This window comes from Chelon labrosus (genome assembly GCF_963514085.1).
Source record: "Chelon labrosus genome assembly, chromosome: 24".
Taxonomy (NCBI): domain Eukaryota; kingdom Metazoa; phylum Chordata; class Actinopteri; order Mugiliformes; family Mugilidae; genus Chelon; species Chelon labrosus.
The window spans coordinates 4,528,362-4,599,548 of NC_140357.1; the positions used below are offsets into that span (position 1 = coordinate 4,528,362).

The following is a 71,187-nucleotide window of genomic DNA, read 5'->3' on the forward strand; positions in this document are numbered from 1 at the left end:
CTGAGTGGTGAACACAGACTGAGAGGAAGCAGCAGGTCAGTCTGCAGAGTCTGTTTTTACTTCGTCAATGCAAACAGACTCACCTGCGCAGGGAGAGAAGAATCTATGATGTGGAGACTGAAGCCCAAATAAATCAGTCACACCTGATACGGATCGATTTACTGAACACAGAGGACCGGAAGTGCTCTATAAATGAAGCTATAACGATCACTGCCCTCTAGTGGTCACTGCCGGTAACTACAGCATTTCAGCACGTCCACAGCATTTTGTGTGTATTTTTCCCCATATCAGTGACTTTATTTTCTAAATTGGCATTTAAAAGGTTAAAATTTTGATTTATTTTTTAATAGTTAGTAGTTTTGACCAGGGCTGGAGTTGAAAAAAATATTTATCTGATATATATTTTTACAGCAGTCAAAGTCAGTGGCTGTTTTCAGCCACTAACCGTATGAAAGGGTAGTAAATTTGCCCACAGTGTATTATTGGCCTATTGAAAATTTTGAGATCATATTTTCAAAACTGATGTAAAATTAAGGTTCCTCGCCAAAAATCTGTTCATTTGCTGCAACAGAGTGAAAGTTATGGTCAAATTAAGAGCAAAGTGACTCCAAGTGGCTGTTTTCATCCCCAACCGTACACAAGGGTTAAGGATGCGTTCACACCTGTACACTAAGCCGCTCAGTGAATCAGCACATCCAGTTTTAAAGAGGAGAGAAGAGTCAAAGATTCAAGATTCAAAGACTTTTATTGTCAGTTCACTATATATTCAGGACATACCGAGGAATTCTCCCTCACCTTAAAGACGTATATAAAGAAGTATAAACAGTAGAGTAGCTGTGTAGTGCTGACAGTTTCAGCTCTCATGTAAACATGTTGGAGTAAACACGCTGAAGGTTTCATTCAAGTCCACAGTAGAAACAAACATCGTTCCATTTAAAGAAATAGTATGTATGTGTGTGTTGATTAACATCTCATCTGTTTCTGACATATCACCTTGCAAAGAAACATTGAATACATCTGAATGAAACTAATAACAGACGGACCTCAGCAGAGGTTCTGGTCTGTATAAAGACCACATGATTAAAATGAGAGCCTGTGATTTGCAGGCTTCAATCAGACACACCTCAGACATGTGACAAAAATGAAACGGATCACTTGTTTAGTATCGTAGGTATTCATAAGGACAACTGTCTCTATACACAGTTAGCTCCATGCATGACACATTTTGTTCCTTTGACAGTTCATAGATAATATGAGTTTACTATGGAGACTCTCTGCATTCATTTGCAGGTACTGACATCCAAATGACAGAGAAGGTCTGCTGAAAGCACCATAGACTGGCTTCAACCTTCCACTGAATTCAGAGTCTCCAGTCTACAGTGTGGACTTGAGGACCACAAAGCTGCTGAGCGGCTGCAATGCTGAATCCTGCAGCTTGTTCTCATTCAGGTCCAGCTCTCTGAGATGGGACGGGCTGGACTTCAGAACTGAGAGCAGAGCATCACAGCTTTTCTCTGACAAACTGCAGGAACTCAACCTGAATAAACAATAAAAGATGTACGTTTAGAAGAAAAATATCACTTGTCTGTACTTTGTCATTTTACAGACACATCTTTCACATCATACTAATATCAGCACACAAATAAAACATGATGTCTGACCCCAAAGTCTCCAGTCTACAGTCTGTACTCTCCAGAAAACCACACAGACGCTTCACTCCTGAATCCTGCAGCTTGTTTCCACTCAGGTCCAGATGTCTCAGATGAGAGGGGTTGGACTTCAGAGCAGAGACCAGATAATCACAGCTGATCTTTGACAAACCGCATCGAGACAATCTAAACAGAAAAACAGAACCGGAGATAAAGAGCCCTCATAAACATTAATGATGGTGAGCTGCTGCTATGCCTGGCGCAAACCCAACACATCTTATGCATGCTCATGAAACGTGGTGACAGCATCACACTGTGGGGATGCTTTTCAGCAGCAGGGACTGGGAAATGGATGGTGCTAAATACAAGTTATTCTTGAGCAAAACCTGTTTCAGACTTCCGACGGTTCACCTGTTGGTTCCAGCAGGACAATGACCCTCAGCATACTGCGAAAGCAACACTCGAGTGGTTTAAGGGGAAACATTTAAATGTGTTGGAATGGCCTAGTCAAAGCCCAGACCCTCAATCCAACTGAGAATCTGTGGTCTGACTTGAAGATTGCTGTTCACCAGTAGAACCCATCAAATTTGAAGGAGCTGGAGGAGTTTTGCAAAATGGGGAAATGGGCGAAATTGCCAGTGGCCAGATGTGGCAACCTCATAGAGACTTATCCAAAGCAACTTTGACTCTACAAACTACTGACTTTAGGTGAATAGTTATGCATGCACATTGAAAAAAATATACATCTTCAAATTTGTAGACATACTTTTGCAAGGTACTGTACAACACAAGGGGGAAACACTCTTAAGTAACACAATGCTCCTTAATTTAACAAAATAGTTTGCGTGTTACCAATCCTCACAAGTGTGCCGTGTAGTCTGAAAGAAGATTGTGATGGTTTGGAAAGGCCCCTGCATTTGCAACTATGATCGGTGAGTGACTAAGCCTCGCCATGCCAATCCTTTATCACCTGGAATTGGTCCTGGCTCGTGTCTGTTGCCTCAGACTTCTTCATAAGAATGCTAATAAAAAATATATAACAACAATAAAAACTACAACATGAAAAGTCAGTGAACTGACCCCAGAGTCTCGAGTCTACAGAGTGGACTCTCCAGAAAACCACACAGCGGCTTCACTCCTGAATCCTGCAGCTCATTGTGGCTCAGGTCCAGATGTCTCAGATGGGAGGGGTTGGACTTTAGCGCTGGTTCCAGAAAATAACAGCTGATCTGTGTCAAATTGCAGCAACTGAATCTAAATAAAGAATAAAAGAAGTAAGTTTAGAGGACAAAGTTCCAGTTTGAAATCATTCAGTGTTTCGTTATCTGTGCTGAATGTAATGATGGTTCTGTGAAATAAGAGTGGGATATTTGCAGGTATCAGAGTCATCTCAGAGATTTGACTAAGGTGAAATGATTAGTTGTTTAGTGTTGAAGTGAGAGAACACGATTGTCTTAAACCATTTACTGACCCCAAAGTCTCCAGTCTACAGTGTGGAGTCCGCAGAAAACCACACAGAAGCTTCACTCCTGGATCCTGCAGCTGGTTGAAGCTTAGCTCCAGATGTCTCAGATAGGAGGGTTTGGACTTCAGATCTGAGACTATGACTTCACAGAGTTTCTTTGAAATTCCACAGCTACAAAGTCTGTTGTAATATATACATAAATAAAAGAACAGAAAAAACAGAACAAACAGTTGAAAACATTCTGTTTGACATTTTTCTCTTAAAATCAGTGATTCAGATAATCTTATCTGATTGGATTTGACTTGAAACAATGGTTCTCATCAGTCTCTGAATAACAAATAATGAGAATGTTATAGTGTCATTATCTGAGGAACTAAACTACTAATCTACACTGGTTTATAATGTTGATCACATCTGGACTTACACAGCCTTTCTGCAGTTCCACACAGCTGGGATCAGTCTCCGTCGTCCCTCCAATGATGTGTTGTAAGTCTTCATGTCCAGCTCGTCCAGAACCTGCTCTGACATCTGCAGCATGTAGGCCAGAGCTGAGCAGTGGATTTCAGAAAGTTTCTTCTCTGATCTGTTGTCTGACTTCAGGAACTCTTGGATATCCTGATATACTGAGAGGTCGTTCATCTCAATCAGACAGTGGAAGACGTTGATGCTTCTGACAGGAGAAATTTTGTACAAGTCCATTGTCTTCAGGTGGTTGATGGCTCTCTGGATCATTTCCGGTCTGCTCTCTGTCTCACCCAGTAGACCTCTCAAGAGTTTCTGGTTGGACTGCAGAGAGAGGCCATAAAGGAAGCGAACCATCAGATCCAGGTGACCATTTCTACTCTCCAGAGATTTCTCCATGACTCTGTTCAGAAAGACATCCAGAGATGAGTTATTGTAGTTTAGTCCCAGGACATTCTTCAGCACCTCTGTCTTCCTGTTGGTGTAACTGTGGATCAAGTAGACTGCAGCCAGAAACTCCTGAACACTCAGATGGACAAAGCAGAACACCTTGTACTGGTCCAGTCCTCTCTCCTCTTTAAAGATCTGTGTCAACACTCCTGAGTACAGTGAGGCTGCTCTGATATTGATGCCACACTCTCTCAGGTCTGATTCATAGAAGATCAGGTTTCCTTTCTGCAGCTGATCAAAAGCCAGTTTTCCCAGAGACTCAATCATCTTCCTGGTATCTGGATTCCAGTGGTGATCTGTCTCAGATCCTCGATCATACTTGACCTTCTTCAATTTGGTCTGAACCACCAGGAAGTGGATGTACATCTCAGTCAGGGTCTTGGGCAGATCCCTTCCCTCTCTGGATTTCAACACCTCCTCCAGAACTGTAGCAGTGATCCAGCAGAAGACTGGGATGTGACACATGATGTGGAGGCTTCGTGATGTCTTGATGTGGGAGATGATCCTGCTGGCCTGCTCCTCATCTCTGAATCTCTTCCTGAAGTACTCCTCCTTCTGTGGGTCAGTGAACCCTCTGACCTCTGTCACCATGCTGACACACTTAGCAGGGATCTGATTGGCTGCTGCAGGTCGTGTGGTTATCCAAAGGCGAGCAGAGGGAAGCAGTTTCCCCCAGATGAGATTTGTCAGCAGCACATCCACTGAGGTGGACTCTGTAACATCAGTCAGGATCTCATTGTAGTAGAAGTTCAGAGGAAGTCGACACTCATCCAGACCGTCAAAGATGAACACAACCTGGAACCCTTCAAACCTGCAGATTCCTGCTTCTTTGGTTTCAGTAAAGAAGTGATGAATAAGTTCCACCAAGCTGAACTTTCTCTCTTTCACCATATTCAGCTCTCTGAAAGTGAATGGAAATGTGAAGTGGATGTCCTGGTTGGCTTTGTCTTCAGCCCAGTCCAGAGTGAACTTCTGTGTTAAGACTGTTTTCCCAATGCCAGCCACTCCCTCAGTCATCACTGTTCTGATTGGTTCATCTCTTCCAGGTGAGCCTTTAAAGATGTCTTCTGGTCTGATGGTTGTTTCTGGACTGTCTGGTTTCCTGGATGCTGTTTCAATCCGTCTTACCTCATGTTCTTCATTGACGTCTGCAGTTTCTCCCTCTGTGACGTACAGCTCTGTGTAGACCTGATTCAGTAGAGTTGGGTTTCCTGCTCCACCAATCCCCTCTAACAAATACTGGAACTTCTTCTTCAGAGTAGATTTGAGTTTACGCTGACAAGCTGGAGCAATAAGGCATAAATAAAAACACAACAAATGAAAAAAGTGAATATTGCAACAATTCATAAAAAAATTGTCTTTGAATGTGTTTTGATATCTTGAGACATATCTAATTTATCCAACAGGTTAAATGTTAAGATAAATCATCTTACCGGTCTGCAGACTGTCAGCCAGCTCCTCCTGCTTCATTCTCCTCTGGAAGTTCTTCGGAAATGCTTTGCTGCTGAAAGTTCACATGCATACAGAGAGAGGGACACACATGCTCCCAGTTAACATGCTGTACAGTAGTAACACAGAATGGTACCACTATTTGCATGGGTAGTAATAGAGAAGAAATTAGTTAAGAAATTGGAAGACAGGAGCTTGGTGCCAGAGAAAAGAAAGTAGAGGATAGGAGCTTGGTGCAAATGTCAGCAACTGGACCAGTTCTTAAATGTCAAAGCAGAAGAGCAGTTGTGCTGGGAGCTGTCAGATACAGTTTAAATTCAATTATATCGTACTTCTTTGCAGCCGAGGCTTGATGTGTTTTAAAGTTAATGATGTCTTCCTTTGAATGATTGCTCTTCAAAGACACACAGCTGGGTTCAGGCTCATGTGAGTCTGGTTTCTGATGGATTCTGGAAGACAGAGGAAAACAAGCAGGGGAGAAATTTACACTTGGTGAGTCTAATGATCCTGCTCGTGCTGCCAGACAATGGTGACAACAAGATGTTTTAACAGCCTGTGCAAGGGACATAGCTCTATAGTTCTACACAACATCACAGCTAACCATGACGCTGAATGTATTTCTTGCTAAAAATCAGTTAAATCTTACTTTTTTCCAGCAGAGGGTTTAAAAGTAAAGTAGGCTTCCTTTGACCCATCACTCTTCAGAGACACACAGCTGGGCTCAGGTTCATGTGAGTGCGGTTTCTGATGGATTCTGATAGACATAGAAATGTACTGTTTAACAGCTTTCAAGAAGAAAAAAAAGAGTCAATTGACCAAATCTATAAGAGCTTGAGGCTCTTCATAATGAACATATATCATATAATCAGTTTCCAACATTAGATAGTAACTACACTCAGTCTAATGATGCTGCTTGTGCTGCCAGACAATGGTGACAACAAGATGTTTTAACAGCCCGTGCAAGAGAGATGCATGTAGCTCTACACAACATCACAGCTAACCATGATGTTGAATGTGGTTTCTTGTTAAAATCAGTTACATCTTACTTTTTTTCAGCAGGCTGTTGTTGTCTAAAAGTCAAGGGTTCTGCCTTTGAATGATCACTCTTCAGAGATACACAGCTGGATTCAGGTTCATGTGAGTCTCGTTTCTGATGGATTCTGGAAGACAGAGGAAAACAAGCAGGGAGAGAAATGTACGTGTTGTACCGATGTGTGTTTCTATTATTTTGACAGGCTACTTAATTTAATTAAATCCGGTTTAACTGCACCACAAACTACATCCTCCAAAATAATTATACAGTTGAGTTACCAGCTTTCTAATGCTGTTTCAATATCAACTGAACATTATTACAGTCATGAATCCGGATTTAGCGCAAATCTCTTACATAAGAATACATTTGTCTACACTACTGCATGATACAAATAAACTTTTAACAGTTTAACAGCGTTCAAGAAAGAAAATAATCAGTTTGTCCAAATCCATAAGAGTTTGAGGCTCTTCATATTTCATAATGAACATATATCACATTAAGTTACTACATTCAGTCCAATGATCCTGCTTGTGCTACCAGACAATGGTGACAACAAGATGTTTTAACAGCCTGTGCAAGAGACATGTACGTAGCTCTATAGTTCTACACAACATCACAGCTAACCATGATGCTGAATGTATTTCTTGCTAAAAATCAGTTACATCTTACTTTTTTCCAGCAGAGGGTTTGAAAGTAAAGTAGGCTTCCTTTGATCCATCACTCTTCAGAGACACATAGCTGGGCTCAGGTTCATGTGAGTGCGGTTTCTGATGGATTCTGATAGACATAGAAATTTACTGTTTAACAGGTTTCAAGAAAAAAAAAAAAGAGTCAATTGACCAAATCTATAAGAGCTTGAGGCTCTTCATAATGAACATATATCATATAATCAGTTTCCAACATTAGATAGTAACTACACTCAGTCAAATGATCCTGCTCGTGCTGCCAGACAATGGTGACAACAAGATGTTTTAACAGCCCGTGCAAGAGAGATGCATGTAGCTCTACACAACATCACAGCTAACCATGATGTTGAATGTGGTTTCTTGTTAAAATCAGTTACATCTTACTTTTTTTCAGCAGGCTGTTGTTGTCTAAAAGTCAAGGGTTCTGCCTTTGAATGATCACTCTTCAGAGATACACAGCTGGATTCAGGTTCATGTGAGTCTCGTTTCTGATGGATTCTGGAAGACAGAGGAAAACAAGCAGGGAGAGAAATGTACGTGTTGTACCGATGTGTGTTTCTATTATTTTGACAGGCTACTTAATTTAATTAAATCCGGTTTAACTGCACCACAAACTACATCCTCCAAAATAATTATACAGTTGAGTTACCAGCTTTCTAATGCTGTTTCAATATCAACTGAACATTATTACAGTCATGAATCCGGATTTAGCGCAAATCTCTTACATAAGAATACATTTGTCTACACTACTGCATGATACAAATAAACTTTTAACAGTTTAACAGCGTTCAAGAAAGAAAATAATCAGTTTGTCCAAATCCATAAGAGTTTGAGGCTCTTCATATTTCATAATGAACATATATCACATTAAGTTACTACATTCAGTCCAATGATCCTGCTTGTGCTACCAGACAATGGTGACAACAAGATGTTTTAACAGCCTGTGCAAGAGACATGTACGTAGCTCTATAGTTCTACACAACATCACAGCTAACCATGATGCTGAATGTATTTCTTGCTAAAAATCAGTTACATCTTACTTTTTTCCAGCAGAGGGTTTGAAAGTAAAGTAGGCTTCCTTTGATCCATCACTCTTCAGAGACACATAGCTGGGCTCAGGTTCATGTGAGTGCGGTTTCTGATGGATTCTGATAGACATAGAAATTTACTGTTTAACAGGTTTCAAGAAAAAAAAAGAGTCAATTGACCAAATCTATAAGAGCTTGAGGCTCTTCATAATGAACATATATCATATAATCAGTTTCCAACATTAGATAGTAACTACACTCAGTCAAATGATCCTGCTCGTGCTGCCAGACAATGGTGACAACAAGATGTTTTAACAGCCCGTGCAAGAGAGATGCATGTAGCTCTACACAACATCACAGCTAACCATGATGTTGAATGTGGTTTCTTGTTAAAATCAGTTACATCTTACTTTTTTTCAGCAGGCTGTTGTTGTCTAAAAGTCAAGGGTTCTGCCTTTGAATGATTGCTCTTCAGAGATACACAGTTGGATTCAGGTTCATGTGAGTCTCGTTTCTGATGGATTCTGGAAGACAGAGGAAAACAAGCAGGGGAGAAATGTATGTGTTGTACCGATGTGTGTTTCTATTATTTTGACAGGCTACTTAATTTAATTCAATCCGGTTTAACTGCACCACAAACTTAAGCCTCCAAAATAATTATACAGTTGAGTTACCAGCTTTCTAATGCTGTTTCAATATCAACTGAGCATTATCACAGTCATGAATCCGGATTTAGCGCAAATCTCTTACATAAGAATGCATTTGTCTACACTCGTGCATGATACAAATAAACTTTAAACAGTTTAACAGCGGTCAAGAAAGAAAATAATCAGTTTGTCCAAATCCATAAGAGTTTGAGGCTCTTCATAATGAACATATATCACATTAAGTAACTACATTCAGTCTAATGATCCTGCTTGTGCTGCCAGACAACGATGACAACATGATGTTTTAACAGCCTGTGCAAGAGACATGTACGTAGCTTTATAGTTCTACACAACATCACAGCTAACCATGATGCTGAATGTATTTCTTGCTAAAAATCAGTTAAATCTCACTTTTTTACAGCAGAGGGTTGTTGTCTAAAAGTCAAGGGTTCTGCCTTTGAATGATCACTCTTCATAGACACACAGCTGGGTTCAGATTCAGGATCAGAGTCCGCTCCGAGCTCTTGCTCTGGGCTTAAACACAACACACAGAGATTTCAGTATACAGTGTTTGCACCCCTCATAATTTTTCTACAGCTCTGCACAAAAATGAATGAAAACAACAGTGGATTTCCAAACAAGTACAGACAGTAGAAAAAGAGCTTATGTGTTGTTCAAGAAAATTATATCTATTCAGTATCTGGTGTGACCCTCTTATGCAGCAATAATAGAGCAACTAAACATTTCCAGTAACTGCTGACCAGTCATCTTCAGCAGCTACCGAACGGCTTCAGTTCAGAGATGTTGGTAGTTTAGTCTACTTTCATGACTTGTGTGAAACTCCACTGATGTTTTGAGTAATTGTTATGCAGAAATGTAGACAATTATTTTAGGAGGCACTGTAATTAATGACGGTTCAATGATTTTAGTGCTGAGCTCTAACATGGAGAACAGTCATGGACAGTTAGAGATGGTCATCTCACCTCTGAGCTCTGGTCTGGTTCTCATGGTCCCCACTCACATATATGGATTTAGATGGAGGGACTCCCCCCTCTCTGTACTCACTCTGATCCATGCTGATGGATTCACATCAACTCACACACTTTCTACCTCCACCTGCAGAGGAAACACAAATCATGCATCTGCACATCAACAGAAATCATCTTTACATAATTTCTGCTGTAATATATCAGCTGCTCCTTCACTGATTGGCTCTTATTTCTGGTTTCTTATCCGTGTCAGGTAAATGCAGTTAGACAGCAGTATGAGGTTGAGAATCTGCCATCAGCTGATATACTTCTACCATATAGTCCACTCTGGAGTCACAAAGCTGTGGTGAAGTGAAGAGCAGATTAGAACAAACATGATGAATGGATCAGAGATGAACTGGATCCAGAGAAGAGCAGAGAACTACTAGTCTGAGATACAAACAAGAATGAACTACAGGACATATGTATACTAGAAAATCACAAAACAACAATGGAGATGGACATTTTGACTGTGACTGTGACATGAAGGCTCAGAGTTAAAGCTGTTCCCCAGAGGAACAAACTCCACTTCCTTCAACTCCCATTCATCCAAGGCTTTACATCTTATTTTGAAAGGCTTAACAGGAAACAGTACTACACTGCTGTATCTCAGACGACGGTTTTATACCCGGAAATAAAAACAAAACGCAGTTTTTTCTAAAGAAAGCAAATGACAACAGCTGATAATCATATTGATTCCAGTAAAATATTAATTGGTATGTAGACTGACCCTCAAACATGAGTGAGCCAAACTGTGTCATTCAATTCGAAGTGAAGCGTCTTTGACAAACATTAGAGAACAGACTGTAAAATGACTGAAGACAGAGTTAAAGTACGAAACAAAGCAAACTTACATTAGACTCGAACAGTGGAAACAGTTTAAGAAGAAGTCTCTTTCCTCCACACCTGGACTCTAAAGACGCTGCTGGTTCAGACATCATCTGTTCATGGTTCATCTGTCTGTTCTTGTTTTCGCGTCAAACGTCATCGGTTGCTGCCCCAGTAGTCTTCCAATCTTTGCTCCGCACAAGAATTTAATTTAATCTAAATGTATTTCATTTCATTTAATTGTATTACGGGGTAACCTTTACATTTAAATTTAATGTTGTTGTAAATTAAGTCATGTCCAAATTATACAAAATCCAACTGCAAGAAGAGATTTTCCCAGAATAGACTAGATAGATTACAAGAAAATAAAAGATCCTCCGTTGTTTCTACTCCTGATCCCAACGCTACTTCCTGGAATGAGTCAGGGATTCACCTGAGACAGAACAGCTGGGAAGATTTTCACAATAAAAATGACTTCATGGAAGGACTTCGATTAAGAGACTTCGTATGACACGATCTCTCCGTTCCTGCAGAAATCTGGAACTAATTGGCAGCTGATGTTAATGTGTTAAGTATTAAAACCTGCTTCCTTTACCTTCAGATGGAGGTCTACACGAGAAAATGATCTGACACAGGGTGAATGAAATTTCATTTACGTTTTATAATACGTACATTTTAGATTTCCTGCTAAATAAAAGCATCATTTATTATTTTAGTCCGCTGATTCCAATCCACAACTCTATGAAGTGACTCAGGTGGTGAAAGCCATCCTTCCTCTGGGTGCAGGAGTCTCTTCAGGTTACTGACTGACCTGGAGCTGAACTTAGGAAATTTCACCACACCTGAGTGACATGGTGAACAACAGGCAAACATCGTTTTAAAGCCTCAGACGGACATTAGTCACAATATTAGGAACAGGAGCTTTTAAAACATTCATTCTTTAGTTAAAACTCATGAATCAGTTTCTTCAATAAATGCCTTTTATTTATTTTTTTAACACAAACATTAAATCAGATCCGAAGAATGACATTCTTAAATAATTTAGTTTTAAAAGAGAAGTCACTGTTGAGATTCAGTTTAACATTTAATAAAAAGAAGTTAGTTTCTTGAGGTCCCAAAGTTTCTCTGTGAAGCTCTTGATGAGACCAGCTCTGAGGAAAGGTACAGTACGAGAGTGGTAGTTGAACAGTTTGATGGGACGGGGGACAAAGGTGTTCCTCAGTCTATTTGTCCTGCACCTTGGGAGGAGCAGCCTCTCACTGAAGGTGCTTCTCTGGCTGCTGAAGGTTGTGTGCAGAGGGTGGCTGGCATTGTCCAGGATACTCGTTAGTTTATTTGTGTCCTTCTCTCTGCTACAGAAACCAGAGGGTCCAGCCTCGTGCCAACCACCGAGCCAGCCCGCCTGATCAGCTTCTCCAACCTGGAGAGGTCTGCATTTGAGGTGCTCCCACCCCAGCACACAACAGCGTAGGACAGAACGCTTGCGACCACAGACTGGTAGAAGATCCCCAGGAGCTTCTTACAGATGTTGAAGGATCTTAACCTCCTCAGGAAGTACATCCTGCTCTGAGCCTTCTTGTACAGCTGCCCCATGTTGCTCGTCCAGTCCAGCTTGTTGTCCAGCCACAGTCCAAGATATTTATAGGTCTGCACGACCTCCACCTCCTCCGCTCCCAACAGAACTGGTCTGGGGTTGGGTCTGTCCCTCCCAAAGTCAATGACCAGTTCATTGGTCTTTGAGGTGTTGAGCTGCAGGTTGTTCGTGTGGCACCAGACAAAAAAATCCCTCACCAGGCTCCTGTACACCTCCTCTTCGTCGTCTCTGATACACCCCATGATGGCCGTGTCGTCTGCGGACTTCTGAATGTGACACGTTTCAGAGTTGTAGCAGAAGTCTGCAGTGTACAGAGTGAAGAGAATAGGGGAAAGTACAGTCCCCTGCAGAGCTCCAGTGCTGCTGACCACAGTGTCAGACGTGATGTCCTTCAGCCTGACGTACTGTGGTCTATCGGTGAGGTAGCTGGAAATCCAAGCAACCAGGCAGGGGTCCACTCGCATTCTGAAGAGTTTTTCCTGGAGTACAAAGGGCTGGATTGTGTTGAAGGCACTCGAAAACTCCAGGAAGGTAATCCTAACAGTGCCTTTTCCCTTGTCCAGATGCGAGTGGGCTCTGTGCAAGAGGTAGAGGATGGCATCCTCGACACCAACCTCTGCCCGGTAGGCAAACTGTAGAGGGTCCTCAGCGTGCTGCACCTGAGGTCTGAGGAGCTTGAGGAAGAGCCACTCCAGCGTCTTCATCAGATGTGATGTGAGTGCCACCGGTCAGAAGTCATTCAGCTCGCTGGGCCGCTTCTTCTTGGGGACAGGAACGATGCATGATGTACATGATGTGATACAGGAGGTCACTAGCATTTTTAAAGATCAGCTTCTGTCACTAGCTTTAAAACAAACACCCCTCATACTCTCCCCTCATGTTCTGCTCCACGTCGTTGCTCCAAGTCGTTGATATTTCAATCTGCAGTTTCTGTGTTGAGCTTCAAAAGTCACTGTCTGTCAAATTACACATTTAAGGGTGCGTTCACACCTGAACACTAAGCTGGTCCCTTGCAATTGGATTGTTAGACGAAGGCCTGAACGGGGGGCCTAAAGTTTTAAAGAGGAGAGAAGATTTAAAGATTCAAGATTCAAAGACTTTTATTATATTCAGGACATACAGAGGAATTGAAAAGCTGTTTCTCCCTCACTTAAAGAAGTATGAACAGTAGAGAAGCTGTGAAGTTGTTTAAGCTCTCATGTAAACATGTTGGAGTAAACACACTGAAGGTTTCATTCAAGTCCACAGTAGAAACAAACATTGTTCCATTTAAAGAAAGAGTCTGTATGTGTTGTTTAACATCTCATCTATTTCTGACATATAAAGAAATATGAATACATCTGAATGAAACTAATAAGAGAAGGACACATATAAATATGTGACTACTGGACCTCAGCAGAGATTCTGGTCTGTATAAAGACAACATGATTAAAATGAGAGCCCGTGATTTGCAGGCTTCTATCAGACTCACGTGAGACATGTGACAAAAATGAAATGGATCACTTGTTTAGTATTGAAATGAGACCAAAGAGCTCAGATTCATAAGGACAACTGTCTCTATCCACAGTTAGCTCCATGCATGACACATTTTGTTCTTTTGGCAGTTCATGAAACATATTCATGTCTGCATTAATTTGCAGTTATTGACATCCAAATGACAGAAAAGGTCTGCTGAAAGCACCATGGACTGGCTCCAACCTTCTACTGACCTCAGACTCTCCAGTCTACAGTGTGGACTTGAGGACCACGTAGCTGCTTAGCTTCTTCAATGCTGAATCCTGCAGCTTGTTTTCATTCAGGTCCAGCTCTCTGAGATGGGACCTGTTGGACTTCAACTTCTGAACTGAGACCAGAACTGAGACCAGAGAATCACAGCTTTTCTCTGACAAACTGCAGCCCCTCAGTCTGAACAAAGAATAAAAGATGTAAGCTTAGAAGATAAAGATCACTTGTCTCTCTCAGTTTACAGACACAACATTTTAACATACTAATATCAACACACAAATAAAACATGGTGTCTGACCCCAGAGTCTCCAGTATACAGAGTGGACTCTCCAGGAAACCACACAGATGCTTCACTCCCGAATCCTGAAGCTTGTTTCCACTCAGGTCCAGCTCTCTCAGATGAGAGGGGTTGGACTTCAGAGCAGAGACCAGATAATCACAACTGATCTCTGTCAAACCGCATCGAGACAATCTAAACAGACAAACAGAACCAGTGACAAAGAGTTTTCATTAATATTAATGATAACAAGCTCACCAAGGTAAAAGCTATGTCTGGTGCAAACCCAACACATCTTACACAGAGAAACATGGTGATGGCAGCATCACACTGTGGGATGCTTTTCAGCAGCAGGGACTAAGAAACTGGTCAGAATCAAGAGAAGGATCGATGGTGCTACAGGGATATTCTTAAGCAAAACCAGTTTCAGTCTGCTATTGATTTCCGAATGGCAGTGGCCAGATGTGGCAAGCTCATAGAGACTTATCCAAAGCGACTTTGGCTCTACGAACTACTGACTTTAGGTGAACAGTTATGCATGTTGAAAAAAGAATAGATATGTTCAAATTTGTAGACATACTTTTGCAAGGCACTGTACAACACCAGGGGGAAACACTGTTAAGGAACACAATGCTCCTTAATTTAACAAAATAGTTTGTCTCTGTGTTATTTACCAATCCTTACAAGTTTGCCTTTGCAATCTCTCTTTCTTCTGTCTGTACCCGGCTGGCCTTAGGCAGATGGGTCCCTCCATATGAGCTGGGTTCTGCTCAAGGTTTCTTCCTGTTAAAGAGGAGTTTTTCCTTGCCACCATCGCCTTCAGGCTTGCTCTGGGGGTTTCAGGCCAGGTTTTGTAAAGTGTCTTGAGACAATTTGTATTGTTATTGACGCTATATAAATAAAATTGAATTGAATTTAATTTAATTGAACTATGATCGGTGAGTGACTAAGCCTCGCCATGCCAATGGTTCATCACCTGGAATTGGTCCTGGCTTGTGTCTGCGCCTCAGACTTCTTCATAAGAATGCTAATAAAAAATATATAATAACAATAAAAACTACAACAAGAAAAATGATTTAACTGACCCCAGATTCTCCACTATACAAAGTGGACTCTCCAGAAAACCACACAGATGCTTCACTCCTGAATCCATCAGTTGGTTCATGCTCAGGTCCAGATGTCTCAGATGAGAGGGGTTGGACTTCAGAGCTGGTCCCAGAAAATAACAGCTCCTCTCTGACAAATTGCAACAACTGAATCTAAGTAAAGAATAAAAGAAGTAAGTTAAGAGGACAAAGTTCCAGCTTGAAATCATTTAGTATTTCATCATCTGTTCAGAGCTGAACGTAATGATGGTTCTGTGAAGTAAGAGCTAGTGATTTGCAGGTATCAGAGTCATCAAAGAGATGTGACAAAGATAAAAATGAATAGGTGTTTTGTGTTGAAATGAGAGAATAAGACTTTCTTAAACCCTCTACTGACCTTAGAGTCTCCAGTCTACAGTGTGGGCTCTCCAGAAAACCACACAGAAGCTTCACTCCTATATCCTGCAGCTGGTTGAAGCTCAGTTCGAGATGTCTCAGATAGGAGGGTTTGGACTTCAGAGCTGAGACTATGACTTCACAGAGTTTCTTTGAAAGTCCACAGCCACAAAGTCTGTTGTGAAATATACATATATAGACTTAAACTTAAACACAGACTTAAACACAGCTTCTTCCCCATGGCTGTCAAAAGACTGCTGCAGGAACCATGACCCCCCACCCCAACCAACCAACACACACACTACCTCCCACACCAGGAAACGGACTACTAAGTTTTGCACTAGTGTAAATACAGACTATTTATATATAGTATTTTTACTGCACCTTCATATTTATTACGTGTATACCTTTATTTCTCTTCTATACCTGTGACATGTAGCTGCTACAAGAGATGCTGCCAAAAGAAATTTTGTTGTATTGTTATACAATGACAATAAAGCTATTCTATTCTATTCTATAAAAGAAGAAACTGACCATACAGTTGAAAACTTGACATTTTGCTCTTAAGATCAGTCAATCAGATAATCTTATCCGACTGGATTTGACTTGATTTGACAATGGTTCTCATCAGTCTGAATAACAAATAATGAGAATGTTATAGTGTCATTATCCGATAACTACTAATCTACACTGGTTTATAATGTTGATCACATCTGGACTTACACAGCCTTTCTGCAGTTCCAAACAGCTGGAATAAGTCTCCGTCGTCCCTCCAGTGATGTGTTGTAAGTCTTCATGTCCAGCTCGTCCAGAACCTCCTCTGACATCTGCAGCATGTAGGCCAGAGCTGAGCAGTGGATTTCAGAAAGTTTCTTCTCTGATCTGTTGTCTGACTTCATTAACTCTTGGATATCCTGGTATACTGAGAGGTCGTTCATCTCAATCAGACAGTGGAAGACGTTGATGCTTCTGAGAGGAGAAATTTTGTACATTTCCATTGTCTTCAGGTGGTTGATGGCTCTCTGGATCATTTCTGGACTGCTCTCTGTCTCACCCAGTAGACCTCTCAAGAGTTTCTGGTTGGACTGCAGAGAGAGGCCATAAAGGAAGCGAACTAACAGATCTAGGTGACCATTTCTACTCTCCAGAGATTTCTCCATGACTCTGTTCAGAAAGACATCTAGAGATGAGTTATTGTGGTTTTGTCCCAGGAAGTCCTCTAGCACCTCTGTCTTCCTGTTGGTGTAACAGTGGATCAAGTAGACTGCAGCCAGAAACTCCTGAACACTCAGATGGACAAAGCAGAACACCTTGTTCTGGTACAGTCCTCTCTCCTCTTTAAAGATCTGTGTCAACACTCCTGAGTACACTGAGGCTGCTCTGATGTCGATGCCACACTCTATCAGGTCTGATTCATAGAAGATCAGGTTTCCTTTCTGCAGTTGATCAAAAGCCAGTTTTCCCAGAGACTCAATCATCTTCCTGGTATCTGGACTCCAGTGGTGATCTGTCTCAGATCCTCCATCATACTTGACCGTCTTCACTTTGGTCTGAACCACCAGGAAGTGGATGTACATCTCAGTCAGGGTCTTGGGCAGATCTCCTCCCTCTCTGGTTTCCAACATATCCTCCAGAACTGTAGCAGTGATCCAGCAGAAGACTGGGATGTGACACATGATGTGGACGCTTCGTGATGTCTTGATGTGGGAGATGATCTTGCTGGCTTGCTCCTCATCTCTGAATCTCTTCCTGAAGTACTCCTCCTTCTGTGGGTCAGTGAACCCTCTGACCTCTGTCACCATGTCAACACACTCAGGAGGGATCTGATTGGCTGCTGCGGGTCGTGTGGTTATCCAGAGGCGAGCAGAGGGAAGGAGTTTCCCCCTGATGAGGTTTGTCAGCAGCACATCCACTGAGGTGGACTCTGTAACATCAGTCAGGATCTCATTGCTATGGAAGTCCAGAGGAGGTCGACACTCATCCAGACCATCAAAGATGAACACAACCTGGAACTCTTCAAACCTGCAGATTCCTGCTTCTTTGGTTTCAGTGAAGAAGTGATGAACAAGTTCCACCAAGCTGAACTTCTTCTTTCTCACCACATTCAGCTCCCTGAAAGTCAGTGGAAACGTGAAGTGGATGTCCTGGTTGGCTTTGTCTTCAGTCCAGTCCAGAGTGAACTTCTGTGTTAAGACTGTTTTCCCAATGCCAGCCACTCCCATAGTCATCACTGTTCTGATTGGTTCATCTCTTCCAGGTGAGACTTTAAAGATGTCTTCTGGTCTGATGGTTGTTTCTGGTCTGTCTGATTTCCTGGATGCTGTTTCAATCCATCTGACCTCATGTTCATCATTGACCTCTGCAGTTTCTCCCTCTGTGATGTACAGTTCTGTGTAGGTCTGATTCAGTAGAGTTGGGTTTCCTGCTTTAGCAATCCCCTCAAACACACACTGGAACTTCTCCTTCAGAGTTGATTTGAGTTTACGTTGACAAGCTGCAGCAATAAGGTCTAAATGAAAACACAACAAATGAAAAAAGTAATTTCAACAATTCAATCCAATAAAAAATAGTCTGAATATATTTTGATCTCTTGAGACATTAGTAAATATCTAATTTATCCAAGAGGTTAAATTTTCACATAAATCATCTTACTGCTCTGGAGACAGTCAGCCAGCTCCTCCTGCTTCATTCTCTTCAGGAAGTTCAGTGTGATCTTCAGAAATGCTTCTCTGCTGATCCTCCTCTGCTCCTCATCCTCACCCTCCAACACCTCTTCATCCTCCCTCTGACCCTCCAAGCATTCTGGGTAATCTGGATTCAGAACCTTGTGGAATTTCTTCAGTTCCTTCTTCACAAAAGTGATGACGTTGTGCTCCAACAGCTGCAACAGAAAACTATACGAATGAAACAATCCCAGTGAAATGATGGAGCTAGACATCAGATGTTGGACAGACTGACAATCCACTGGTCTACATAGAGCAGCATGGAGACGACAATAGATGTCAAGTAGTTGTTGTACATGTACAGACCATAAATACGGAGTCCAGCTGTGTTTGATGCTGCTGGACAGACTGACCACTGGGAACCTCTGAACTCTCCTGGTAGACTCTGTGGATGGATCATCAACAATTAGTTCACATGTTTCTACCAATTATAACTATTGTATTGATTGCACACATACAGAAACAGTGAGTTAAAGACTGTGTGTTCTGTTGTGATCGTCCTAATCAGAACAAACACTAATGCGTTGTGATATCCTTCAAGAAGTGAAACAAGACTTTACACTTCATGACTGAACATCACAGGAAGTTCACATGCACACAGAGACAGCGACACACAGCAGTTAACATGTTATACGGTAGTACCACAGAATTGCATGGGTAGTAATAGCGAAGAAATTAGTCAAAAAAATTGGAGGACAGGAGCACGGTGCTATAGAAAAGAAATCAGAGGACATGAGCTTGGTGCAAATGTCAGCAACTGGACCAGTTTTCCTTTCAGAGTTCTTAAATGTCAAAGCAGAAGAGCAGTTGTGCTGGGAGCTGTCAGATACAGTCTAAATTCAATTATATCGTACTTCTTTGCAGCCGAGGCTTGATGTCTTTTAAAGTTAATGATGTCTTCCTTTGAATGATCACTCTGCAAAGACACACAGCTGGGTTCAAGCTCATGTGAGTCTGGTTTCTGATGCATTCTGGAGGACAGAGGAAAACAAGCAGGGGAGAAATTTACACTTGGTGAGTCTAATGATCCTGCTCGTGCTGCCAGACAATGGTGACAACAAGATGTTTTAACAGCCCGTGCAAGAGAGATGCATGTAGCTCTACACAACATCACAGCTAACCATGATGTTGAATGTGGTTTTTTGTTAAAATCAGTTACATCTTACTTTTTTTCAGCAGGCTGTTGTTGTCTAAAAGTCAAGGGTTCTGCCTTTGAATGATCACTCTTCAGAGATACACAGCTGGATTCAGGTTCAAGTGAGTCTGGTTTCTGATGGATTCTGGAAGACAGAGGAAAACAAGCAGGGGAGAAATTTACACTTGGTGAGTCTAATGATCCTGCCCGTGCTGCCAGACAATGGTGACAACAAGATGTTTTAACAGCCCGTGCAAGAGAGATGCATGTTGCTTTACACAACATCACAGCTAACCATGATGTTGAATGTGGTTTCTTGTTAAAATCAGTTACATCTTACTTTTTTTCAGCAGGCTGTTGTTGTCTAAAAGTCAAGGGTTCTGCCTTTGAATGATCACTCTTCAGCGATACACAGCTGGATTCAGGTTCAAGTGAGTCTGGTTTCTGATGGATTCTGGAAGACAGAGGAAAACAAGCAGGGGGAGAAATGTATTGTTGTACTGACGTGTGTTTCTATTATTTTGACAGGCTAATTAATTTAATTCAATCTGGTGTAACTGCACCACAAACTTTCTAAGCTTTCTAATGCTGTTTCAATATCAACTGAACATTATCACAATCATGAATCCGGATTTAGTGCAAATCTCTTACATAAGAATGCATTTGTCTACACTACTGCATGATACAAATAAACTTTAAACAGTTTAACAGCGTTCAAGAAAGAAAATAATCAGTTTGTCTAAATCCATAAGAGTTTGAGGCTCTTCATAATGAACATATATCACATTAAGTTACTACACTCTGTAATGATCTAATGTCTAATGATCCTGCTTGTGCTGCCAGACAGTGTTGACAACATCATGTTTTAACACCCTGTCCAAGAGACATAGCATAGCTCTATAGTTCTTCACAACATCACAGCTAACCATGATGCTGAATGTATTTCTTGCTAAAATCAGTTAAATCTTACGTTTTTTCAGCAGGCTGTTGTTGTCTAAAAGTCAAGGGTTCTGCCTTTGAATGATCACTCTTCAGAGAGACACAGCTGGATTCAGGTTCAAGTTCAGATTCATCAGAGTCCGATCCGAGCTCTTGCTCTGGGCTTAAATACAACACACACAGATTTCAGTATACAGCGTTTGCACCCCTCACAATTTTTCTGCAGCTCTGCACAAAAATGAATGAAAACATCAGCGGATTGCCAAACAAGTATAGACAGTAGAAAAAGAGCTTGTGTGTTGTTCAAGAAAATTATATCTATTCAGTATCCGGTGTGACCCTCGTATGCAGCAATAACAGAGCAACTAAACATTTCCAGTAACTGCTGACCAGTCGTCTTCAGCAGCTTGGAGGGACTTTAGCCCATTCCTCAGTACAGAACAGCTTCAGTTCAGAGATGTTGGTAGATTTGAACACTTCTGAACGGATGGCCTCTAAAACTAATAACTTGTAATCCCAGAGGGGCACTTACTTTTGCACCTCACAGATATGTAATATTGGGTCATTTTCCAGAATAAACAAATACTGCAGTATACTATTAGTGTTTCATGTGTTTGGTTGGGGTCTCTTTATCTACTTTCATGACCTGTGAAACTCCACTGATGTTTTGAGTAATTGTTATGCAGAAATGTAGACAACTATTTTAGGAGGCACTGTAAATAATGATGGTTCAATGATTTTAGTGCTGAGCTCTAACATGGAGAACAGTCATGGACAGTTAGGGATGGTCATCTCACCTCTGAGCTCTGGTCTGGTTCTCATGGTCCCCACTCACATATATGGATTTAGATGGAGGGACTCCCCCCTCTCTGTACTCACTCTGATCCATGCTGATGGATTCACATCAACTCACACACTTTCTACCTCCACCTGCAGAGGAAACACAAATCATGCATCTGCACATCAACTGAAATCGTCTTTACATAATTTCTTCTGTAATATATCAGCTGCTTCTTCACTGACTGGCTCTTCTGGTTTCTTATCCGTGTCAGGTAAACGCAGTTAGACAGCAGTATGAGGTTGAGAATCTGCCATCAGCTGATATACTTCTACCATATAGTCACTCTGGAGTCACAAAGCTGTGGTGAAGTGAAGAGCAGATTAGAACAAACATGATGAATGGATCAGAGATCAACTGGATCCAGAGAAGAGCAGAGAACTACTAGTCTGAGATACAAACAAGAATGAACTACAGGACATATGTATACTAGAAAATCACAAAACAACAATGGAGATGGACATTTTGACTGTGACTGTCTCTCTGCATCGGTTCTGTGCTGTGAACATGAAGGCTCAGAGTTAAAGCTGTTCCTCAGAGGAACAAACTCCACTTTCTTCAACTCCCATTCATCCAAGGCTTTACATCTTATTTTGAAAGGCTTAACAGGAAACAGTACTACACTGCTGTATCTCAGACGACGGTTTTACACCCGGAAATAAAAACAAAACGCAGTTTTTTTCTAAAGAAAGCAACAGCTGATGATCATATTGATTCCAGTAAAATATTAAATGGTATGTAGACTGACCCTCAAACATGAGTGAGCCAAACTGTGTCGTTCAATTCGAAGTGAAGCGTCTTTGACAAACATTAGAGAACATACTGTAAAATGACTGAAGACAGTACGAAACAAAAGCACGAAAAAGTACGAAACAAAGCAAACTTACATTAGACTCAAACAGTGGAAACAGTTTAAGAAGAAGACTCTCTCCTCCACACCTGGACTCTAAAGACGCTGCTGGTTCAGACATCATCTGTTCATGGTTCATCTGTCTGTTCTTGTTTTCGCGTCAAACGTCATCGTTGCTGCCCCAGTAGTCTTCCAATCTTTGCTCCGCACAAGAATTTAATTTAATCTAATTTAATTTAATTTAATTTAAATGTATTTTATTTCATTTCATTTTATTTAATTGTATTACGAGATAACCTTTCAACATAACTGGTGTAGAATATATTTGGCAGGTATTATTACATTAACAAATAGGGCCTACTCTACTTTTCTGTGCTCAGTAAATCCTAATTTAATGTTGTTGTAAATTAAGTCATGTCCAAATTATACTTATATAAAATCCAACTGCAAGAAGAGATTCTCCCAGAATAGACTAGATAGATTAGAAGAAAATAAAAGATGCTGCGTTGTTTCTACTCCTGATTCAAACGCTAGGCTACTTCCTGGAATGAGTCACGGATCCACATGTGACAGAACAGCTGGGAGGAAGATTTCCACAATAAAATGACTTTCATTCCATTGTGTATACCGACACGAAATGACTTTGATTAAGAGACTTCGTATGACACGATCTCTCCGTTCCTGTAGAAATCCGGAACTAATCGCCAGCTGATGTTAACGTGTTAAGGATTAAAACCTGCTTCCTTTACCTTCAGAAGGAGGTCTACCGGAGAAAACGATCTCCGACACAGCTGGGTAAATGAAAGTGAAAGTAAACTCTAGAACGTATTATAAAACCTACATTTTGGATATCCTGCTAAATAAAAGCATAATTTATTATTTTAGTCCGACTCTATAAATCAGAAACACACCAAATAACATAATAAAGAACATACTGGAATACTGTGTACATTTCCATTTTTTTATTAAGAAGAAGAAGAAGAACAACAAAGCTGTTTTTAACCCATTTCTTGAACTCTGAAATCTTTTAATCAACTTCAAAACTTACAATTATTTCTTAAAAAAAAAAAAAACCCACACACATTAAAAGTGAAATATTTGCAATACTCTGAATGTAAAGTGGATTTTTCTTGGGGGAGTATTACAGTCTTGGATACCACACTGATTTTAATAGATCTTTATTTTTTGTTGTGTCGGATTTTCGAGAATGGTTAGCAATTTAGGTTACAGTGTAAAAAGTATTATGTGATTTGTGTTAGTATTAAAATTATATATATATCCATATAAAAAATGGCAAAGACCATTTTTGTCCCTAACAGTGTGTAAACATGCAGAGCTACAACCAACATAAAACAAGATGCTCAAGAGGATCAGCTTCTGAGATCTTCAATCTATGACCAGTTCAGTGTGGTAGTGGTGCACGACTGATACTGAATGTTGATTCCAATGTTTCTGTTCAACAATCAGTTTCAGTAATAAAAGATCAATGCCAGGTTAAGACCATACATTGTCTTAATAAATTACATAACCATGTAAGTGACTCTGCGCCAATCTACTGCTACATCTTTTGAACACACAACCTTTCATGTAACAATCTGCTTAATCTAATCAACTATGACAATGACAAACACGTGAGTAGCTCCTGGTGGAAACTGCTCCCTGCTCCAGCTCCTGCTCCTGCTCAAATGAAAGAAATGTATGGACAAAACAAAAGTAAAAATAATGCTACTTGTATCTACTGTATAAACAGACAACATAGATATTTGGTCTGTTGATCATTAATGTGTCTGAATAATTCATGAAGGGCTTGTCTGAAATTGCTTGAGCTATTGGGTTGAATAGTGTAGGTCTGTTGTTGGTGGAGACCATCCAGATGAAGCACTCCTCTCCTTTCCACCTCCCTGTAACGTGACCTATTCAGAGCCTCTCCACACACAAGCGGTTGTTGCTGCTTCAACCTCCCTGGATCATCAGGACAGAGCTCACGCTCTTAGCACAAAAAACATCCTGTTCACCATTGCCTTCACAAAGATCAGTACTTCCATCTGCAGAGAGAAGAAAAAATAACAGAGGGTCAGTTTTGCAGCACATCCAGAGCAGCAGAGACTTCAGTCCTGTTCAGAGCAGCAGTAGAGAAGCTGTGTAGTGCAGTCAGCATCCTTTCAGCTCTCATGGTGACATTGTGGAGTGAACACACTGAACTTGAAGATCAGAGAATGCAGAGCCTTTTAGCATGCAGCCCGTTTCCTCTAAAGATTTCACATGACTTTACAAGGAAGTAACTTTGGAAGTAAACTGCTGAGAGTCATACACCTCAGAACAACTTAATAATGGATGTAGTGCTATTGTCTTATGTTTTTAAAATATCACCGCTCAAATAAACATGCAGGCTGTTATTGAATATATCTGGAACAAACAAATGACAGAATAAAAGATAAACAAATCAGATTAAGACCACATGGTTACATGGTTAAATGTAATGATGGTTATGTGAAATAAACTGATCTGAAACACAGGGTCTTTGCTTTGATACTAACTGTGTTTAGTACAATACTGCTGAAGGCTGTATGGACTGACTCCAACCCTCTACTGACCTCAGCGTCTCCAGTCTACAGTGTGGACTCTCTTGAAAGTCACAAAGCTGCTTCACTTCTGAATCCTGCAGATTATTTCCACTTAGTTTCAGATGTCTCCTCAACATCCCCACGAAGATGTACACAAACAGCATGCTTACAGGTCGCAGTTTGGTACCCACAACAGGAGCATGCCAGACAGAGCCCTCGCCAGGTGAACGCCAGACAACATTGTGCGCACCAGTGAAAGCATGACCAATTAAGCAGGAGGCACCACTGCACAATCAGACCCGCTGGAAATCAGGCCTAATTGAGTGTGGAGGTGGAGCAGCACCCAACCTGCCACATTCATATATTAACATTAGTGCTAAAATAATGCAATAAAAGTGTCTTGATGTAACTGTGTTGGGGGGCATTTAAAAATTATTCAAGTATTGCGTTGATGCATTTATCTTTCACCATCACTGAAGAGTCAAATTGCTACAACGTGGGAATGAAAGTGTGCTGTAAATAAGACAACCAATGTGGGGAAATCAGGTTATGTGTTTAGTGTAATGAGTGTCAAGAAATTGAGGGGTAGTAGGTCAAAGTGATAAACAAATGAGACTGTGAAGGTTACCGAACCAGTTTCTCAAGTTAGTAGCGTATGTGAAGTTTGAAGACTTGCAATGTTACTGATGTGGGAGCAATGCTATGGTGAGACAGAGGTCTGCCACCTTGAAGGTACCATCCAAGTACAGAGAGAGCGTGTCTAATTTTAAGACCATTTTAAATCAAAATGGAAATCATGATTGCAAATAAACGTATACACAGACAAAAACAGCAGAATATGGAATATTTTATTTGACAGTTTGAACCAATGAATTTGTGAGACATGTCCAATCCAGGCTACATACGCCTGAGCACTCAACATAAACATAAACTTTAAAAATTATTGAAACACATTTTAATGCTGTATAGGCCTATTGTTTAGGCCTGTTGTTTAGACCCAAAGGTATCCATTAACAGCATTCTGATGCCAGACACCACAGGACACCTTCAGAAGGACCATGTCCATTCCAGTCTCCTAGAAAAGGAGGCAAGTCTCCATCAAAGTGGTTTCACATCTTCCACAGCTTCCTCATCACGCGGATTTACCTGTGCATCTTGGCCCTCATCATCTTGACCCCTCATAATCACTGTTGTCACTATAGTTATCATCACTGGAGTCAGAGGGAATTTCCTGGTCTATTCTATAGGCTTCCCTATTCTTTTCTGAGTTTGGAGACTACTATGACAAAATAATAATTGTTATTCACTCAAACTACAGTTAATCTGCACAAAAGTGTATACATTAAAACAAATATAAAATAAATATAGTAAATAAACACTGACTTACAAACAAAATAGTCACAAGAAAAGGTGAAGCAATTACATTAATTGTGTTGGAAATATGCTTGGTGATGCATGACGATATGCAGTTCAACCACTGTATTTATGAGAAATTACTTTTAAATAGCTGTGCACTGCAGTGACTATGTGTCAGAGGGTTAATTGATAATAAAATGATTATGCAGTGTTCTGGAAATAGATTTAAAAAAAGTATTTAAAAAAATAAACACTGAAGCTTTCACACATCAGATAGTACAATGTTGCAGGAATGCAAGGTACTGGAAAAGATTTTGGAAACTTAGGGCTGAACAAAAAGGTTCAGTTTTTTCCATTTAAAAGCTCAACAAGAGAACCAACATGAAACTCCTCACTCAGCACATAAACAAATCATATTTACACTATTCGCACTGTGTTCACAAAGCTTGATTTTAAAAGAGTCAGATACTGTCTCAAGTCTTTGCTCTTCTACAAATGCGTTCCGCATTTGAGAAGCACAGCAGTTATAGCAGGAAATGAAATAAGAAAGACATAAAAGAAACAAAATATATGAAGTGCAGAAATGTAAAGAAAAGCCAGAAACTCTAGAAACAGCTGGACTCACCATAAAAAATAACTCAAATGTCTGTGACATATGTTGTAGTATTCTACAAAATATCTGTGTCATAAATTCTATGGAAACCTTGCTTTTGTAAAATAATATAAAATATAAAAATACCAGTGTTGGGGATCAAAAATATGCGATGCATATTCAAAACTGCTGCCCAGCTAAGCTCCTACTCAAAGGAAATAAATATATGGATGTAACAGGAAGAGAAATAACTATATAGACAAGACAGGAACAAATATGTACACAATCTACAAACATTACTGTTGACGCTGGTAAGCTTGTTCTAAGTGTCACCTATCAGTAACATGAACATCTCTCGAAGCTGCTGCTGCTTCAGCCTCTCTGGATCATCAGGACATAGCTTGTCTCACAAAGATGATCACTCCCATCTGTAACAGAGAAAAAATAGATTTAAAACTGTTCCATTTAAAGAAAGAGTGTGTGTGATGATTAACATCTTATTCGTTTCTGAAATCTCACTTTACATCTAGAAAGCCTGTCAGCTGTAATCCAGCGTTATTTCCTGTATATATGAACACAACACCAGTCATTTTCACACCAACTCAAACACATGATGGTAAATAGAACAAATTCCTTTCTGTCCAATCCTGAACCCTGTGACTATTCTCCACTCACAACTTCACTGAAGAAAACAGGAAATACCAGGTGTTTGCTTTGATTCTGTGTTTATTGTAATACAACTGAAAGCTTTACTGACCTCAGTGTCTCCAGTTTACAAAGTGGACTCTCCTGAAAGTCACAAAGCTGCTTCACTCCTGAATCCTGCAGATTGTTTCCGCTCAGGTCCAGATGTGTCAGATGGGAGGGTTTGGACTTCATAGCTGAGACCAGATAATCACAGCTGATCTCTGACAAACTGCACCAACTCAACCTGAATAGAGAACAGAACTTGGAATTAAAATTCAGTCAGCTGAGTTTGGTTTTTAAATGTGGACATCACTATGTCTCAATCAATGAGAATGTCTCTAAAATTATTATTATTATTATTATCATTGAAATTCTGTAGGAACATAAATTAATTTAAGGTGGTAATTAAACATTAAACAGATCTACAATTAAAGACGGTCAGTGAACTGACCTCAGCGTCTCCAGTCTACAGTGTGGACTCTCCAGAAAACCACACAGATGCTTCACTCCTGAATCCTTCAGCTCATTTCCTCTCATGTCCAGATGTCTCAGATGGGAAGGGTTGTACTTCAGAACTGATTCCAGACGACCACAGCTGATCTCTGACAAACTGCAGCGATACAACCTGAATAAAGAATAAAAAGAATAAAAGTTTAGAATGTTTGCAAACAGTATGCAGCTTCAACCGGTAAAACAGAACCAGTGACTGCTTATGTCCAGTAGTTACTGGACATATAAGCAATTGACGAGTATTTGACGTTGCTCCCTTATCAATTACTGCCAAAACTGTTGCTGACAGATTCTGTGTTGACTGAATAATTAAGCATCACAATTAAAAATTAAAAAACTCCCTTTGTTGTGTTAAACAAATACTGATCACGATAACCTTTATGAAGATTTAGTGCAAGACTGTTATGATATCAGGATGCATTCGTTTTCACTAGTGTATCTAATGGACTTGGAAACAGCCTCATGTCTTCAGTCACCACATCTTTCACATCATATTAATCTCAGCATACAAATAAAACATAGTGTCTAACCCCAGAGTATCCAGTCTACAGAGTGGACTCTCCAAAAAATCCCACAGATGCTTCACTCCTGAATCCTTCAGCTGGTTGTTGCTCAGGTCCAGATGTCTGAGATGGGAGGGGTTGGACTTCAGAGCTGAGACCAGAGAATCACAGCTGATCTCTGACAAACTGCACCAACTCAATCTGAATGAAGAATAAAACATGTAGATAAAAACACTGACTTTGTATACAGATGTGCAGAAATGAAAAACATTGACTTGTTCTTTGTTCGACAATAATACATTTAGGACAAGACATGAGGGATCAGAATCAGAATCAGAATCAGAATACTTCAAGGAAATTGTTTTGAAGCTGTTGCTCCCATAAAGTGACTGTTGCTAGTTGAATAAAGGTAATACAAAAATATATAAAAAATAAGTAAGATGCATTTAAAGTAAGGAAGGGAAATTTGCAGCTTTAAGGTTAGAAATTTTGTATGAGTCAATGAACTGACTTCAGTGTCTCCAGTTTACAGAGTGGACTCTCCAAAAAATCCCACAGATGCTTCACTCCTGAATCCTTCAGCTGGTTGTTGCTCAGGTCCAGATGTCTGAGATGGGAGGGGTTGGACTTCAGAACTGAGACCAGAGAATCACAGCTGATCGCTGACAAACTGCAGCGGTACAACCTGAAGAATAAAAGATGTAGTTAATAGAATTCATCATCTAATCAGAAGTGGTCAAGTTTGAAATGTGAAACTCAACATAACAATGTCCCAACCAACAACATTTTCTATAAGGGAATAGTTTAAAAAAAAAAATAAAAAAAAATTCCTTCCTACTTATAATGTTATTGTGAACGCTTGATCGGATCGGATCGGACCGACCATCAAAGACGTTCTGATATTAAGGAACATGCCATCTGTGACGACCCCTCCCCTCTACCTATCTGTTCACCTCTGCTTTTTGTTGCAGGTACAGGGAGTGGTTAAGGGGTAGAGTGGGAGGGTCGTGATTATACCTGCCCATGTGGGCTGGCCTTTCCAGAGGGCATAAAAGACAGCCTTCTGCATAGCCTCACTCTCTCTCAGCAGGCTCCAGACTCACCATTTGTTTCTTCTTTTGTTTGGTTTGTCGCACCATACAACACACCTCTCACCATATTGTCCACACACTGCTGACTTGACTGACTCCTTTCTTACCTACATACCACATTCATTTGTAAATAAGTTGATTCGGTTATGTTAAAATAAAACTACTTTTCGTGCTTTATCTGTGTGTCGCCTCCCTCCTTGTTGCCACCTTAGAGCCAGGTGGTAACACCATCTGAAAAAAATATCTCCATTATTCACAAGTCTAGTAATTAAAAAACAAAATCTGTAACAGTCAATGAACTGACCTCAGAGTCTCCAGTCTACAGTTTGCACTCTCCAGTCCATCAGACAGATGCTTCACTCCTGAATCCTGCAGGTTGTTGAAGCTCATGTCCAGATATCTCAGATGGGAGGGGCTGGACTTCAGAGCTGAGGCCACAACTTCACAGTGACTCTCCGAGAGTCCACAGCCAGAGAGACTGTTATGAAAAATAAAACATTTTATATTTACTTCCTGTGTTTGAAAGACTGAAACAAACCAGCCAAATATAAGAGTTAAATAAAACAGCTTTAAATAGACATTTTCACAGCGTCAAAAAAGCTGTAGAGAACATCTGAGATAAAATACAGAAATGCTGAAACAAAAAAGAGGAACACTGATGTATGATAATAATCACATCTGGACTTACACAGCCTTTCTGCAGTTCCACACAGCTGGAATCAGTCTTAGTCGTCCCTCCCATGATGTGTTGTACATCTTCAGGTCTAGCTCATCCAGAACCTCCTCTGACATCTGCTGCATGTAGGCCAGAGCTGAGCAGTATATCTCAGAGATTTTCTTCTCTGATCTGATGTCTGGCTTCAGGAACTCTTGGATGTCCTGATGTACCGAGAGGTCATTCATTTCCATCAGACAGTGGACAATGTTGATGCTTCTTTCAGGAGAAATGTTGTACATGTTCATCTCCTTCAGGTTGTTAATGGCTCTCTGGATCATTTCTGGACTGCTCTCTGTCTCACCCAGTAGACCTCTCAAGAGTCTCTGGTTGGACTGCAGAGCGAGGCCATGAAGGAAGCGGACTAACAGATCTAGGTGACCATTTCTACTCTCCAGAGATTTCTCCATGACTCTGTTCAGAAAGACATCTAGAGATGAGTTATTGTAGTTTTGTCCCAGGAAGTTCTCCAGCACCTCTGTCTTCCTGTTGGTGTAACAGTGGATCAAGTAGACTGCAGCCAGAAACTCCTGAACACTCAGATGGACAAAGCAGAACACCTTGTCCTGGTACAGTCCTCTCTCCTCTTTAAAGATCTGTGTCAACACTCCTGAGTACAGTGAGGCTGCTCTGATATTGATGCCACACTCTGTCAGGTCTGATTCATAGAAGATCAGATTTCCTTTCTGCAGCTGATCAAAAGCCAGTTTTCCCAGAGACTCAATCATTTCCCTGGTCTCTGGACTCCAGTGGTGATCTGTCTCAGATCCTCCATTATACTTGACCGTCTTCACTTTGGTCTGAACCACCAGGAAGTGGATGTACATCTCAGTCAGGGTCTTGGGCAGATCTCCTCCCTCTCTGGTTTTCAACACATCCTCCAGAACTGTAGCAGTGATCCAGCAGAAGACTGGGATGTGACACATGATGTGGACGCTTTGTGATGTCTTGATGTGGGAGATGATCCTGCTGGCTTGCTCCTCATCTCTGAATCTCTTCCTGAGATATTCCTCCTTCTGGGGGTCAGTGAACCCTCTGACCTCTGTCACCATGCTGACACACTTAGCAGGGATTTGATTGGCTGCTGCAGGTCGTGTGGTTATCCAGAGGCGAGCAGAGGGAAGGAGCTTCCCATTGATGAGGTTTGTCAGCAGCACATCCACTGAGGTGGACTCTGTAACATCAGTCAGGATCTCAGTGTTGTGGAAGTCCAGAGGAAGTCGACACTCATCCAGACCGTCAAAGATGAACACAACCTGGAACTCTTCAAACTTGCAGATTCCTGCTTCTTTGGTTTCAGTAAAGAAGTGATGAACGAGTTCCACCAAGCTGAACTTTCTCTCTTTCAACACATTCAGCTCTCTGAAAGAGAATGGAAACATAAACTGGATGTCCTGGTTGGCTTTGTCTTCAGCCCAGTCCAGAGTGAACTTCTGTGTTAAGACTGTTTTCCCAATGCCAGCCACTCCCATAGTCATCACTGTTCTGATTGGTTCATCTCTTCCAGGTGAGCCTTTAAAGATGTCTTCTGGTCTGATGGTTGTTTCTGGTCTGTCTGGTTTCCTGGATGCTGTTTCAATCTGTATGACCTCATGTTCATCATTGACCTCTGCAGTTCCTCCCTCTTTGATGTAGAGCTCTGTGTAGGTCTGATTCAGTAGAGTTGGTTTTCCTGCTTTAACAATCCCCTCAAACACACACTGGAACTTCTTCTTCAGAGTAGATTTGAGTTTACGCTGAGAAGCTGGAGCAACAAGGTCTAAATGAAAACATAACAAATAAGTATAATAATAAATAGTCAGCAATAGTCATCGTTTGAATAAATGATGATCTCTTGAGACATTAGTAAATATTCCAGTCTTTCAGACTTTCAAGTATTTCAGTGAATCTCATTTTGGTACATTAGTAAATGTCTCATTTATCCAACAGGTTAAATGTTCAGATAAATCCTCTTACTGCTCTGGAGACAGTCAGCCAGCTCCTCCTGCTTCATTCTCTTCAGGAAGTTCAGTGTGATCTTCAGAAATGCTTCTCTGTTGATCCTCCTCTGCTCTTCATCCTCACCATCCAACACCTCCTCATCCTCCCTCTGACCCGCTAAGCATTCTGGGTAATCTGGACTCAGAACCCTGTGGATCTTCTTCAGCTCCTTCTTCACAAAAGTGACGATGTTGTCCTCCAGCAGCTGGAACAGAAAACTATATCAATGCTATATCAATGAAATAATCCCAGTGAAATCATGGAACCAGACATCAGATGTTGGACAGACTGACAATCCACTGGTCTACAAAGAGCAGCATGGAGACGACTGTCAACACACTAGATGTCAAGTAGTGGTTGTACAGACCATAAATATGGACTCCAGCTTTGTTTGATCATGCTGGACAGACTGGCCACTGGGAACCTCTGAACTCTCCTGGTAGACTCTGTGGACCGATCATCAACAGTTAGTTCACATCATGTTTGCACCAACTGAAACTGGATATGTGGTGCTTCAGCACACGTTTTTTCATCAAAGTCTTTTTATTATTTTCCAAATTTTCCAAACAGTACAAACAATACAAAACTGCATGAACAGACACAATCTGAACAAACATAACATAAACCCTTCCCCAAAATGCCAAACCATTGTTGGAATACACATACATATAGCCAGATGTTTAAAAAGAAATAAAGAAAAGTGAAAAAAATAACTCATGTTTGTGATGTTGTTTAAATATTACTTCTGCCACTTAAACTCATCTTTCAGACCTTTTGTATATAACCAATCTCTTTAAACAAATGAATTTTTAGTCTTTCAGGCATAAAATAGTTTCTGTTTGGTTCCAAACAACTATTATGACATGACAACAGTCGGACTAGTTCTTCTTAAATGTGAGAGAGGAGGAGCAGTTGCGTTGTCAGTTACAAAAGTGAATATTAGTTATTCTTACTTCTTTATAACAGGGATCTGTTCTCTTTTAAAAGTAATGAGGCCCTCCTTTGACTGATCACTCTTCAGAGACACACAGCTGGGTTCACGTTGGATCCTGATAAACCAACAGGGAGAAATTCACAGATTATAGTCTTTCAGCGGAAACACTAAACAAATTTTACTACCAAATTCAAACACAGTTTGAAGCTTTTCACAATGAAATCAGTGTCTGACGTCACACAGTGACGACACAGTCTAATGATCCTGCCTATGTTACCAGACAGTGGCAACATGATATATGTCGCTCTGTAGTTCTACATAAACATCACAGTACACCTGACCATTAAGATGAATATGAATTTGTTTTATATTCACTCGTATCTTACTCCTTTACAGCAGATGGTTGTTGGTTCATAAAAGTAATGATGCCCTCCTTTGACCGATCACTCATAGATACACAGCTGGGTTCTGGTTCAGCAGAGTCTGCTCTGTGCGCCTGCTTTGTTCTTCCACACAACACACACGCACACACAGATTAGAGTTAGATCAACATTATTCATAAGATTGAATACTGATGATCCAATGATTTTATTACTGCGTTGTGACATGGAGAACAGTCATGGACAGTTCGAGATGGTCATCTCACCTCTGAGCTCTAGTCTGGTTCTCATGGTCCCCACTCAGACGAATGGTTTTAGAGGGAGGGACTCCCTCCTCTCTGCCCTCACTCTGATCCATGCTGATGAAATCACGTTTCACATCTACTCACACACTTTCTATGGTAATCTGCAGAGGAAACACAAATCAATCATCTGAAATCATCTTTACATCATTTCAACTGTAAAATATCAGTTGTTCCTTCACATACGGGCTCTTATTCTCAGCGGTTTCTTATCTGATTCCGCTGAATGACATTTGACAACAGTATAAGGTAGAGAATGGATTTGACTTCTTTGTTTTCAAAAGAAGATCCTGTCAAAGCATCAAAATGATTGAGTTTTGTGCATTTTCCCTAGTCCTGCAGAGAAACCATCTTCAAGACTTTCTAATGTTCAGCTGATGTTGAAACATCGTCAGAAAAGTGGTCATTTAACTGGATGATTATTATGGCCCACTAACTTAAACGTCAATAGAAAAACGCGTCTGTACAAAACAATACAGTTCAATAGTACTACAAACTACAGCCTCCCAAATGAAAACACAGTTAAACCAACAGTTCTCTACTTGGAAAACATTGGAGGATCAAGGCTTACAGGCAGTATTAGTCTTACACCTTGACTTTAACATCAACAAAAATGTCTACTAAAAGCTTAACAACAGCACAACAGCCCCAATATGTGGACAGTGGTTGATCGACAACCTGCACTATTAGGCAAAGAGAGAAAAAAAACGTCAGCTAGTAAACTCAATTAACAATAACAACAACAGTAAAAGTTAGGGATGTTGCTAATGACTGTAATGTGTTGGTGCTGAGTGATAGAATAAAAAGATATTTGTTTGGTAACTTACAACCTCTGATGGTCAGACAAACCTAAGGTGTGTGTGCGCCATGTGGGAGAGGTAGGGGTACGGATAAACGAAAGAGGTGGATCATACCACTGCAAGGTGATAAAATAATCTGTTTAAACCACATACTTTCTACTACTGTGCTGAGTTTTATATAACATATATATAACATCCAATAATGACATAAATTCATATCTAAACATCAGAATACATATAATATATATAAGTGTGTAAAACCATCCGAGATACAAGAGAACTCCCTTTAACCTCGAAACCAAAACAAACAACTGAGGCAGAATTCAAACCTGTAAAGCAAAATTACATCTCCTTAATATAGTTGTTGACCTCGTTGGTTCAGCTCCGACTCAGTTAAAATATCGAGAGGAAGAGGTTTGTTATTTCTGCTCGAACTAATATCAACTCACCTGACTTCAACAAGTAAAGCATTAAAAACTGCGTTCCTTATCTGCAGATGGATGTTAACGTGAAGACTATCTGCGCCACACCTCTTACAAAAGCGAAAGTGAACCAAAAGTAAACAAGGAAACGCCCATAAATGCAAGCATGCAAATTTGCATAAACAGAAGTTACTATCAGAAGGGATTTTTAACAAAATAAGAGCTATATTATAATAATAATAAAAATATTAATATAAGTGCTAAAATGCAAGTGTCATAAGTATTATTTTATGACGGGAGCGCAGGATGGCACTGTTGATGCAAGCTTCAAAAAATACTTTAATTTTGTGACGACAACAAATTACGTCACTTCATTATTTGTCCACAAGGGGGTGACAAATCACCTTCAATAAAGAATCAAATTCCTACCAAAGTTAGAATTGAAAGAATATGTGAAAACAATTTACTCAAAGCAGTAGTTCAAAGTGATAACTAAATTAACCTTAGACCTAAATTAAACCTTGGCAACCAGTTTCTCAAGTTATTAGTGTACGTGATCTTCTGTGAAGTATGAACACTTGCAGTGATGAACATAAAAAAGCATTGATTGATGATGTTCAGTATCTGACCAGTTCAGTGTAGCAGCGGTGTGCAATTGACATATAGATTCTTCTGATCCCAGAAATCAAGGAGCCAGACATCCAGACATCAGAAGGACTGTTAACACATTAGATGTCGTTGTGGAGAAGTTGTACAGAAGTAGTTGTTGTACATGTACAGATCATAAATATGTAGTCCAGCTGTGTTTGATGCTGCTGGACAGACTGACCACTGGGAACCTCTGAATTCTCCTGGTAGACTCTGTGGACCAGTTATCAACAGTTAGTTCACATTACATTTGTATGGTTTGCACAGGTACAGCAACAACATCGAGTTAACAAAGAAATACCGCAGACCATTTTAGAACGACTCTTTTATTTTGAAAAAGAAATGTTTTAAGTCACTTGTAGCTTTGCCTGCAACACAATCGCCTCCAATTTATTTTTCTTCAATTCCTTTTTTTTTTTTTTTTAATAAATTAGAATGGTATATTATGCATGCAATACCGCATTAGCCGCTTAGGTTTTCATCTTTCACAGAGAAAATAAAAAGATCAACACAAAAAATAAATAAATAAATAAATAAATCCCTTAAGAGTCCAGATGATGCTGCTTGGAAACGGGTGGTCGGAGAAGCCACAGCATGAAGCGATGTACACAGTTTGCGGTTGCATAGTACAGTACATGAAGTTCCTCATTTTAAAACAGCATGCCGTTTTGTATTGCACATTACTGAAACTTTGTATACTGGACCTCGCTGCTGTTCCAAGTGTCCCACATGGGTTGTCTCATTTCAGCACATGTATACAGCAAATAGCATCTCTCAAAGACATTATGTACATTTATTTGTTATAAAAATAATCGCCAGCAAATATTCATCTATTACTTTTCTACTGGAATAAATGGTTGTTCTTTTGCTTCTTCTTTTTTTTTTTTTTTTTTTTTTTTTTACATTTTACCAAATAAACTCCTCCTTATTAGTTCTATGTTGTGGTCAACTTGAGATTTATTCAGTTAAAAGAAAGTCGTGAATTTTGTTTTAAAGACAAAACGTTTAGCCACAAGTAAACAAGTTAAATGAAAGCCAGGAGATACATTTTCCTCAGGTCTGTGAGTGTTGTTTTGTTCTGGTCTAATTCAATGACTCAAAATGTTCCTCGATTTGTTCAGGGCGTCTACAAAGAGAAGGATGGCGGGACGCTCGTCTGGAAATCCCTTCTGATTGTCTCAAGCAGCCCAGCTCAGCATTGGTTGGTTTGATTTCGAATGGTAAATGGCTCCCCGTTCAATCAACCAATGGGAGTTTTATGCTATGGGGCACAGTGAGACAGATAAAAGCTGCTTGTAAACGGAAGCGCTTTTCTTTTTTTTCCATTTGAGTGCCTGTGGTAACAGTGGAAAACAACTGTGGAAGGAATAAAGAGAAAATGAGGGCAAAGAAATCCACTGATTCTTGTAAGTAGCTGACACCGTCATACTAGATTCACATTATAGGAACAGCTGCTGAAAAACCATCTGTTATTTGCTTACTCTTTTGTGCTATATAATATTAGTATCCAGATCTATACAAAGCGATCTATTTCACATTATGTTGCATTTAAATCAGCTTTAAACCAGAGAAAACTCAGTATTTCAGGTTGGCACTGATGTTAACAGAGGGTCTTTTGAAAGTTCCTCGAATTAGGCCTTGCAAATTAGCAAGAAGTCCATGTCAGGCTATAAAATGCAAAAGGAGGCGCACTTTTAGGAAGTTCCTCATGACAAACTGAAGCACATATTAACAAGACCTCACTGACATTCACAGTGGACTATTCTGCACAGAGACAGAAAATAGGTTACCCTTTATAAACCAGACAAATTCTGTTTAAGGTGAATAATGTTGACCGTATGTTAAGAATGCTTTCTTTCCCAGATAGACAGAATAGAAATATATTAGCTCAAAACATGAACAAATGGTTACATTTATTGTTAAATATTGTCATTAAAACATAAGTTTTTTTCTTGTCTGGTGTTGTTGACTTAAAGACCAACAGCCTCTGAATGCTGCCATCTAGTGGTCGCTGCATGCTTGTGCAGCCGCTACATCATAGTTGGGATTTGGTCAAACCTTTAAAGTATCGTAGGAGAGATGGCAACAAGGAAAAAAGCAAATTGCACTAAAGCAGCTGCTCCCAAATGACCTTTTGTTGATTTAAAAGCAGTTTTCAATAAATAAATGTATTAAACTATTATATATAGATATCATTCTGTATAGATCTCAGACAGAAAGAAAACCCCAAAAACATTAATTCACTATTTGTAAGGCACCAACCTTATCTGGTGCAGCAGCAGTCACTACTGTACATCATTTTTGTCAGAAGGGAGGAGCTCTAAATGTTTATAGTAGCTTCAGTTTTTTAAAACATGCCAAAAAAAAGAAAAGACTGTACATATCTGATATCAGAGACCACATCAGCAAAACAGATTTTTTTTTTTTCCACCCCACTAAAAATTATACTTCCCTGGCTGTGTATCTTTTCCCCATAACTGCAGTGATTAAAAAAGACATTGCTTAATTGAAATCAGTAAATAAACCTATTGTTTGAGTGAAACAAATGTTAAAAGGAAATCAAAAAAATGACACTTAATTTACATTTTTATAAATGGGTTTTAAAATTATTTAAGTTTTTGAGTAAATATTAATGTATTACTCCGTTAACTTGTTTATGGTTATCTGTTCATTTTGGCAAGGGTCTGATTTGGTCCTCCATACACTGAAAGAAAATACAAAGGGTTGCGTGGCTCTGTCATTCACTGTATTAGGCTCATTTGCAACAATTAGTAGCAACTCAATAGTGACGACAAATTAAAGACAATAAAAATAAAAAAAGGACATACCGAAGCTTGTCTGTCAAATATATGGAAGTCAGAGCAGCCAAAATGATATGACCCTATCATCTTTTTATCCCAAGAGACTACAAACATATTTACTACATATTTACTACAATTTTGTCTTTGCAATATAAGGACATACCTATCTTATTACTTCAGGACAACTGAGAACAACAAGATAGCTCACATTTTTTCCTCAGATGCTTCTTTTAGATAAAGGCTGAAAATAGGTACAATTTGTTGTTTGAAGATAATCAGACGATTAAGTCAAATTGACATGACATCTTAAAAGTATAGAATATTGTGTATGTAGTAAATTATGATAGCAGGGCTTTAAAAACAACCGCAGCAGCTCTATGTTTCAGTACAAAGCACCATGTGTGTAACCCCTTTCTGAGGGGGTTGTTTCAGTGCACATTCTACCATAAAGAACAGAAATATAAATGAAGAGACTTTTATCATTGAGATGGCTCCACTTCTATGTCATGCAACCCACTGAAACACTAAACTTTCTGAACGTCGTATACCGATGCTTAAAATATTTTTCTGTCATTTCAGTGTACTTGTTGAGTTACAAACCTCAGGGATCCAGAGATATCACTCATCTGTAATTTGGGACATCATTTTCTCCTCTTTTTTTTTCTTCTTTTTTTTTGTGCCCTATACTTCTACAAACATCAAGTTGATTACAGAAGGGTTCTATTTTACGTTTGGAGGGAACATGCTCTGCAGTCAGGACAACATGCCAGCTACACAGAGAATGAACATGATGCAACCGATCCTGTCACATTTTTTACTGTTTCAATCCCCTAAAACCAACGACAAGGAATTTGATAGCGATTAACCAAAGGCGTGACTTACTGGTAACCAACATCTGTGCGTTTGTCTTACTTCTAAAGGACTTGGATTTCAATGCAAATAAATGCAAAACAACATGTAGCTTCAGCAGCAGATGCTCTTTTAGGTCTATAAAAAGAAACGGTTGCCAGTCCCTTCATTCACCCTGCCAGGGGCAAAAATATCAAGACAGAACATCCCAGTCTGCTCAGTAGGTTCTCAGAGCATTGGTTTTTAAGCCAGTCCACATTTCAACAACATCAAATGCATGTCAAGTAGTATTTTGCTATTGTATTTCACTACACTATCAGACAGACTGTCACAGCTATTGGCTTCTCTACCTCTCTAAGTGCTAGCTGTTTAGAACAGAAGCAGTATTGCCTTCCCCTACAGTGTAACTGAGATCTGATCCCAGCACCATCAGAATCCGTTCCACTTTTGACGGCGAGGGCCTTCACCCAAATCAAATCCTAAAGCTATGCTACAGAAAAGCTGGCCTTGCTCAAAGTGACTTTCAAATAGCAAAATAGTTTGGGAATGTGAAGCACCAGTTTTCAAAACTAGCAGCCGGATATCGTCTCCACAACCAAACCACCAACCCACCACCAACCACCTACCCACGACCAGGTGATTTAGAAAAGTGGACCTCCATATTTACACCTCGTCACGGGAGAGTCCAGAATGCTAGGTACAAAATATCAATGAAGTGGATGCAGTGGTTGATCATCTATCAGCATGCAATAAGCTAAATGATGAGTGGATTTATACAAGGCCCAGGACGGGGGGGCAGCGGCCTTCAGCAGTCTGTGTGCAGTGGACTTGGTGCGATGTTCCAGGCACTTGGAAGCCCATACATCATCACCTCCATAAATAGCTTGTTGACACAAAGAACAAGCACAATCTGTGCTGCACATCTGCTGAGCATTGTGTTAGTACAATCCCAAAAGGTCCCAGGAAAATAAATTAAAGGAATTCATTTTACAGTATTAGTTAAAGTAGACATACGGAACCTCCTGACTACTCACGCTGTTGACTGATGGGGGGGCGGGGGTGGGGGAGTGCCCTGACAGCTTGATTAAAAACAAATACCTGAACACGGATTTGTTTGACTTTGAAAGAGAAAAATAGCCAGGTACACAAAACTAAAGCAAACAGGTACAATTTGGGACCGCCTTGGCTCTATTGCAGCGTTTATTTTGGGTAGCATCTGGGCCGCTTTGTGCCCAGGTGGGGACAGAACTGGGCTCAGAGCCGGTGCCGGGAGTCATGGCTATAGCTGCCCGGTGAACTGCGATTGCGATGTGGCTTGTATGCATCCTGATAGGGGTCCTGGTAGTCCTGGTAGGGGTCCTGCTGCTCTCGGCTATGCTGCGAGCCAGAAGACATGCGGTTCCGTCCCTTGTGTGCCCGCTCGTTGTGGTAATTTTCGTCTGATGTCATCAGGTTGCGCCGCTCGTTTGGGGTGGAATGGTCTCCCGTGTGGTTGCTCTGTCGCATTCTTTGGCTCTGCTAATCACACCAACATAACGAGGACACGGGTAAGTTTCAACAAATAAAGAAAGCTCTGGAGGATTTGGACAATGATCGACCTTTTTGAAACACAACGTTTGAAGTGATCACAGCAAGTGATTTGTGTGCTCTGGGACTAGCTGATGTGTACCTGCAGACCAGAGATGCTGGTGGGGTACGGGGTGAGCGTGGTTGGGCCCAGGTTGCGTCCCAGCAGGGGGTTCAGGGGTGTTGCCATCGAGGTATGGGTTGCTTTCCAGTAGGCCTCGAGGTATTCAGCGAGATGCTCACAGGCGTCCTCCAGCTGGTTCTCATCCAGGATGATGTCAAACATTTCCTGTTGGAGCAGATGGTTGGAATTAAGTTTGTGAGGATGAAGAACTTTATGGGAGCTCCAAGGCCAACAAACTATTAGAGAGTACATGAGAGGAGGTACTTACTGGTGGACACTGGGCCAATTTATCTGCTGCCACAAGCTGGACATTCAGATGTTTACTCTGAGACTTCCCCCTAGACTTGACAAGCCTCTGTAGAACCTGGATGAAAGAGAATGAGAGTACATTGACTAACGTATCACAGCTTTGGGTGGACTCCTGTTCATCCCCTCATCACGTCCTGACTGCAAAAATTCATGGATTGTAATTCTAAATGACTAAATGACACATAAAAATTACTGTGCTTATGTGTGCACAGAGGTTTAGAAACATTCAAATTCTAAGAATTAAATTTATAGATGCTGGGTCATTCATTTAATTCATTGTATACTAATATTAATAACACAGTCCAAGGAAATACAAGGTCTTAGAGGGACTCGTGATCTCAGTATTTTTAAAAACTGGTTGAGACGTAGTTGCTGCCTTCTAATTTGGTTGTACACCGGTCACTTTTATTCCCTCAGCTGTAGAGAAGCAATAAACAGTGTGTGACCATTCTCAAAAAAGTGAAACGGTTGAATTGGAAAAACTGAAAGAAACTGTGGATGCCGTGGGAGACGTGTCCGTTTAATTAACCCTCCTGATCTGAGCGATCGCTGCCGTAGTCCCAGTGAAAGAAGGAAAGAAGTGAAACAGACTTCCATGCAAAAGGTGCCTCTGTGAAGACACTAAACCACAAATCTCTGTAGGCTGATCAAAGGCTTTAAAGGACAGTATTTCATGCTAGGTCTGAGGTAACAATGTGCTTGTGATGATCCGTGAAAGGAAAATACAAGCCTAAAATAGAGACTGTTACCTTTAAAATATCTAGGTGCTCTTGTTGTTTGTCCGCACCTGAGTGACTCTGTTGCACAGTAGCTGTGGAGATCATGTTAAATAATTTTTCTTATGCCGTATCGTCTACGCTCGGAATGATTATTAATCCACGTAACCCACAACTTGCGACTGTATTCATCACAGAGAGCTAAAACTGATCTATTTTTATTTATTTTTTTATGTTTAACGTACCTTTGGCGAGGAGACTTTAACATGTACGATGATGGGAGCCAGGGAGGTCTTGAGGAGCTGGGCCGGGTGGTTAATGGTGTCAGCGTCCAGCACCACCAGCTGCAGGGAGCGGGCTAACTCAAAGATCCTCTCGATCTCACTTTGCACCTCAGCTGATGATGGGACAGTTCAAACACAAAAAGATACACCTGGTGACACATGATTTCAACTTCCAACACTTTTCAACACTTCATGTGTGAGCCAGTATGTCAACATGAGAACTGGACTTGTGGGGCTTTCTCACCTAAACTGGAGCGAGTGTTGGATCTTTCAATTATGGCCCTCTTGCTGGGGTTGTTAAGGACAGACCTTTTGGCCAGTGATATATCTGCTGTGACTCGCGTTATAGATATCCTGGAAGAAGAAGGTTATAGACGTGGAAACAGATTCACACTGTGTGCATGTAATCGTACCGTATTTTAATCATGATACAAAAAATTTAAAAATAAAGTACTTCTATCAGATCACTTGCATAATTCATTTTGTCTTACCTGCCATCAAATCTGTGCTTGAGGAAGTCGAATAGTGCTTTCTGCATCATGTCTGTTACCTGCAGAGAAAATGCAAGATGTTGGTGAGGGACAAAGGCTTTATGTTGTTTTACAGGATTAAATGTTAAATTAAATGTATTAGAGACAAGAAAATGAATGACAGACTTGTGTCTCTTCCTTCTCTGATTCCTTCCAATATCAGAACTGAATTGGTTGAAGGCTTGGAATTAGAATATGAGGGGCTAATGCATTAGCGTTAAAAAACAGACTAATAATCTGTCCACAGTGTCTTCCCTGCCTCCCCTCGCCATGATCCTCAGTATGAATAGGAAATATCCATCAGGCAAAGCCAGATGGCATTTCTTCTGGTGCTAAAAAAAACCTGAATGATGTCAATGCCTCATGTGAGCAAGCAGGATGGATATGACATCAGCTCAAACAGGCATCATGTGACCAATCAAAAAGAATTTAAAGCAATATTTAATGTAGAAGCTGATGGCATTTGATTATCTAATAATATTACTAATATTTTAAACGTTTAAAGAGTATTTTCAACATGATTATTATTATTATTTTTTTTTTAATGAAGTTAAGTTTCCAATAGTGATGGACCAATACTACGTTACCACTCAACTCTGCAAGTTTTAAAAATCACAGACAGCTGCTTTTATGCAAAAAGCTCCAATGAGTTGCTTGTACACTCGTCTACACGGCCCATCAACTACTGCTACTGCATAAAGGAGCATTTAGCACCAAAAGAGCCAAAAATGTGAAGCCTATATTTCTCAACATCCTCATCCTCTGTGTACAGTTATAGTATTCAGTGCAGTCCTCGTACACAGTCTGTGTATAGACAGTAACAGAAGCAATAAGGCAGGCTGCACAGGAAGGCCAAAATGTGCCAGTTACTCAACATATTTTCATCTGACCTCTTAGTCACCTCGTTAGTCTGGCTGCAATCTGGATGTTACGTGGGCGATGACACGCTCGTAATTAACTGCGCCAACAGCGAGCTATTTTGGGGGACTCCGGGAAAGACGAGCAAGAACTCATCTCCTTTCTGCAGTCTCGTCCTTTGTGCACCACCTTTTTGTACTTTTTTATGTCGGGTTATCGATTCAGCCGTAAGCTCACCTCATAACCCTTGAGTGAGGGACCCACCAGCACCACGGGCCTCATGGAGGGAACCACATCGTACGGGGGGACATGCTCCGTCTGTTCACACACAGACACAAAAAAAGCAGCAGACTCATCACGAACAAGGAAACTGACTCAAACAGTTTAATATAAAGCAGAGCTGACAGCTGTAATGGACTACAGAGTCAGCTGAACTTACAAGTAGATGGGAAGTTGGTGTTTTGCCATATCGAGGCAAGTAGCAAATGATAAGTTCATTTGTCAAAATGTAATAAAAAGAATGTGACATTTTTAATGCACCTTTCCTGAATTATTATTATTAGAATAATAATATATATTTATTGTCTCAACAATTAACACATCTTATGGGATTTTGTGCCAAAACATTGTTTATGACCAACATAGGTTTTATCATTTGCTACACAGATGGATGGATGTGACCAAGTTTCACAGGAACAACACAGGACTATGCCAAAGTGGAAACGCTAGATATGGTGGCCAAGAAAATGGTGGGTACATTCTTAGAAATACATTATTGAAGTAGTAACGGTTCTATTTTTTCTATGTGTGTGCAGATAGTTCAAAATGTTCAATGCAGCATAATACAGAAAAGGTTCAAATCCAAAGACGGCCACGGAAACAGAGAAAATATTGTGTTTTAAAATCACAATTAGCTATTGGGTTATAGCATCATATTTTGAAGCCCATCTATTCACCTAATTGTTGCCAAAATACCGAAAACTTTCCTAAAATTACAATTCAAGGTACTGCAGTGATGGTGATGATCGGGCGCTGTATACTTCAGTCGGGCTGAAGTATTTCATGGCATGAGACTGTAACTTCCTGTCAGTGCTACTGGTTCCTGTCATTTCATGATGGCAGCAACAGGAGTCGAGTGGATGTGGAATGAGTGGGTTTTACCGTCACCAACTTACCACTTTCTGTTTCTGCTTTCCTGTGGGAGGGGAGAGAAGACAGTGAGAGTGCCGTCAGTAGCTGCTGCGACGGGGGTCGTCACCAGAATATCTCAGAAACATGCTTGACATCGTCACGTATTCATTTCATTCATAACAAATGAAACCTATCAAGGATAACTGGATGCAACAAATAAAAAAGTGTTTCTATTGTCCTAAGGTTATATTCACAAAGTCACATGAGAGCAGTTCAGAGGGGGGGTCATAGGCTTGTCGTTGGGTTCACACTGTGGTAAGCCCCAGTCTCAGAGCGCCTGCAGTCCTCAACTGGAGGAAGAGGAGGATCATGGGAAAATGTACCAACAATCTACGCAGTGAACTTATGCTCTATGCAGAGACATGGGATGCTTTTAGAGTCTTATTATCTCTATGTTGCCGTGGTTCAAGAAACTTGGCTCTAAGCTGGCAGCTGGCTACTAACAGCCCTCTCCCCCTGTCCGATGTTCTCACCTGCTGAGGATATGAGCGGTCGGATAGAGGCAGATACCTCATCCTCTACACTGGAAGAGGAATTCCCTCCAGACTTACTGGAAAAGACAAGAGGGGATAAAGAAAGACAGGAAAAAAAAAAACACCAAAGTATTAATGCCGCAAACAACTGAAAAGGAAAGAATTGCTTAGACTTTAACTGACCATTCACTGCAGAGGAAAAGTGACGACAATTTTCAGTTATAACCACAGTAATCCAGACACCTCTGTCTTTCCCTTCTTCACTTTCTATGATTTTATTTGCACGGAGCACATATTACCTTTTTAAGACTATTGGTCAACAAAATCTAGAGGCCTGGGGTGACTAGAGTCGATAAGTGAACGCCATTAGATTAGATTAGCACTTATATTTAGATTTAATCAGCTGCAACCTGACAAAGTGCTGGCAGAAAAAGGTCAAACACATATGACATAAACTCATTTACAGACCTCAGATTTGTGCGCTTTGCAATAATCAATTCTGTTGTAATGCAAAAGCTGTAAGAACCAAATGAGTCTTTTCAGCCACACGGCATCAATTCATTCAAACTCACGCACAAAACCCAACATGAAAAATTATTATTTATAGATCAGTGTCTCAGATATCTAAAGCTGATTCTCTCATGTTGTTTTTTTAGTTCACAGTGATAATAGCTGTTTAGTTATCACATTAAATGACCCAGATTTGACGAGATCTCCTTTTGTGGAGGTGAAAACTCTTGAGTTTCTGTCCTGCTTGATCCATGTGGATTTGGGAACATGTGATGTGACGTGATATATATGTATTAATATCAGAGAGCTCTTCAAGATACTGAAAGATGCTTTTTTTCTGAATTTCTCAGCCACGGAGAAAACGTCACCCCGGTTAACGGGGTTCGAACGTCTCTCCCTGTGTGCGAGGCTCGGCGACAAAAAAAGCCCCAGAAGTAAGCGAAGCGCCGAAGCCCTCCAGTCTAGTGAGATTAGCGTTAAACTCAACATCAAGGCTCGAGGAAGTGTACTTCACAAACGCTGGATGACAGAACATTCAAGACACATTACGCACGAGGAAGCTAGAAGGTTGATAGGTGGGCTAATTACAGCTATTGGAAGTGTTTGACTGGTACAGTCAGCGTGAGTAGAAGGGATGGTGTAAATAAGCATGAGTCAGGGGCAGACCTGGGTCAAAGTAAATCACAGAGACTTTTATGAAGGAGCTAATGGACGAAATATATTATATGCAATTAAACCCTAATTCCTATTGCACAATGCTATCAGGCTTAAACATGGTTACTGTACTATTAGGTAACAATCGGTAGGTAACATGTATTTTTACTATAAATTAATCTGTCTGCTATTTCTCCAATTAATTATGAAACATTTTGCTTAAAAAATGTCTGAAAAGGATATACAGTTTACTATCAAACTAAGAAAAGCAACAAATTCTCACACCAGAGAAGCTGGAAACAACAAATGATTTGCTTTTCTTTTCACAAATGACTAAAATGATTAATAAAAACAAAGTCAAAACAATTGTAAATTAATTTTCTGCTAATAGATGAATTAATATTGTCTCTGATGCTGGTTTAAAAGTGTCCCACACTACCTAGAATATCATTTTCACCCTTATGGAAGTTTATATGTAACAGTAGGCTGTAAACTAAGATAATTCAAAACAGATATTTTAAAAGTAACACCATGGATGTGAATTTAGTTTCCCCAGATGGAAGCTACTGCGCACAATTGTGACTATTTTCTAGTTATGCAAAGTTGCTGTGCTTTAGTCTGTTTAGCATCAATTGAGATCTTTCAGTGTAATCTAGCTTTTTAGACATACAGGTACAACCATAAAAGAAGAAAACTCAAAGGAATAACAGTTTTTGTTTGGCCTTATAAGGAGGTTTAGTTTGGTACACGAGTGCATTTTCCAGTCGCTTACCCTTGGACTCGTCCTCTCTTTTGCTCCTGCTGGAGCCGAATGTTTTCGAGCTTCAGAGGGCTGGGAATGAAGCCGATCTCACAGCCCTCCTTCACTAACCGACCGATCCACCAGTCATTGTTGAACTTCTGAAGGCGCAAACGTAAAAAAAAAAAAGGAGGAAAATGGAAAACATCTAATCAGTAATGGGTTAATACAGAATTCCATCTTTCCCAAACTGATTGACATATACGGTAGATTTCATTTCCCAGTACACGTGTACCTCTTTTATGTGGAGGAAGTCCTTGGCGTCAAAGGAGATGGCTGTGGCTGGTACTGGGACATCCTCATCCAATGCGCCACAATAGCTGACGTTGGTCCTTACAGCAAATGCAACCGGTTTGGTCTGGAGGGCAGGAACATAAGCTTAAGAAAATGCACTGCTAAGTCTTTATTCGTTTTATTTTTTACTGGCCTGCAAAAGCATTAACCCAAGAACAATGAAAGCTTAATTAATTTGGTTGAGCAGCGTCACAGTTTGGCTACCTTGGCTCTCTCCAGTTGAACGGCAGCCTGCTGCTCCCTCTCCTGCCGGCTCTGACCCGGTCCTTGGCTCTGGCTTGGGCTCTGGCTCTGGACCTGGGCCTGCACCTCCCGCTCCTCCTCCAGAGAGACATCTGAGTCTGATGGTCTGCTAGTGTATGAATCAGCTGAGCCCTACAAACAAACAAACAAACAACAACAACAAAAGAAAAAAACAGTTGGATAAGCCAATTATAAGCCATGGCTAATTCAAATAAGCGTTAGCACTCTGATCCTAAGAAGGCTGATTTAAAAAAGCTAGATGCATGACCTTCATTGTTGTTTAAAGGATGTACTATAGCTTTAACCTGGAGCATTTGAACTGCTAAGCATAATAATGTCCATTTACTGAGGTTTTGGGGTTTACACCAACTTCCAGAGTGCCAAGTCCAGAGTGGAGCTTTGGCACTCTAAATGCAGATCAGATGAAATGGATGACACAGAAAAGAGCAGACTGCCAGGAGCATCTCAGACAAAGTGGAATTTCCGATCCTGTGCCGTCAGCAGTTTGCATGACCGTACACACTCAATACAACTCCCCAGTGGTGACAAATATGATCCACGTTCCCAGAAAGAGGAAGACGAGCGTCTGCTCTTTTGGGGTCTCATTTTTCTTGGACTTGTTTGAGGCAATCATCCCATACGGCCGTGAAGCACTGACACGTGGGGGCCGGTCTATCTGCGCCTGGATCACCTACGTCAGTCAGAGGTTAAAATGTGCTGTCCTGTTTGTCACACTATTAAAGAACTAACAGTGATTCGTTTCTTTGTTGTCTTGTGCATTTTTCTTACACACTGTCAAGGATTTATTTATAGATCACGTTATAGACGCAGCAGTCCCTGCCACACAGGAACATTTTCATTAATGCTAATTTATTTTTTTTTGCTGGGACAAGACTGGACCAAGCACTCCCTTCTGCTGTGTTAATCTAAACAATCAGCCGCTAATGATGATTCAATTAAGGAAGGCCATTAGTCCCAAGGAGATCAATCAAGTTAGTCATCCCAGCTAAGCACTTTTCTTTTTTTACAAGCTAGCAGCAGCAGAAGCGAGGCCTGACTTCAGCACACTGTTTGATTGTGTGCAAAGACTTTTGTCATCACTCTTAACGGGAGGAGTGGAAATGTATCTGCAGAGCTGGTCAAGTTCGGTCAGATGAAGCTCTGGAACTTCGACGTTTAGATGCTTTTTGAAACAGGAAGCCTGAGTCAGTTAGATTACGACTGATCCAGATCCTGATACTGGGCAGTCAGAGACACATCAGCTTTTCATTTTGCCTCCTTTTCAAAAAATCCTTCAATCCAACGCCGATAAGTCATAGTCAACGTCATCTCGTGGCTCTGCGTGGAATATCTGAGGGTGCACTGTAGCATCCGATCCATTATCCAATGGAGTAGCTTCAGCATGTGACTCATCAACATCAGAATCCACTTAATGACATCACGACGCATGTTTCCCGGAGCCACGCAGTCACAGGGTCAGATAAGAAATATGGCAGATTTTTTTTTAAGAAACGTATGAGGATTTAGCATTTCATTGTGGATAATTAACATCTTTCCACCGTCCTCTGTGAATGGGATCTCGGTCCATCTCTTAGAGGCACAGAGTGTGATGAACACTAAATGGCTCCTCCTGGCTGTGGTGGCTTCCTGACGTCCGCTCTTACAGCCTCAAAGGCAGATCGCAGGCACACACCGCACACACATGCAGATTTAGATGGAAACCACACAAAACAGTGTGAATGTCACACATCAGAAGCCATCTGCCTAATGTGCCCCCACCCCTCCATCCTTCACAACCACCCACCCTCCCAACCCCCTTCCAGCCAAGCATAGCCCATCATCACGCTACACTGTACCGTTGGCTAACCCATCACAGGCCTCTTAAATGTGTGTGCAGTGCTTCTTCCATCGATACAACGCACAGCAAGAGAGCACAAAGGGAGCTTCACACGCGCATCCAAACACTCACCGCCTCCGAGTCTTCAAATCCATGCAGGTACAAATTGTCATACATGGAGGTTTGATATTCCAACGAGCGCCTCTAGAAGAATGAGGGGGAAAAATGAGAGTGGAGGCGGAGGAGGAAGGAGGGGGCAGCAGAGAGAAAAAAGGATGGATGGGGGGGATGACGACAATCCCTTCCCTCCACGGCAGAGAAGAATAATTTAAAAAAAAAATATATCTCCCCTCCCGTTGGATCACGCCTGGTCCTCCGGAGGCCCGTTCGCTTGATGGATGCAGCTTCTCCCTGATCCCAGAGCGCTGCTGGCTGGCTCACATTATAGGATGGAGAGGCTCTCCCTGGAGGTAGCCCAATCCTGGCATTTCATTTCATCAGGCTTCCGCGCACACACACATATACATATATACAGCGAGAGCAGCAGAGAGGAGCAGCATCAGCAGCAGCAGCAGAGCAGTGGATCCTTCCTCAATATCCAAGCTTGATGACAGAGCCAATGTGCAAGGAGCTGATTGGCTGGCTGGCCGTCCACTAGGCTTGGATGAGCGCTCTCCTTGATTTTTTTTCTTTTTTTTTTCTTTTTTAGTGCGGGGTGGTAGCAGGGATCGGGGGAGGGGGATGGAGGAGTAAAAGAGGGGAGCAGCATCCTCCATTTCCCTGTTACCTCTCCTCGTCCTCATTCTGCCTACTTATTCTCCAGAGAGAGAGGAAAAATACATCAAATCTAGTTCTAATAATACAGTGTTTAGAAGGAGTGGCTGTTTATTTTTCTTTGGACGACCAAATCAAGAGGGACATATCGTCACAGCTAAAATAAAACACCACATGACGTGATCTCCATCGGAACTGGTAACTCAGATGTGAATGTTTTCAGATTTCCTTCGTTGTCAGTGATACTAAACAAAGCATCTCTGGGCGTATGACAATACAAGCAACACTGTATTGTTGCTCTAAACAGCTTTCTTATCTTTCTTTTCTATTTTGTGACATTTTACTAGCCAGACAACTAATCAGTCAACAATCGACTAAGAAAATACTTGGACTGATGTTGAAAATCAAATATCAAAAACTCAGAATTAAGAAAGCTGATTAGATAGTTCCCGATTTTGATTAGTTTTAAACTGAATTCAAATTTCATATAAAACGGAGAAGCCAATCAGCAAATTTTTGATTAATTAATCAATCCAACAAGTAGATTTTCGTGACACATATGGTGTTAGTTGATGCTTTACAGTTAGAGTTTATCCTAGCTGCATGGGACAGAAATTTACATTTGAAGTCTAAGAGGCAGCTTGTGTGTTTTTTTTTTTACATATTACCACAACTAAGAAAGCTAGTATAGGCCAGAGGACAAGCGAACTATGACTACTGTAGCCTAACAGAATACTAACTAACAGCTGTTAAACCCATTTGCAAGAGTCAGAACTGAATATCTGACAACACGGAGCTAGGCTTATTGAAATGAAACCTCTGAGCCATATCTCTTTAAAACCCTGTACTTGGTAGTACCTTATATTGTACTGAACAAAGTTTCATACATCCAAAATACTATACGCCTTGCAAGCAGACACTGTAACATCAGTGGCCGCTTGCAGAGGGGATGGGTCAGGGTCTGCATGAGAGCTCACTTGAAATAAAATTACCCAGAGAAGACATGGTGAAAATATTGCACAAGAGGAAGTTTAAAATCACACCGTCCTATTGCATGACGACGGCTGCAGTATCTTCTAAAACGTATTGTTGAAAGGAAGAAATTAAGGCCACACCACTGCACGTGCCTCACTGTATTTTACATGGCTTGATGTTTCAGTTTGAGGAGAATTTAAACTACATGCATAGGAATAATCGTCTGGTGAACCTATTTTGTAGATGATAACCATGTTTTGCACTTTACATTTTGTAGAAAAAGAATGTATTACATTCAGTAGATATTCTCAACTATTGTAGATTGAGACATTTCTATTAAAGGTACCATCCTGATGTGATTTACGTCTTTTACTGGTGGAGTGCAGGCGTGTATCAGCAAATTGTCGCCCCCCAGAGTCGACAGCGATATGTACAACGTCTGCCATGTACCCGTGATATATAGAAATTTACTGGAGGTATTTTTAGAAATTCTTTGTCTGGAATAAGGGAATAAGCACACAGAAATGTATGTATTGAATCATAGCATTCACATCTGCATGGCTGCAGCTTTGTATTTTATGATCAAGGTTTTTCCCTGCAGGTCTGTACCTGTCTGAGGATGAAGCTGGTGGAGGTGGTGCTGCCATCAGACCTCTTGAGGCGGCTCCTCCTGGAATAAGTCCCTCGGTTTACCTGTGCAACAAAACAAAATCCCAACCAGCATTTTTCGTTAAGTTTTCATGTAGGTCGCAGCAAGCAAGGAGACACAAGGAAACAGCTCTTTAAATGGAACAATAAGGTCAAACGTTGAAGTTAACTTTAGCTCGCTGCATGTAAGCATATACATTTCTCTTGACTACTTACTTTTCTCCTTACCTCTTCACTTAGTTTCTTTCTCTCCTCCTAAAACTCCAAATATACCAGCAGAGATCATCTCCAGGGAGCCAAATTAATTATCTGCCAGTGATTTGCCCCATTTTTGTTCAAGTCTCCGGAGTTAATGACAATGTCACTGTTAAAAAGTCAGAACCTACTTCCCTGAATTTATAAAACAGGGCCATTAATCTGGGTCACCATCTCTCTCCTGCCTCTCGACTCAAGCCTCCAGCCAAAAGCCAAGAAGTGATGTGAAAGATGGAGTTAAGTCTATGAATATCTTTGCTATTAATACTCACAAGTAACCCTCCAATGATTGATCAAGCTGAAGATGGATAAGACATCTAGCAGAGGCGGATACATCTACCAAAGATCTGCATACTTTAACACATAATACAAATATGTAACAGGCTATTAAAATAAGATGCACTGTAGGGGAAAGCAGCAATCACAATGTTAGTAAAAGTACATCAGTTAGAAGAAATAAGACTTAAGTTAATGGCAAAAATCACAGGATTAGGAGAATAACATGGTATGAACTTTAAAACATCAAGTGGAAATGTGTGATATGTCAAGAAATATTTTTATTTTTATGTTTTTCTTTAGGAAAAGGGTTTATTCAATAAACAGCATAATAAAAAACACTGCTTCCCATATCATGGCATGGTTTTGTTTTTCTTCTATGGCACTTTATTTCTGAAACAACCGCAACTATTCAAATGTGAGGTGAGTTTCCTGAGCACAAAGCAATTAATAAGACATAAACATAAAGAAATTAACTGACCTGGATTATATATTGTATTACTATTATAATATTCTGTTCTGAACATTATAATATAATGTTCACATTAATTTAATATACTCATAGAAGGTAAGACATGAAATAAAATATAGGGTTTTTAACAACAAAAAGTGTAATATTACATATATAAGTGTGTTTTTGTCTAAAATTTGCTGTCATATTCATACCCAGGGCAACTTCCAGTGAGTTAATGTCTTTAGTGACTTTTTATTAATTTGTGTAAGCGTTTAAATGATGTTATCTTTATCCTGGTGCAATAAAATGTACAAAAACAGTCTCAAATAATGTTCTGGTTGTATTTTAAATAAAGCAGAGTAGAAGCTACGCTGCATCTGACCCACCTGAAAGATGGGCGCTTGGATACCCTCTCCAATCTTGTTCCGTATGTAGATGTGCCGGGACATTTCGGCCAGGACATCGGTCCAGAGGGCTGGCTGCTCCGGTCCAGCCCAGCGGAGGGGCGGCGGGTTCCGGGATTCGTGCTCCAGCTTCACGCCACGAAGCAGAACATGAGCGCTCGCGAGCTGCTTTCCTCAAGTGTTGGTCCGGCACGAGGCAGGTGTGCTCCCGCTGCGCGCGCCGAGGGGGTGCGTCAGACACACTGCTGCCCGCACGCGCAACTCAAAACCAGATGCGTCCCTAATGATGGACGGAACTATTTTAGAAACAAGGAGGGGGGTGTTACCTTTAATGTCACTTCAGGTAATTACTTTTAACCTATTAAGGAGCTATTTTTACCACACACCAACTAAAGAGGAACATTTATGCTAAAATAAATGCAAAATAATGAGTAAACAAAGTTATAATATGATATATCGGGGTACATATAACATATGTTTGTCACAGAAGTCTTCATGTCCCCCTGGGTTTAGTCTTTATTGTCTTGCAGATGGTCTTTTGTGTGTTTATTTAGCTGTATTTTGCTTTCAAAATCAGACCGAAACATATTTCCATTTTTGTTTCCTCTATGTGTGCCATGATTTGAGCTCTAGTTTTGGACTTTCGGCTACTCTCACCAGGAATATTATCAGAATGCATTCTTCTATTTACCTGCACAGCCTCTCCTCTCTGTTGGCTCACTTGCAAAGCACAATAACGTTGAATCTCCCTAATGGCTACTGATAGATTTATTTATTTATTTAAAGCCTGCTTCAAATCCTATTTCCCCCATGAAATGCTGATAATGAATGTGGCCAAATACTTTCATTGTTGCCCCATCTGCCAAAACCCTTCCTTGGCTAATTTACTGTAAATGTTGCGTTAAAGATATTTTCCTTTGTGCTGAGATCACAAGTGAATTTTAACTACATCACCATTTCTGCAAAACAAAACTGTGCGTATTTTGTGCACCTTTCCCTGTCGTAATTTAACACTCAACACATATTTTGCGTTTTACACACTGTTAATCCCTGTATCTATCATGCAATATATAATACACTTTAAAACAACTGTGATACAGTGTTAACGTTTAGGTAATACGTATTCCTTTTCTGGAAATGTCGTTCCATTCTTTGTCCAGCAGATGGCACCATTATCAAACAAAAAGCAGGAAGAAGAACATTAGTTTGACTGGAGCCATTGCTTTGTGCAGGCTGTGTTTTCAGTGTTGCTACTCTATATTTCTTGGGAGATACTGTGCCACACATAAATCAAATGGCACTTCCTGTTGACTCTCACTGTTTACACCACAGATCTATCATTTGAATGCCTCTGTATCCCAGAAGCATTTGGGCTTATTTGAAGAGAGCGTCCTCTTTAAGATGTGCAGTAGATATTTAAAATATCAAGTGTCTCATAATGTTTTTCCATGTGGTTAGTTGCAAGTGCATTATCATACACCGCCTGTGGTGTAGAAAATGTCAATGCTGTCGTGTAATCCTGCTGTTGTAGTTTTTACTCAAGGTTTGTTGGAAGCTTCAGCAATAACTGGGTCAGTTTGTATCCATAGCTTTTCTTTTTTCCCCCACAAAAAAAAGTGGTTGACAAAAATAACCTAGAATATTTTGTAGTCTATCAGGCAAGCTCCTCCATTAGTCTGACCTGAGTGGTCTTTATCTGTGTGTTTTTTTTTTTTCTGCAAGCTACCTGAGTGTCCCTACACTCACCTGGCCAATAACACAGTTACACTGGATAGCCTAAAAATATCGTAGTCACTATGCTTTTATGCCATGTCCTTCCTCACGCTATCTGTTGAGCCTGCGTACAAGAAGAAGCAGCCGTTCCACTCTAGCATGAATTCTTTTCTTTTTTTGAAAAATTTAAGATTGAAAACATCCTGGCCCACTGGCATGGAAAACAAAACTAAGCAAAAACCTATTTTTCCTTGTATGCAGTAAGCATGTGATGGACGGTGTCCCAGACGTGACAAATGTGACAGTAATGGCTCCCTGAACAAATGCAAAGGGCCCGCTTTGTTTCATAGTCTTCACATGTTTATGGACACTTTGATCAGACAAAGCTCCTCATAAGAGAACTTGGAGGATTAACCAACTTTAAAGTGGAAGGATTAACTCTTTTTCAGACCAATGTAGACTAGTCGGTATTGTGTGACGTTAACTGTCTGCTGTGCAAAAACAGTCTAGGTCTTACTGACCTAATTTATGGTTTTCAAAGGGGTCAAAATAGGAAGTCATTTTCTTGCCCAGATTTTGACCTCTCAGTCAGCAGTTGGACTTCATAAGGGTTAATACCATAAAAAGGTTTAGGGTCAGATGCTTTTTACTTTCCCCTCATCACAAGGTTGAACAAAAATACTAGTATAGTGCATCTTCTATATTCTGTGTAATATTTATGGACGATATGCTCCAGTTTTCCCGTTCCTAAATGGGAAAGGAAAATAGGAATTCACATGAATAAATAAATTAATATAGGGTTGTCTATTCTGGTGAACGCAGTGGTTTTACCAGCAGATTAAACTCTCAGACTGCAGAGCAGAGGTGCTCACTGGACTGGGAACAATAAACACTGGAGTGAATGAATGTTGCGTGAACTTCATTTGGGAGTCGGTGGCTTTTATTAAAAATGGGAGGTAATGTTAGCAGAGTAATCAACCTTTCTTAAAATATTTATTAAAATGTGGCATGGAGGTTACGCATGCATTGTTTTAGATACAGATTGACACCCTGGACTAGCCCTTTTCACCTATACGTAGGAAAACAAGAATAACTGATTCTTGTCTTGCAGATTAAATGGTAAGGGGTATGTGTTGTGTACGTTCTAGGCGAGACGTGTTGATTTTCCAACGGGGACTGGCTGTTACTGACACGACCAGGGTGCACGGTGCCAGACGGAAACACAAACAGGATTACAGCCTCAGTCACAAAGCAGGATTTCCAAGAACTCAGCCTATCAGTGCCTTTTAGAAAGCTGGAGCAATAATCCCTCTGAAGTTAATAGTGGACAAGCGGGAGACGTAGACAAAGCAATCTGCACCATCACTGCAAAAATCACCCTTATGAGGAAATGTATAACACAGCATGTGTATCAGATTAGAATATTATTCTATTCAAAGTGAGATAGAATTAGTTCAAATAGGTTGTAAACTTCAAACCAACTTCCAGGTAACATCTGGACATTCTTCCCATCTCCAGGTGCTTCTATTATTCATCACTTAAGTTCTGCCTTCCTGCCGACACAGAAAATAGAAACACAATCACCAGGATGAAATAGTGAACTTCCAGGCTCTGATGACTAACCTGCATACCTGTATTCGCTCAAGCAACATCCATTATTAAAGACACTGAGAGAGCGCTCGTGCACCAATCAAAGCACTTAAAGGAAATAAACACATGTGAAATAACGTCTGACTGGACAGAGAAGCTGAAGAGTACATTTTGTTATTTTTTTGCAATATTTGTGTCAAATGTTGTGAAAAATGTTAGTAAGTTGGTTGTATTTTTAAGCATGGACGGAGGTAGCCAAAATATTGGCACCAAAATTTCTTTATTCATCTTGATTTTCTTTTTTTCTTTTTTTACAGTGTACATAATACAAAAATATAGAGTACCAAAAGTTCACAGTGTCCAAAAAGGCAGTGTTAAGTCAAATTCACAACAATCAAAACGAACAGAAGTGTCTTTTGGGAGAGAAACAAATCCATTGTGAAATTAAAGATTTCCATTCTCTTGGCCAGGTACATTAAAAACAAAACAAAACATATTGTACAGTTTACACAAACATGAAAGTGCATGCACTTACTTGTATGAAAGGACCCAGACAGAAAAACAAATACGGTATTACCAGAGGTGCTTGTTTCATGCTACATAGACAGAAAAATGGTGAGAGATAAGTTCACTTCTTTGTATTTACAGTTTAGAAATACAACATTTTAGTGCACACAACTAAATATGAGAAATAAAGTCCAGGAATGTAACAAGACAGAAATATTTGAACGTTTTTGGATGTATATTTTTGTTTGTCCAGGTCAAATCTGGTCAGAGTTAAAGGGTGGAGCGGTGCAGTGTTTGTTTGGCATCACTAGAAGTTGACAAAATCTTTAAATCCCTCACGTGGCAGTGGATTTAATAGATTAATATGTTGGGCTTTTTCGGCAACAGAACTTGTGGTTATGCTTCAATTTAGAACATGTTTTTGTTACGTTTTGTCGTATTGTTGCCAGAGTTACCTTTTTCGTTGCATGACACCACAGCTCAATGGGTAAATTCAATTAGACAGTCTATTGCTGACTAATGTTTTGTTCATGTTCCACTAAAATATACATATTTGGTGATTTTTTTAAAAACAATATTCTTAATGCATTAACATCCAGGAAAGAGTTGTGTATACCTTTGTACATTTACAGCATGTAGAGATACCAATACAACCTGATGTGAAAACGTAATTCATATGGTCTAAAAACAGTCAGCAAACATTGTCAACAGTGTACAGTACGTAGTGATGTGTGTCAAAAAGTCCTCTTCAATGCTGATTTCCATTGCGGACTCTACTAAGCGTGAAAATTAAAGCAAAGAAGCCATAAATCTGCAAGTATCTGGTTTCTTCAATCCATCCAGACAGCTGCAGAGATCAGTCTTCACTAATGAAAGCTCACACTTAATTGTCCAGGCCGCATGTAGAGCAGTATTACAGTCCTCTGACCTTACTGACCAAAAATCCATGGAGTAATCAGTGGATGAGTCTCTTCTAAGTCCAGTAAATACAGGTAAATACAGCGTCTGCGGTCTATTCAAGCTCTGGAGGTCTGGGTCATGCTTTAACTCTGCCCTGAATGCAAATAGAGCACCCCAGAGTGGCTGAAGAAAGAGGAGGGACCCCTGTAGAATCCATTTAGATAACAAGCTAAATAAGAGTCCTCCTTGAGAAAGTAAAGGCTGCCTCGTGTTGGTTCATGTCAGCCTCTCCCATTTTTATCAACATGGCGTGTACATAGACACATCCCAAGATCTGACAATGCAATCAACCATACTTTTAAAGAATGCCATAAAACAATAGCTTTCCAAATTTGATGTGATCACATTAGACATACAATAAGCACTTTCTTCATTTGTTTACTTTCTACCTGTGGATGTATTTATTTTGTCGACACTACCAGACTCTGTACAGTTTGAGTTCAAGTGCCAGATTCGGCTGATGAATGTTTTAAGTGTCTTAATGCAAATATTCACATGCACAGTGCTGTGTGCTCTAAACATCTTTGCATGCTGCAGCAACTCATTGATAAAAAGCTGCACGAGCCAAATGAGTTGCAACACAACTGGCAATAAATGTCATTTTCTAGTTTTTGTAGGCACCATAAAAACAAAAATCAGAAAGCTACATAATCATAAATCACAACAGATACGTGTCGTTTGGGTGAACTGATCTCACTATCGGATGTGACAGGAAAATTAGCGTGATTTTGGTGTAGGAAATACTTCATGATGGCGTTGGGGAGAGTAAAGATGGTCGTTTTGTTGTGAGGGCATGGCCTCTTCTCAGCTGTGCATGTAGGTCCTGCAGGGGGAGTCTGGGTGGAAGTCGTACTTGCTCAGGCTCGGAGGGTAGTAGGTGGTGGTGAACATGTTGCTGGAGGGCATCGGCGAGGGGAAGTGGTTGCACGTCTCGTCGTTCACGTGGAGATTGTTCTTGTTCAGTGTCTGCAGCAAGGAGAGAAAAGAAATCACAAACACATTTCCAAAACGTATGTAGCTATATGGTGATAGTATTGAACCAGCCCACCTTAAACTCCATAGGGATGTACTTCTCATTCTTTGGCGTGGCGTTGCCCTGCTTATTGTAGGTGAGGTGATTTGGTGTGCTTGGGTGGATGATTGCAGACTCTGCGGATGCTCGGTTAAGGTGATGGCAATACGTGTAAGCCAGCGCTGAGAGGAGGGCTGCGGCAAAAAAGCTGGCTGAGCCCACGGCTACCAACTGGAACAAGGTGAAGGCTAAACACAGAGAGGTGAGAAGAGAAGAATGCAAAAATGTAGGCATAAACCAATGAGACATTTTTTGTGAGGAGAAAGGTACAGACTTTCACCTATAATGACACACATTAGATGTCGGGTTTTAGTGGCACTTAAAGGTCATAAATGCATTATTCACTAATCGCAGTAAAACACAAAAAATCCCCAGAATAAATAATGGGATCAGCAAACTTACCGACCTGGCCTGCTCCAGGATCTCAGAATCACCGCCAAAGCTTTTAAGATTAATTTGTTGATTCAAAAATGTCGAATCGACGGCTGTTTTACCAGTTGGAAAAATGTGGGTGTTAATAAATCATGCAGGTTGTCGTAAACCAGTTTAGGGCCAAATAACAAATACTGCTGAACAACAAGGAGCCAGGACGGGAAAACAATGGCAGACTGAATAATGTAGGGCGTGGTTTGATGTAAAGGTGGTGCCAGAAGGAAGGACCATGGCACCACCAAAATAACTAAACAGTCTTGCAGCTCTGGAGAACGTTAAGGTAGAGGTGTGTGGCTCTGGACCGAGATTCAGAGATTGAAAGACACAATGGGGCTCACAAATAAACGTCAGTGTGGTGCAAACTGTGTGATACACACTATGAGAATAACTTTGCTGCCTTGCAACAATGTCTTGATACATCTTCAGAGATTGCAATTAAACCGCATAGATTTGGTCTTTTTTGATTTTCTGCTGTGAATGAAAATATAATGAAGCGTAATTATGTGGGGAGAACAAATGAAAAGAATTGTTTCCACTCACTGCCGCAGCTCTGCTCCTCCTGTCCAGGTAAAATAACTGGAGAAACAGACGGGAATGAAAAGAGGAAAAAATTAAGGCATCAATCTAGTGAAGAAAAATCACCACAGCTCCAAAAGATTAATCAACAAAAACGACAAGCGCAGTTAATCTCTCTCAAAAGGATCTCGGGGTAGGCGCGCTGCTGCCATGAATTCATCTTTTTCATTTCTTCACATGCAGAGTGAACATGTCAGCATTTAAGGTATCTTCATTCAACTTTTCTAGTCGAGTCGAACAAAGTTTTCTTACCTGGCACCTCGTGAGGCTGGCAAGGCCTGGACTGGGTGATGTTACCCTGGCAGAGACCGACCTCAGCCTCCTGGTCCTCGCCACAGCGGCGATTGCGATGCTGAAGACCCTCGTCGTCACAATCCCCCCACTCCGTCCACTCCCCCCCACCTGCTGACAGAGGAAAGAGAGGATTAATGAAAGCTCGACAAAGACACAAGACGAAGGCACAAGAACAACGGCTGCGATAAAGATGGATAACGTTGTTTTGTATTCCATCTCTGCGCCCAGGAAGCAGATTTGATTTTGACCCTCCCCTGAGGGTTTAAGCTCAAGCTCAAATTTGTCTTTTGATTCAGTGTCAACAAATGTTTCCATCCACCTGCACCTGCATTGTTGTTTTTTTAAAATATGCAAAGAAATATATATAATTATCAGCTCAAAGACAACATTTGCATTTCAGTATTCAATATCTATATTCTTTGAATTTCCATAATCAAAGAGGTCAATGGCTTAAATTTGCATGTTGGATGCTCCCAAGAGGCATCAATGACATATCATGAAATAAAATATCATCCCCTTTATTGTTGTGCTTCAATAAAATTTCCTTTGCAACCGAGTGAGAAGTGAAACTCCAAAGCAGACCGAGAGATGCTGACCACAGCTAAATGATCATCATCAGTCTGCAACCTCCCTGTGTGTCTGCTGGGGTTACTTTGTTTACTGAATGAATTATATAAAGAGTCAAATGCACTGATTTGCTTCCCATGTCCCTGCATTTATTTGAAAGAGCAAATGAGATCATTTCTAAAAGAGTTGGTTTAGTAGTCCGTGCTTTGTTCAGTGTTTAAATCTGATGCTATTCTGTTATCTGTTTTTCCCGTTCCGTTTCTGACTTTCAGCCAATGAATGCTGGGCGAGGCTTAGCATGGGTTGACATCTCAACACAAATATTGATCCACTGCTTGGTGTGTGGACGAGATTTCCCATCAGTGTCGATGCAAGCACCATTATTTCATCTAGGGAGACAGGCTTATTCCACAGAAGTATATTCATGGTGTAACAATTATGATAAATGATAAAAATAACCATTTCAAACCAAAAGTACAACATGCAATTAAGATTCAGCTTAGCATGTGCTTCCATACCATCACAGACGTGTATATTACAGAGAGCCTCTTCAGTATGCAGGCCGATACAGATGTCTCCTCCATTGGCAGGGGGCGGGCTGCTGCATGTCCGAGTCCGTTGGTAGTGCCCGCCTCCGCAGCTGGATGAGCACTGGGTCCAGGAGGACCAGCAAGACCAGGCTCCACTCACTGGATTTTAAACACGCATATTATTAAATAATGTATTCTGCTCTTGCAGCTACATTTAAGATCAGGAGATCAGGAGAACCCTGTTACCTGGGCAGGGCTGAGTGTTGCAGTCCTGATACTCCACCGGCGATCCCACACAGGTGCTGGGGTTGGTCCGGCTCTCTGCCGTCAAGCAGTTACGTTTCCGGGTTCGGAAGCCTCTGGAACACTGCTGGGAACAGCTGGACCACGATTCCCAAGTTCCCCATCGTGCACCCTGAGGCAGGGACATAGTTCGGCCGCTAGTCTTCACCAAGTCTTCAATTAGAGCTGGAAATCCATGGGAGATTATTATTAGAATCCAAAAGCATCATAAACAAAGCAATGATTAAGTTACTTTCACATGACTGGAACTATATGCCCTGAAACGCTCAGGAAATCCAACCTCTAAATGCTAACTGAATTCAAACAGAAGCCACAGCATTGTATCTTTTTATTGCTAAACTCAGCAGGCGGCCTGTTATGAAACATTAATTAGTGAGGTGCATTGTGGGTCACACTGAAAAACGAACAAGATTCCCCCTGTGCACATACACACATACTGTTTACAATCCCTGATGATTTACATATGAATGAGGAGTGCTTCCTGAGCCACTGAAAAGACATCAGCACACACATTTCATTCACATTTTTCTGCTGATGAGAACTTGAGAGCAGTTACACAACTTACGGCGAACAATAAAAGGACATTCACCCAAACTGAGACAAGATTTGTAATCAAAAAACAAATTTTCCTGAGAAAAAAAAAGCCTGGATATCTCTGAGAGATGAAGGGATGGGACATCTGCTTCCCCACAACAATTCCCGCAATGTTTAATTAGTCTGCAGATTGATGTCCACAGACATGACACCAGCTGTGTTTATTGTGGCGGTTTGGGAGCTATGCCACGCACGGCACTGTTTAAAGCCCAGACAGTGTATGAGACTGCTCTATAGAGTTTGGCCACATTTAGCAGCTTCACTAACGTCACCGGTTGATTAAACCATAAAAAATGACCCCCGGTTACCCTCCCTGTGGTTAAAGCGGGGCCTAAATACACCTGCATTCTAGCAGGTAATCACCACACCAGCTGTGTTTCCATGGTTACAATCAAGGATGCCTGCTGGAAACTGGCAAACGGAGGAAACGTTTATTTACATTTAATTTAGCTTGAGTGAGAAGTGAAAGAGTTGTCGAGCAGATCTATTATTTGTACCCAGCTCATTCCCACGACTCACAGCTAGTCTGGCAAGCTCCAGAGCCGTCATTGGGGCAGAAACGGGTCTCCAGCTTCTTCTTGCCCAGCTGGAGCTGCTGGGGGTCGTGCAGCAGCGCCCGGCATGTGTACCGAAATCTCTGCTCTTGCCTTGACCCATCGTGACTGACATTGACCGGCATCCAGGGAGTCCAGGGGGTGTTGCGGCGGACCTCAGGGCAGGCCTCCAGGTTACAGGCCTTATACTCCTGGAAAATGAGATGAAGCTTGTCACCATTCACGCGAAAACGAAAAGCCCCAAACACAAATGTGGCCTGTCAAAGCCAATAAGACAAGTCGCTGCGTGCGCCTGCAGTCCAATTTGATGAAAGTACAAATCCCATTTATCTTGGAGTGAAGGCATCTCAGCCAGCAAATTACCTGGCTTTACCTTATGTTTTTAAATTCAAGCACTGCAGTACCGTTGCACATCCAGGACAGCTGTTTCCATTCTCACAGGTTCTGGTTCTGGAGTGGACCCCGCCTCCACACTCAGCACTGCAGTGAGCCCAGGAGCTCCACGGTGTCCACAACACTGGCAGGGGACATGGCTTTTTCTCATTGCACAACCTGAAAACACACAAAAAAAACACTAAGACAATGCTGCCATAACTGCTGTAACCCTGGCGATGGCGTTTCCATCCTTGATGACCTCCTGGCGTAAACACATCCCTCCTCACCTTTCCTCTCTACCCTGTCCGACACATATGCGACCACCGTGGCGAGGTGAGGGGTTGTTGCAGGATCGCTGCCTCACTTCAAATCCGATACCACAACTGCTGCTGCACTGACCCCACGAGGACCAGGGAGTCCAGCCGCCATTCCTGACACACAGAACACGAGACAGTTAATGTCAATACCATGTAACTCGGGAACATGTGCTCTCCTTTCATAAAATTTTAACATTTGATTGCCTCCGAAGTAATGGCAATCACTTGAAGAATAACTGTACCTGGAACAGTTTGACACCTGGATGGTCGGGCCCTTGCATTCAGCCCCTCCACATCTGGCCACCGGTCCGTCACACGAGCGGGACCGGCACAAGCAGCTGCTAACAGAGCCCTCGCCATCATCATGGTTGCAAGGTTGCCACGGCGCCCAAGGACTAAAACCACCGTCCTGCGTTAGGTTCCTCACCTGCAACACAAATGAATTGATCACATTTGTCAATATAAGGCTAGAATGAACAAACCATGCCTCATGAATGATTGATGGCTGATTTTTCTAAATTGTAAAGACCAATTCACTGGACTAACTGTGAGTCTTACGGGGCATTCAGTGATGTTTTGGGTCCACTGGTTCATGTTGGAGCTCTCCTCAATGGTGGTGCAGCGCTTCTGTTTGTGATCCCAGCCACAGTAAGGGTCCCGAGCCTCCATGCAGTAACTAATACGAGTGCAGATAAGCGGTCAGGAATTGCTGGAGAATCACCAAGTCTCTCCGGTAACGCCAGAGAATATTGGAAAGTTTGTCAACATTTTCTTGCAGTACATTTATTGTGAACAAAGTCATTAATAGCCTGCTTATGTAATGTCTGCTCAGAGCTTTGCCAAAATTCAGACTGACACTTCAAAAGCGGTCTTTTCATAGGGAAAACAAACTGGGCTCTTAACATAATCATATTTGTCAGCGTTTATTGCAGGCCTTTCAGGCTTGGACACCCACAAAGCACTGAGTTAATAAATCAATTTCAGTATTTTTAAGTTGAGTTTGTGAATTTGCAAACTCACCACAGGCACCAGAAACCCTAGCGAGCTAAGCTTTTACAAAGCTTTCACATGGCTTTATACTAAAACTGAGGGTATAAGACTCTTAGATCATACCGTTCAGTCGGGTAGTTGGAGCAGCGCTCTAATGGTATCTTCACCAGTCTGTCATTAAGCCCCACAAACAAAGATCGGTCATTGTGGAGGATTTTCAGACTCTTTATTGGTCCCATCTGGCCTTCGGGGAGGATCCTCAGCTCTTCCAGGTAGCAGCCATGAAGGCTTTTATTGGTTGTGGAGAGAGTCTTCAGGATGGTGCCATATTCTGATTAGACAAGAAGATCAAGAAGACAGGCTCTGATGTACAAAACCTAATGTTATTCAGGGGATATATTTAGCCAGACTCCATCACCTATTTCTCACCAGTGCCGATGTACATAACATGGTACAGCGTGTCTCGGCCCTGCACGATGTCCACCACCAGCTTGGAGAAGCGCAGGTTGTCCTGGGTGAGCAGGGGGTTGACGGTGACCGGCTGGACCACGTCGTTCATGAGGAAGAGCCGCTGGGCGTCCTGGAGGCTGCGCTCTGTCAAGTTTCCCCCGTGGCCACCCTCCTCTAATGTGCCGCACTGAGCAGCCAAGAACGAGGCATCAGTCAGGTGTTAAAGACTCAGTGTTAACAATGTTTAAATAAATGCAAATCTGAAATCAAACATTGCAAAACTAGAACTAGAACCCTTCAGCCTGTACTGGGTAACTTCTCATGCAGGGAAACTTGACAAGCACTTATTGTAGGAGGCATATTTGATGGCTATGTGTGCTATGCTGCATTTAAATATGTGTATTCGTCCCTCAGAGATGAAATGGATGTCAGTCTCTTTTGTAAACTCCTTTGTGCCTTGGAGGAATCACCGGACAATTGTGATAGGACAAAGGTTTCTGCTTCGCATTCTCACTTCTATCACCTTTATATTGTCAGAGAAAAACAGAAATGTGAATGCAGTTTGGAGTCTTTTTTTGTGTCCGTGTTCCAAAGTGTGAGTTACCTGAAAATTGGCTATCGGGTTTGGGGTGGCGAGCCAGGCAGTGCGGGGGTTCTCCTGGTAGCGAAAGGGTCCGTTGAAGGCCTGAGTGATGGAGCTCAGATTGAAGGCACAGATGGCAGAAGCTGATATGCTGTTCCTGGAGAAGAGGGGAATGTTTTCAAGGTCAGAAAGCTGTATTCACTGTGGGGAGATGTTTGGCTCTTCCCAGTAGAAAATGAGTGTGCTTTAAATGTGCTGTGACAGCCTGTGTGCAATTAATTTTTGAATGCTGCTCTTAATGAACCAAACTCACACATTAGTGGTGAAGATGCCGTAAATCAGGTCTTGCTCTGGTAAGTAGAATGTGCTCTGCAGCTCGTTGTAGTAGAAGGGGATTTCTCCTGAGCGTGAGCAGTTGAGTCGGGCCTTCATGAAGGTGGTCCACGTGTCCTCCAGAAGAAACCGTCCACCCATGTCGTTCTTGCAGACCCGAGCCACCCGAGAGAACACCATCTTCCCGCAGTCGTTTTCCACGGCAGTTTCTCTCAGGAAGAAGTAGGCAAACCGGCCAATCTCATAAACGGACACAAAATGAGGCTCTGGACGACATGAGAGGGAGACAGATGTGGAATATATGACAGTTACAAAAACAGGCCACAGGTTAAACCAAGACCAAAGAAAGGGACATGTCAGTCAGTGTGGTGCTTTGTTAACCGTTGAGCCATTTGGAGTTGTACTGGGCGGTGCGCAGCGGCGGCATGTTCCCCAGGCTCCTATAGATGACCGGATCACGTCCGGAGAAGTCGATCACCGTGGCAGCGTACAACTCGCCCCTTTCCGTTACCATGGCAGTGGAGTTGTGGCGTGGGTCATAGGGACATCGGGCGACACCGTTCACAGTGTCCAACTCCTGACTGGTGTTAGAAATCTGACGGAAAAGAAGGAATTAAGATTTTTTTTTGTTTCGTGGTGTGTTCAACCTCTCCGTCACATTATTCCACATAATTATCATACTGTGCAAACTACTTTTCTCTTTTTAGAAGCTGCTGTACCAACCTGCCTGGTGATGCAGACCGGGGTAAAAGCGTTGGTCCCACACGTGAACAGAGTCTTGCCACTTATGAGCAAAACCCGGATGTAGTTCTGGCATTCGTCCTGAGGACAAATACACCACGGCTCAGGTTTACTGTCTCATGAGACGCCATTAAAATGTGAACACGCCCTTTAGTTGTTACCGAATAACTCTGGGACGTGTTACCTCAGACTTGCCCTTGCTCTGACATGAACGTCTTGTATCTTCATCGGGTGCCCATTCTGTTGCCTGGGGGGAGAAAAATGCATTTTTTGGATTAATTGGATAATAAATATCCTTATAGCCATGAAACTTCTTTATATTTTTGCATACATGTACATGAATTGGAAACTTTACCTGTATGAGCGAAGCGTTGCTCAAACTCAGTCTGAAGAGGAAGTTTCTGTAACAGCAGCACACACACCTCAGACCGCAGTAGTGTACCGCATGTAAACGTGAAATCCTGAAACATTCTGATCAAACTATTTGTTGATGATTGTTCGTTACCTTGCTCCTACAATGAGCTGGTTTCTGCTCAGGTCAATGGCGAGCTGGGAGAAATCCTTCACCCCTGGGTGGGAGAACTCAGACACCCAAGACCTCAGAGCTGGAGGAGAAAGAACCAGAGGACGAGGTGAGAAAGACATGAGGGATAAGAGATGATGGTGATAGCCTGGGAATCCGGTTCTACCAAATGGTACCTGGCTCACAGCTCTAACCTCAGTTAAACCCTCCGTGTTCTAACTGTTGTGTTACATTTTTTTCCCGGTAACTCACATTATCATTTGAACCGGGTGCCAGAATGGAGGCTTGGCCCAAGGCTTGAGCACAGACTAGAGACCTAGATTTAATTTTGTCCAAAGCTAGGACACTTCCACATGTAGCCAGAAGGGAGTTTACAGAACACAAGTGGGAAGATACCTCAGTGGACCACGCTTGATTTAAACAACTCTAACAAGATGACAGCAAACCAAAACCAAAGAGTTATCTGGTTGTTTTACATGAGCGTTGGGTACATACCAAAGTGCAACAAATGAAACCTTCCCACAGTGTTTCAGAGCAAATTACTGCTGCTGATTCGCCAAAATGAATGGTGGCTCCTCTCATTTGATCGCCAGCTTGTGGGGCAAATGTATCCAAAACATTAACAGCACGGTGTGCCAGGCAAACACTTTGAGCTGAATGGAAACTGACATCCAGTCAAAATAATACCATCAAGAACCCTTTCACAGTTTCACAGCCGAACGATGAATAATGAAGCCCTGCTGCAGACATCAAAACATTTATAGAAATCTTTATATGCCATTTTATTAAAGAATTGAGTTTCAGAACATTAACACCTATAAGTTGCAACACGAAAAACACAACCCCAGCAAATCCCTATGAATATAACCAGATGAAAGCCACTTGGGAGCCGTCACACACCCACACTTTTATCATCATATATTAAATTCAAGCATTATGCTTTGTATTATTTATTAATCTCACATAAAATGTCAAACAGCAGTTTGAAAGGTTATGAGCAAGCACTGTGTCAAAATTCTTATTAGAAACCAAACTGAACCATCCTTCTTGTCTGGTCCCAGGTCCACTTTGAATCGCTCTGAAAGAGGTCTGCAATACAACGCGAATACAAAGCATCACTCTAACAACGCCGGCGTTCACCAACCTACTGAATGCAAATTGCTTTTGTGCTCTTGCCCATGTACATAAAGACCTGTGGCAGAGTAGACAAATGCAAACAGTCCATGCACACACTCACATTCAAAGCACTTATCCTTCAGCTCTGAGGAAGAAGGGGCTGCATTTTAACCCCCTCAGTTAAATACAGGAAATCAGAAAACCGAGATGCTTCAAACACACCAGAGACTACTGACTACTCTATAACTACTTCCTTGAGGCTCCTACCTAAACAATACCCGGGGATCTTTTGTATTCATTTGAAACATGAACACTGGATGGTTTTGTTTTGCATCAGTGACGACAATGCCAAAGGTTTGCAGTTTTTAGCATTAAACGCATGGTTGCATTGGATGGATGGTGAAAAAGTACGCTGTGTAACTTCAGGAGGAGCAGACTCATAACGATGCACTCACCTTGATATGAGAAAACAGGATGTTCCTTTCTAGTGCAGTCTGCAGGCTTGATGGGAGGCTCCTGGGACAGACACAACGCTGAACAGATGACCAGCACAAGGCCACAGGGGGAGAGGGCCCACGCCCCCCACCCTGACGTAACCATAGTTACAACCACATCCAGTCTTCTGTTGGATCTTCAGGAATCACCTGTTGGGAGTTGACATGCAGAAGAATTTGGATTTGTTTGACAGAGGCATTGCAGGTCATTTATCCTTTTCATACTTAATAAATCTCTAATAGACTTTAACAAATCCATATGAATTACACGGTAGCTTACACTTGCACACCCTCCCTTCTCTATGCCCCCCTGCCCATCCATCCAGATTAGTTTTGCTCGTCCACCAGCCTCACTGTCCCTCTGCTGCCTCTGTCTGTCTCCTCTGTGTGTCCAGCCCCTCACTGTCAGCAGGACTCAGTCATGGCTAATTCGCCTCAAAAGGCCAGAGCCGCCAATCGCCTCTAAATGCCGACTCGCGAACCGAGGGTGCCGTCAGCAGGGCTCTTTCTGAGCGAGGAGAGCCATTCAGAGACGAGTCTGGGCCCGGAGCCAAACAGGGGGTGTGAACTTTGAACTGTGAGACACATGAAGGGTCTTTGTGTCGGCATCAAAATCGATTTGCGCACATCAAATCTGCTCAGTGATGATGATCGGATGATGACTTCAGGGACAAGGGTCCTAGAAAACATCCTCTTTAACATGATTTAATAGATTACACTGAACTGTCTTGGCAGGTAGAAAAGAACGAGATCCAACATTTGGCTGGATATTTTAAATTATGTGAACATGTTGAGAAACAGATTTTACAAAGCAACGTAGAATCCAAGTACACAATTGATTTTAAAGTTGGCAACCAAAGGATAGAGTTTGCTTGTCAAAATATGTGCGGAAACGCTGTTAGTGTTAGATTGAGCGTAGGAGCTGAAATAAGCTTGTAAAAAGTCAGTTTAAGGCCCATAAATCAGCTGAACTACCAGCTACTTTAAGACGTCTACACCATAAAAGAAATGCCTGATGTTTCGCGAATAGGGGATGAGCTGTCACCTGAGTTAATTCTGCGTCAGTCAAGCTGAAAGAGGCACACAGCAACAAACCTGCCAGTCCCAGACTCAAGACCGCACGGTCGGCACGAAGAAGAGACAGAAAAATCTCTATGAACTTGCAGTTACAGACGGATCGGAAAGACAAGAAGCGAAACTCTCTTAAAAAAAAAGGTCATTACGGACCTCGGTGTGCAACTTCAGAAGGAGGAAGCAGCTTTAATCAAGAGGGCCATCAAGCCAGTTTGTGAAAGTCAACATCCAGTTACTAAAGCTACCTATGCAGCTGCTGCAGCAGGCCCTCAGTCTGAGAACGGTTGGAAAGAGAAAACGGCTCCAACAAAGTACCAGTGGTACAGAACCCACAGGGACCGCAAGCAGCAGACTGACGGCCAAGGCCAGCCTTGAGTGGCTGCTGTTATTTTTGTGTTATATAGCTGGAGCTGCAGCTATGGCCACGGACCTGGAGGCCTCACCGAAAGAAGCATGAGTAAAAGTAGCTTGAAGAAGATCTGCTGGAAGCTCAAACAGTTTGCATGATGCATTCCAGACTGTGTTGTAACCAAGATGACGCTTGAGCAATTTGAAAAGGTGTTTTTTCTTCACCAGCAATCTCAAATCTTCCGATGAATGTTTATTCCAGTGTCATATTAAAGGTACACACTGAATATTTATTCAAGTCAAGTTGAGCAAAAAAAACACTTTTTTTGGTTTATAGTTGGACGTCACTACATTTCAGGAGGAAATATTACCTATTTAAGATACACAAGATAAGATGTGTTTAGTTAGTGAGCTTTAGAAATGCTGGAAGGTGGATTTTGAGTGCGGCTAAGCTAAGCCTACCACTGCTGGTTGTACAATAAATACACTCCTTTTTACGTTTGGATTCTCATATAATGCTGAGGGATTTTCTTCTGACAAAAATAATCAATAATTT

The 71,187-nt window shown here is 41.2% G+C and overlaps 4 protein-coding genes across 6 annotated transcripts; all 4 read right to left on the bottom strand.

The window, feature by feature from the left end:
* Positions 1-302: 302 nt before the first annotated feature.
* Positions 303-22,821, bottom strand: LOC311509533 (uncharacterized protein). The gene is made up of 30 exons (XM_084574772.1): positions 22,325-22,821; positions 21,397-21,529; positions 20,631-20,762; positions 20,001-20,114; positions 19,692-19,805; positions 19,380-19,496; positions 18,832-18,910; positions 18,455-18,683; positions 16,526-18,311; positions 15,804-15,977; positions 15,407-15,580; positions 14,343-14,516; positions 14,047-14,224; positions 12,725-13,017; positions 12,517-12,682; positions 9,853-9,935; positions 9,281-9,403; positions 8,633-8,746; positions 8,235-8,342; positions 7,579-7,692; positions 7,178-7,285; positions 6,522-6,635; positions 6,122-6,229; positions 5,808-5,924; positions 5,460-5,530; positions 3,539-5,309; positions 3,121-3,294; positions 2,730-2,903; positions 1,662-1,835; positions 303-1,537 (listed from the first exon to the last, which is right to left on the bottom strand). The coding sequence occupies exons 2-30, from the start codon at positions 21,486-21,488 to the stop codon at positions 1,375-1,377; spliced, it is 7,338 nt and encodes a 2,445-aa protein (XP_084430898.1). The 5' UTR covers positions 21,489-21,529; positions 22,325-22,821; the 3' UTR covers positions 303-1,374.
* Positions 22,822-25,681: 2,860 nt separating this feature from the next.
* LOC311509475 (NACHT, LRR and PYD domains-containing protein 3-like) lies at positions 25,682-35,254 on the bottom strand. Of its 2 annotated transcripts, none has more exons than XM_084574704.1 (13): positions 35,151-35,254; positions 33,866-34,005; positions 33,606-33,725; positions 33,239-33,334; positions 32,653-32,731; positions 32,262-32,490; positions 30,279-32,064; positions 29,895-30,068; positions 29,011-29,184; positions 28,527-28,700; positions 27,938-28,111; positions 27,557-27,730; positions 25,682-27,227 (listed from the first exon to the last, which is right to left on the bottom strand). In XM_084574704.1, the coding sequence occupies exons 2-13, from the start codon at positions 33,955-33,957 to the stop codon at positions 27,218-27,220; spliced, it is 3,282 nt and encodes a 1,093-aa protein (XP_084430830.1). In that variant the 5' UTR covers positions 33,958-34,005; positions 35,151-35,254; the 3' UTR covers positions 25,682-27,217. The 2 variants fall into 2 exon arrangements, with proteins under 2 accessions (XP_084430830.1, XP_084430831.1); XM_084574705.1 differs by lacking the exon at positions 35,151-35,254 and adding an exon at positions 35,031-35,136.
* Positions 35,255-40,672: 5,418 nt separating this feature from the next.
* LOC311509045 (voltage-dependent L-type calcium channel subunit beta-4-like) lies at positions 40,673-53,640 on the bottom strand (the record flags this gene model as incomplete). Of its 2 annotated transcripts, XM_084574084.1 has the most annotated exons (14): positions 40,673-40,936; positions 41,091-41,276; positions 41,380-41,475; positions 42,382-42,533; positions 42,665-42,774; positions 42,912-42,970; positions 44,046-44,126; positions 44,984-45,003; positions 45,473-45,549; positions 47,409-47,536; positions 47,671-47,793; positions 47,934-48,104; positions 52,168-52,251; positions 53,578-53,640. In XM_084574084.1, 14 exons carry the CDS (start codon positions 53,638-53,640, stop codon positions 40,676-40,678), a joined length of 1,611 nt encoding a protein of 536 aa, XP_084430210.1. In that variant the 3' UTR covers positions 40,673-40,675. The 2 variants fall into 2 exon arrangements, with proteins under 2 accessions (XP_084430210.1, XP_084430211.1); XM_084574085.1 differs by lacking the exons at positions 52,168-52,251; positions 53,578-53,640 and adding an exon at positions 49,942-49,986.
* Positions 53,641-58,063: 4,423 nt separating this feature from the next.
* Positions 58,064-69,600, bottom strand: LOC311509428 (semaphorin-5B-like). The gene is made up of 21 exons (XM_084574640.1): positions 69,171-69,600; positions 67,582-67,681; positions 67,432-67,477; positions 67,261-67,323; positions 67,059-67,157; positions 66,717-66,930; positions 66,316-66,601; positions 66,024-66,159; positions 65,399-65,606; positions 65,093-65,300; positions 64,538-64,655; positions 64,222-64,406; positions 63,950-64,093; positions 63,692-63,839; positions 63,253-63,478; positions 62,083-62,304; positions 61,825-61,995; positions 60,698-60,847; positions 60,410-60,445; positions 59,414-59,625; positions 58,064-59,331 (listed from the first exon to the last, which is right to left on the bottom strand). The coding sequence occupies exons 1-21, from the start codon at positions 69,313-69,315 to the stop codon at positions 59,170-59,172; spliced, it is 3,279 nt and encodes a 1,092-aa protein (XP_084430766.1). The 5' UTR covers positions 69,316-69,600; the 3' UTR covers positions 58,064-59,169.
* Positions 69,601-71,187: the final 1,587 nt, after the last annotated feature.

Coding starts and splice junctions, on each gene's coding strand:
- LOC311509533 (XM_084574772.1), bottom strand. CDS start 21,488: ATGGATCAGAGTGAGTACAGAGAGGGGGGAGTCCCTCCATCTAAATCC. Junction 2,904..3,120: donor TGTAGACTGGAGACTTTGGG/GTCAGTAAATGG, acceptor TTCTTTATTTAG/ATTCAGTTGCTGCAATTTGA. Junction 1,538..1,661: donor TGTAGACTGGAGACTTTGGG/GTCAGACATCAT, acceptor TTGTTTATTCAG/GTTGAGTTCCTGCAGTTTGT.
- LOC311509475 (XM_084574704.1), bottom strand. CDS start 33,957: ATGGATCAGAGTGAGGGCAGAGAGGAGGGAGTCCCTCCCTCTAAAACC. Junction 30,069..30,278: donor TGGAACTGCAGAAAGGCTGT/GTAAGTCCAGAT, acceptor TTTTCATAACAG/TCTCTCTGGCTGTGGACTCT. Junction 29,185..29,894: donor TGTAGACTGGAGACTCTGAG/GTCAGTTCATTG, acceptor TTTATTCTTCAG/GTTGTACCGCTGCAGTTTGT.
- LOC311509428 (XM_084574640.1), bottom strand. CDS start 69,315: ATGGTTACGTCAGGGTGGGGGGCGTGGGCCCTCTCCCCCTGTGGCCTT. Junction 65,301..65,398: donor TGTTATGTACATCGGCACTG/GTGAGAAATAGG, acceptor TTGTCTAATCAG/AATATGGCACCATCCTGAAG. Junction 64,407..64,537: donor AAAACATCACTGAATGCCCC/GTAAGACTCACA, acceptor TTTGTGTTGCAG/GTGAGGAACCTAACGCAGGA.